Source organism: Homo sapiens, chromosome 16 (genome assembly GCF_000001405.40).
Source record: "Homo sapiens chromosome 16, GRCh38.p14 Primary Assembly".
Taxonomy (NCBI): domain Eukaryota; kingdom Metazoa; phylum Chordata; class Mammalia; order Primates; family Hominidae; genus Homo; species Homo sapiens.
This window is the reverse complement of record NC_000016.10, coordinates 36,012,904-36,084,992: the sequence shown is the minus strand read 5'-3', so window position 1 is coordinate 36,084,992 and position 72,089 is coordinate 36,012,904. Positions and strand designations below refer to the sequence as shown.

The 72,089-nt window shown below is 36.9% G+C and overlaps 3 annotated features.

The window, feature by feature from the left end:
* Positions 39,442 to 39,989: an enhancer, noted in NCBI's record as "OCT4-NANOG hESC enhancer chr16:35279375-35279922 (GRCh37/hg19 assembly coordinates)". NCBI's record gives its function as "activates a minimal SCP1, AML or CMV promoter by ChIP-STARR-seq in naive H9 embryonic stem cells {active_cell/tissue: H9 hESC(naive)}" and the evidence as "EXISTENCE:reporter gene assay evidence [ECO:0000049][PMID:30033119]".
* Positions 39,990 to 40,537: an enhancer, noted in NCBI's record as "OCT4-NANOG hESC enhancer chr16:35278827-35279374 (GRCh37/hg19 assembly coordinates)". NCBI's record gives its function as "activates a minimal SCP1, AML or CMV promoter by ChIP-STARR-seq in naive H9 embryonic stem cells {active_cell/tissue: H9 hESC(naive)}" and the evidence as "EXISTENCE:reporter gene assay evidence [ECO:0000049][PMID:30033119]".
* Positions 44,922 to 45,423: an enhancer, noted in NCBI's record as "NANOG hESC enhancer chr16:35273941-35274442 (GRCh37/hg19 assembly coordinates)". NCBI's record gives its function as "activates a minimal SCP1, AML or CMV promoter by ChIP-STARR-seq in primed H9 embryonic stem cells {active_cell/tissue: H9 hESC(primed)}" and the evidence as "EXISTENCE:reporter gene assay evidence [ECO:0000049][PMID:30033119]".

Here is a 72,089-nt window from a genome sequence, read left to right as displayed (position 1 = left end):
ATGTGAAGATATTTCCTTTTTCCACCATAGGCCTTTAAGCTTTCCATATATCCACTTGCAGATTCTACAAAAAGATTGTTTCAAAACTGCTCTATCAAAAGAAAGGTTCTACTCTGTGAGTTGAATGCACACATCACAAAGTAGTTTATGAGAATGCTTCTGTCTAGTTTTTATGTGAAGATATTTAATTTTCCACCATAGGCCTCTAAGCACTCTAAATATCCACTTGCATATTCTATAGAAAGAGTGATTCAAATGGCTCTATCAAAAGAAAGGTTCAACTCTGTGAGTTGAATGCACGCATCTCAAAGAAGTATCTGATAATATTTTAGTTTACTTTTCATGGGAAGATATTTCCTTTTCCACCATAGGCCTCAAAGTGCTCAAATATGCACTTGCAGATACTACAAAAAGAGTGTTTCAAAACTGCTATAACAAAGGAAAGGTTCAACTGTGTGAGCTTAATTCACACATCACAAAGAAGTTTCGGAGGATACTTTTGTCTAGTTTTCATATGAAGATTATGTCTTTTCCACCTTAGGCCTCAGAGCGCTCCAAGTATCCATTTGCAGATTCTACAAAAAGAGTGTTTCAAAACTGCTCTATGAAAAGAAAGGTCCAACACTGTGGGTTGAATGCACACATCACAAAGAAGTTTCGAAGAATGCTTCTGTCTAGTTTTCAAGTGAAGATATTTCCTTTTACATCATAGTCCTTAAAGCACAACAAATATCCTTTTGAAGACACTACAAAAAGAGTGTTTCAAAACTGCTGTTTCAAAAGAAAAATTCAACTCTATGAGTTGAATGCACACGTCACAAAGTAGTATCGGAGAATGCTTATGTCTAGTTTTAATGTGAAGATATTTCCTTTTCTTCCGTAGGCCTCAAAGGGCTCCAAATATCCACATGCAGATACTACAAAAAGAGTGTTTCAAACCTGCTCTATCAAAAGAAAGCTTCAACCCTGTGGGTTGAATGCACCCAACACGAAGTAGTTTCTCAGAATGCTTCTGTCTAGATTTTATGTTAAGGTATTTCGTTTTCCAACACAGCCTTCAAAAGGTACCAAATATGAACTTGCAGATTATACAAGAAGAGTGTTTCAAAACTGCTCTATCAACAGAAACTTTCAACTCTGTGAGTTGAATGCACAGATCACAAAAATGTTTCCGAGAATGTTTCTGTCTAGTTTTTATGTGAGGATATTTCCTTTTCCACCATAGGCCTCAAGGCGTTCCAAATATCCACTTGCAGATTCTACAAAAAGAGTGTTTCAAAACTGCTCTATCAAAAGAAGGTTCAACTCTGTGAGTTGAATGCACACATCACAAAGGAGTTTCTGAGAATGCTTCTGTCTGTTTATTATGTAAAGATATTTCGTTTTCCAACATATGCCTCAAAGGGAACCGCATATGCAACTACAGATCCTTCAGAAAGAGTATTTCAAATCTGCTCTATCAAAAAAAGTGTACATCTCTCTGAGTTGAATGCACACATCTCGAAGAAGTTTCTGAGACTGCTCCTGTTTAGTTTTTACGTGAAGATATTTCCTTTTCCACCACAGTCCTCAAAGCGGTCCACATATTCACTTGCAGATATTACCAAAATAGTGTTTGAAAACTGTTCTGTCAAAAGAAAGTTTCAACACTGTGAGTAGAATGCACAGGTCACTATGTAGTTTCAGAGAATGCTTCTTTCTAATTTTTACCTGAAGATATTTCTTTCTCCACCATAGGCCTCAAAGTGCTCCATATGTCCACTTGCAGATTTTAAAAAAAGGGAGTTTTCAAACTGCTCTATCAAAAGAAATGTTCAACACCGTGAGTTGATTTCACACATCACAAAGAAGTTTTGGGGAACGCTTCTGTCTACTTTTTATGTGAAGATATTTCCTTTTCACCATAGGCCTCAAAGCGCTCCAAATATCCAATTGCAGATTCTACAAAAAGAGTCCATCAGAACTGCTCTATCAATAGAAAGGTTCAGCTCAGTGAGTTAAATCCACGCATCACAAAGAAGTTTCAGAGAATGCTTCTGTCTACTTTTTATGTGAAGATATTTCCTTTTCCGCTATAGGCCTCCAAGCGCTCCATATATCCAATTGCAAATTCTACAAAAAATGTGTTTCAAAACTGCTCTACCAAAAGAATGCTTCAAATCTGTGAGTTGAATGCACACATCACAAAGAAGTTTCTGAGAATGCTTCTTTCTACTTTTTTTGCAAAGATATTTTGTTTTCCATCATTGGTCTCAAAGAGCTCTAATTATTCACTTGCAGATTCTGCAAAAAGAGTGTTTCAAAACTACTCTATCAAAAGAAAGCTTCAACTTTCTGAGTTGAAACCCCTCACCACAAAGAAGTTTCTGAGAATGTTTCTGTCTAGTTTTTATGTGAAGATATTTCGTTTTCCAACATAGACCTCAAAGGGAACAACATATCCACTGGCAGATTCTACAAAAAGAGTGTTTCAATACTGCTCTATCAAAAGAAGGGTACAACTGTGTGAGTTGAATGCACACTTCACAAAGAAGTTTCTGAGAATGCTCCTGTCCAGTTTTTACCTGAAGATACTTCCTTTTCCACCATAGGCCACAAATGGCCCCATATATCCACTTGCAGATATTATAATAGAGGGTGTCAAAACTGCTCTATCAAAAGAAAGTTTCAACCCTGTGAGTGGAAAGCACACATCACAAAGAAGTTTATGAGAATGCTTCTATCTAGTATTTATGTGAAGATATTTTGTTTTCCAACAGAGGCCTCAATGGGAACGAAATATCCACTTGCAGATTCTACAAAAAGAGTGTTTCAAAACTGCTCTATCAGAAGAAATGTTCAATTTTGTGAGCTGAATGCACAGATCACAAAGAAATTTCTGAGAATGCCTCTGTCTAGCTTTTATGTCAAGATATTTCCTTTTCCACCACAGGGCTGAAAGGGCTCCAAATATCCACTTGCAGATTTTACAAAAAGTGTGTTTCAAAACTGCTCTATCAAAAGAAAAGTTCAACTCTGTGAGTTGAATGCACACATAATAAAGAAGTTTCTGAGAATGCTTCTGTCCAGTTTTTATGTGAACATATTTTGTTTTCCAACATAGGCTTCAAAGGGAAGAAAATATCCACTTGCAGATTCTACAAAAAGAGTATTTCAAAACTACTCTATCAAAAGAAAAGTTCAACTCTGTGAATTGAATGCACACATCACAAAGAAGTTTCAGAGAATGCTTCTGTCTATTTTTTTATGTCAAGATATTTCCTTTTCCACCATAGGCCTCACAGTGAACAAAATAACCACTTGTAGATTCTACAAAAAGAGTGTTTCAATACTGCTCTATCAAAAAAAAAAAAAATTCAACTCTGTGAGTTGAATGCACACACCACAAAGAAGTTTCTGAGAATGCTTCTGTCTAGTTTTATGTGAAGATATTTTGCTTTACAACAAGGCCTCCAAGGGAACCAAATATCAACTTACAGATCCAGAAAAAACAGTGTTTCAAAACTCCTCTATCAAAAGAAAGGTTCAATTCTGTGAGTTTCATGCACACATCAAAAAGAAGTTTCTGAGAATGCTTCTCCGTAATTTTTATGTTAAGTTATTTCCTTTCCCACCGTAGGCCTCAAAGCGCTCCAAAGATACACTTGCAGAGCTATAATACGAGTGTTTCAAAACAGGTCTATCAAAAGGAAGTTTCAAATCTGTGAGTTGAATGCACACATCACAAATAACTTTCTGAGAACGCTTCTGTCTAGTTTTATATGAAGATATTTTCTTTTCCACCATAGGCATCAAAGTCCACCATAGGCTCCAAATGTCCACATGCAGAATCTACAAGAGAGTTTTTGAAAACTGCTCTATCAAAGAAAGGTTCAACTCTGTGAGTTGAATGAAAACAGCACAACGAAGTTTCTGAGAAAGATTCTGTCTAGTTTTTATGTGAAAATATTTCATTTTCCAACATAGACCTCAAAGGGAACTAAATATCCACTTGCCGATTCTACAAAAATAGTGTTTCAAATCTGTTCTATCAAAAGAAAGGTTCAACTCTGGGAGTTGAATGCACACATCACAAGAAGTTTCTGAGAATGCTTCCGTCTAATTTTTATGTGAAGATATTTCCTTTTCCAACACAGGTCACAAAGGGAACCAAATATCCAATTGCAGGTCCTACAAAAAGAGTTTTTCAAAACTGCTCTATCAAAAGAATGCTCCAACTCTGTGAGTTGAATGCACACATCACAAAGTAGTTTCGGAGAATGCTTCTGTCTATTTTTTATGTGCAGATATTTCCTTTTCCAACAATCGCCTCAAAGCACTCCAAATATCCGTTTGCAGATTCTACAAAAAGAGTTTTTCAAAACTGCTCTGTCAAAAGAAAGGTTCAACTCTATGAGACGAATGCACACATCACAAAGGAGTTTCTGAGAATGCTTCTGTCTAGTTTTTATGTGAAGATATTTCATTTTCCACCATAGTCCTCAAAGGGATACAAATATCTACTTGCAGATTCTACAAAAAGAGTGTTTCAAAACTGCTCTTTCAAAAGAATGATCAACTCGGTAAGTTGAATGCAAACATCACAAAGAAGTTTGCGAGAGTGCTTCTGTGTAGTTTTAATGTTTAGTTATTTCCTTTTCCACCATAGGCCTCAAAGCACTGCAAATGTCCACTTGCAGATTCTACAAAAACAGTTTTTCAAAACTGCTCTACCAAAAGAGACGTTCAAGTCTGTGAGTTGAATGTACATATCACAAAGAATTTTCTGAGAATGCTTCCATCTAGTTTTAAAATGAATATATTTCCTTTTCCACCATAGGCCTCAAAGAGCTTCAAATATCCATTTGCAGATTGTACAAAAAACGTGTTTCATAATTGCTCTAACGAAGAAAATTTCAACTCTTTGAGTTGAATGCACACTTCACAAAGAAGTTTCTGAGAATGCTTCTGTCTAGTTTTTATGTGAAGATGTTTCCTTTTCCACCATATTCCTGAAAGGGTTCCAAATATCCACGTGCAGATTCTACAAAAAGAGTATTTCAAAACTGCTCTTTCAAAAAAATGTTTCAACTCTGTGAGTTGAATGCACACATCACAAAGAAGATTCTGAGAATCCTTCAGTCTAGATTTTATTTAAACATATTTCCTTATCCACCATAGGCCTCAAAATGCTCCAAATATCCACTTGCAGATTCTACAAAAAGAGTGTTTCAAGACTGCTCTATCAAAAGAAAGGTTCAACTCTCAGTTGAATGCACACATCACAAAGAAGTATCTGAGAATTCTTCTGTCTAGTTTTTATGTCAATATATTTCCTTTTCCACCATAGTTCTCAAAGCCCTCCCAATATCCACGTGCAGATTCTCCAAAAAGAATGTTTCAACACTGCTCCATCAAAAGAAAGTTTCAACTCTGTGAGTTCAATGCACACATTACGAAGCAGATTCTGAGAATGCTTCCATGTACTTTTTATTTGAAGATATTTCCTTTTTCACCGTAGAGTGCAAAGGGATCCAAATATCCACTTGCAGATTCTACAAAATCAGAGATTCTAAACTATTCAACCAAAAGATAGGTGCAACTCTGTGAGATGAATGCGCACATCACAAAGTAATTTCTCAGAATGCTTCTGAGTAGTTTTGATGTGAAGATATTTCCTTTTCCACAATAGGCCACAAAGGGCTACAATAATGCCTCTGCAGATTCTACAAAAATAGTGTCTCAAAACTACTCATTCAAAAGAAAATTTAAACTCTGTGTGACGAATGTACAAATGGCAAAGTAGTTTCTCAGAATGCTTCTGAGTAGTTTTTACGTGAAGATATCTCCTTTTCCACAATAGGCCTCACAGATCTTCAAACATCCACTTGTAGATTCTGCAAAAAGAGAGATTCAAAATTGCTCAATCAAAACACAGGTTCAACACTGTGAGGTGAATGCACACATCAATAAGAAGTTTCTGAGAATGCTTCTGTGTAGTTTTTATTTGAAGATATCTCCTTTTCCACCATAGGGTGCAAAATGCTCGAAATATCCAATTGCAGATTCTACAAAAAGAGTGTTTCAAAACTGCTCAATCATAAGATATGTTTAACCTTGTGAGAAGAATGCACACATCACAAAGGAGTTTCTCAGAATGTTTCTGTGTAGTTTATATTTGAAGACATTTCCTTTTCCACTATAGGCCGCAAAGGGCTCCAAATATCCACTTGCAGATTCTGCAGAAAGAGAGATTCCAAACTGCTCAATCAAAAGACATATTCAACTCTGTGAGTTGAAAGCACCCATTCCAACGAAATTTCTCAGAATGCTTCTGTGTAGTTTTTATGTGAAGATATTTGCTTTTCCACAGTAGGCCTCAAAGGGCTACAAATACACAAATGCAGATTCTGCAAAAGTGAGATTCAAAACTGCTCAATCAAAAGATAGGTTCAACTCTGTGAGTGGAACGCATACATCGCAAAGAAGTTTCTCTGAATGCATCTGTGTAGTTTTTATTTAAAGGTATTTCGCTTTTCTCATAGGGTGCAAAGCTCTCCAAATATCCACTTGCAGATACTACAAAAAGAGAGATTCAAAACTACTCAATGAGAAGATAAGTTCAAGCCGTTGAGTTGAATGCACACCTCAAAAAGAAGTTTCTCAGAATGATTCTGTGTAGTTTTTATGTGAAGATATTTCTTTTTCCACATAGGACTCAAAGCACTCCAAATATCGACTTGCAGATTCTACAAAAAGAATGATTCAGAACTGCTAAATAAAAGAAACATTCAACTCTGTGAGATTAATGCACACATCACAAAGCAGTTTCTCAGAATGCTTCTGTGTAGTTTTTATGTGAAGATATGGGCTTTTCCACAGTAGGCCTCAAGGGGCTCCAAATATCCAACTGCAGATTCACAAAAAGAGAGATTCAAAACTGCTCAATCAAAAGATAGGTTCAACTCTGTAAGTTGAATGCACACTTCACAGTTAAGTTTCTCATAATATTTATGTGCAGTGTCTTTTTTTCTTTTTTTTCTTTCTTTTCTTTTTTTTTCTATTTTTTTTTATTATACTTTAAGTTTTAGAGTACATGTGCACATTGTGCAGGTTAGTTACATATGTATACATGTGCCATGCTGGTGCGCTGCACCCACTAACTCGTCATCTAGCATTAGGTATATCTCCCAATGCTATCCCTCCCCCCTCCCCCCACCCCACAACAGTCCCCAGAGTGTGATATTCCCCTTCCTGTGACCATGTGATCTCATTGTTCAATTCCCACCTATGAGTGAGAATATGCGGTGTTTGGTTTTTCATTCTTGCGATAGTTTACTGAGAATGATGATTTCCAATTTCATCCATGTCCCTACAAGGGACATGAACTCATCATTTTTTATGGCTGCATAGTATTCCATGGTGTATATGTGCCACATTTTCTTAATCCACTCTATCATTGTTGGACATTTGGGTTGGTTCCAAGTCTTTGCTATTGTGAATAATGCTGCAATAAACATACATTTGCATGTGTCTTTATAGCAACATGATTTATAGTCCTTTGGGTATATACCCAGTAAGGGGATGGCTGGGTCAAATGGTATTTCTAGTTCTAAATCCCTGAGGAATCGCCACACTGACTTCCACAATGGTTGAACTAGTTTACAGTCCCACCAACAGTGTAAAAGTGTTCCTATTTCTCCACATCCTCTCCAGCACCTGTTGTTTCCTGACTTTTTAATGATTGCCATTCTAACTGGTGTGAGATGGTATCTCATTGTGGTTTTGATTTGCATTTCTCTGATGGCCAGTGATGATGAGCATTGTTTCATGTGTTTTTTGGCTGCATAAATGTCTTCTTTTGAGAAGTGTCTCTTCATGTCCTTCGCCCACTTTTTGATGGGGTTGTTTGTTTTTTTCTTGTAAATTTGTTTGAGTTCATTGTAGATTCTGGATATTAGCCCTTTGTCAGATGAGTAGGTTGCGAAAATTTTCTCCCATTTTGTAAGTTGCCTGTTCACTCTGATAGTAGTTTCTTTTGCTGTGCAGAAGCTCTTTAGTTTAATTAGATCCCATTTGTCAATTTTGGCTTTCATTGCCATTGCTTTTGGTGTTTTGGACATGAAGTCCTTGCCCATGCCTATGTCCTGAATGGTAATGCCTAGGTTTTCTTCTAGGGTTTTTATGGTTTTAGGTCTAACATTTAAATCTTTAATCCATCTTGAATTGATTTTTGTATAAGGTGTAAGGAAAGGATCCAGTTTCAGCTTCCTACATATGGCTAGCCAGTTTTCCCAGCACCATTTATTAAATACGGAATCCTTTCCCCATTGCTTGTTTTTCTCAGTTTTGTCAAAGATGAGATAGTTATAGATATGCGGCGTTATTTCTGAGGGCTCTGTTCTGTTCCATTGATCTATATCTCTGTTTTGGTACCAGTACCATGCTGTTTTGGTTACTGTAGCCTTGTAGTATAGTTTGAAGTCAGGTAGTGTGATGCCTCCAGCTTTGTTCTTTAGGCTTAGGATTGACTTGGTGATGCGGGCTCTTTTTTGGTTCCATATGAACTTTAAAGTAGTTTTTTCCAATTCTGTGAAGAAAGGCGTTGGTAGCTTTATGGGGATGGCATTGAATCTGTAAATTACCTTGGGCAGTATGGCCATTTTCACGATATTGATTCTTCCTACCCATGAGCATGGAATGTTCTTCCATTTGTTTGTATCCTCTTTTATTTCCTTGAGCAGTGGTTTGTAGTTCTCCTTGAAGAGGTCCTTCACATCCCTTGTAAGTTGGATTCCTAGGTATTTTATTCTCTTTGAAGCAATTGTGAATGGGAGTTCACTCATGATTTGGCTCTTTGTTTGTCTGTTGTTGGTGTATAAGAATGCTTGTGATTTTTGTACATTTATTTTGTATCCTGAGACTTTGCTGAAGTTGCTTATCAGCTTAAAGAGATTTTGGGCTGAGACAATGGGGTTTTCTAGATAAACAATCATGTCGTCTGCAAACAGGGACAATTTTGACTTCCTCTTTTCCTAATTGAATACCCTTTATTTTCTTCTCCTGCCTAATTGCCCTGGCCAGAATTTCCAACAGTATGTTGAATAGGATTGGTGAGAGAGGGCATCCCTGTCTTGTGCCAGTTTTCAAAGGGAATGCTTCCAGTTTTTGCCCATTCAGTATGATATTGGCTGTGGGTTTGTCATAGATAGCTCTTATTATTTTGAAATACGTCCCATCAATACCTAATTTATTGAGAGTTTTTAGCATGAAGCGTTGTTGAATTTTGTCAAAGGCTTTTTCTGCATCTATTGAGATAATCATGTGGTTTTTGTCTTTGGCTCTGTTTATATGCTGGATTACATTTATTGATTTGCGTATATTGAACCAGCCTTGCATCCCAGGGATGAAGCCCACTTGATCATGGTGGATAAGCTTTTCGATGTGCTGCTGGATTCGGTTTGCCAGTATTTTATTGAGGATTTTTGCATCAATGTTCATCAAGGATATTGGTCTAAAATTCTCTTTTTTGGTTGTGTCTCTGCCCGGCTTTGGTATCAGAATGATGCTGGCCTCATAAAATGAGTTAGGGAGGATTCCCTCTTTTTCTATTCATTGGAATAGTTTCAGAAGGAATGGTACCAGTTCCTCCTTGTACCTCTGGTAGAATTCAGCTGTGAATCCATCTGGTCCTGGACTCTTTTTGGTTGGTAAACTATTGATTATTGCCACAATTTCAGATCCTGTTATTGGTCTATTCAGAGATTCAACTTCTTCCTCGTTTAGTCTTGGGAGAGTGTATGTGTTGAGGAATTTATCCATTTCTTCTAGATTTTCTAGTTTATTTGCATAGAGGTGTTTGTAGTATTCTCTGATGGTAGTTTGTATTTCTGTAGGATCAGTGGTGATATCCCCTTTATCATTTTTTATTGTGTCTATTTGATTCTTCTCTCTTTTTTTTCTTTATTGGTCTTGATAGTGGTCTATCAATTTTGTTGATCATTTCAAAAAACGAGCTCCTGGATTCACTGGTTATTTGAAGGTTTTTTTGTGTCTCTATTTCCTTCAGTTCTGCTCTGATTTTAGTTATTTCTTGCCTTCTGCTAGCTTTTGAATGTGTTTGCTCTTGCTTTTCTAGTTCTTTTAATTGTGATGTTAGGGTGTCAATTTTGGATCTTTCCTGCTTTCCCTTGTGGGCATTTAGTGCTATAAATTTCCCTCTACACACTGCTTTGAATGCATCCCAGAGATTCTGGTATGTTGTGTCTTTGTTCTCATTGGTTTCAAAGAACATCTTTATTTCTGCCTTCATTTCGTTATGTACCCAGTAGTCATTCAGGAGCAGGTTGTTCAGTTTCCATGTAGTTGAGCGGCTTTGAGTGAGATTCTTAATCCTGAGTTCTAGTTTGATTGCACTGTGGTCTGAGAGATAGTTTGTTGTAATTTCTGTTGTTTTACATTTGCTGAGGAGAGCTTTACTTCCAAGTATGTGGTCAATTTTGGAATAGGTGTGGTGTGGTGCTGAAAAAAATGTATATTCTGTTGATTTGGGGTGGAGAGTTCTGTAGATGTCTATTAGGTCCACTTGGTGCAGAGCTGAGTTCAATTCCTGAGTATCCTTGTTGACTTTCTGTCTCGTTGATCTGTCTAATGTTTACAGTGAGGTGTTAAAGTCTCCCATTATTAATGTGTGGGAGTCTAAGTCTCTTTGTAGGTCACTCAGGACTTGCTTTATGAATCTGGGTGCTCCTGTATTGGGTGCATATATATTTAGGATAGTTAGCTCTTCTTGTTGAATTGATCCCTTTACCATTATGTAATGGCCTTCTTTGTCTCTTTTGATCTTTGTTGGTTTAAAGTCTGTTTTATCAGAGACTAGGATTGCAACACCTGCCTTTTTTTGTTTTCCATTTGCTTGGTAGATCTTCCTCCATCCTTTTATTTTGAGTCTATGTGTGTCTCTGCACGTGAGATGGGTTTCCTGAATACAGCACACTGATGGGTCTTGACTCTTTATCCAATTTGCCAATCTGTGTCTTTTAATTGGAGAATTTAGTCCATTTACATTTAAAGTTAATATTGTTATGTGTGAATTTGATCCTGTCATTATGATGTTAGCTGGTGATTTTGCTCATTAGTTGATGCAGTTTCTTCCTAGTCTCGATGGTCTTTACATTTTGGCATGATTTTGCAGCAGCGGGTACCGGTTGTTCCTTTCCATGTTTAGCACTTCCTTCAGGAGCTCTTTTAAGGCAGGCCTGGTGGTGACAAAATCTCTCAGCATTTGCTTGTCTGTGAAGTATTTTATTTCTCCTTCACTTATGAAGCTTAGTTTTGCTGGATATGAAATTCTGGGTTGAAAATTCTTTTCTTTAAGAATGTTGAATATTGGCCCCCACTCTCTTCTGGCTTGTAGGGTTTCTGCCGAGAGATCAGCTGTTAGTCTGATGGGCTTCCCTTTGAGGGTAACCCGACCTTTCTCTCTGGCTGCCCTTAACATTTTTTCCTTCATTTCAACTTTGGTGAATCTGACAATTATGTGTCTTGGAGTTGCTCTTCTCGAGGAGTATCTTTGTGGCGTTCTCTGTATTTCCTGAATCTGAACGTTGGCCTGCCTTGCTAGATTTGGGAAGTTCTCCTTGATAATATCCTGCAGAGTGTTTTCCAACTTGGTTCCATTCTCCCCATCACTTTCAGGTACACCAATCAGACGTAGATTTGGTCTTTTCACATAGTCCCACATTTCTTGGAGGCTTTGCTCATTTCTTTTTATTCTTTTTTCTCTAAACTTCCCTTCTCGCTTCATTTCATTCATTTCATCTTCCATTGCTGATACCCTTTCTTCCAGTTGATTGCATCGGCTCCTGAGGCTTCTGCATTCTTCACGTAGTTCTTGAGCCTTGGTTTTCAGCTCCATCAGCTCCTTTAAGCACTTCTCTGTATTGGTTATTCTAGTTATACATTCTTCTAAATTTTTTTCAAAGTTTTCAACTTCTTTGCCTTTGGTTTGAATGTCCTCCCGTAGCTCAGAGTAATTTGATCGTCTGAAGCCTTCTTCTCTCAGCTCGTCAAAGTCATTCTCCATCCAGCTTTGTTCCATTGCTGGTGAGGAACTGCTTTCCTTTGGAGGAGGAGAGGCGCTTTGCGTTTTAGAGTTTCCAGTTTTTCTGTTCTGTTTTCTCCCCATCTTTGTGGTTTTATCTATTTTTGGTCTTTGATGATGGTGATGTACAGATGGGTTTTCAGTGTGGATGTCCTTTCTGTTTGTTAGTATTCCTTCTAACAGACAGGACCCTCAGCTGCAGGTCTGTTGGAATACCCTGCCCTGTGAGGTGTCAGTGTGCCCCTGCTGGGGGGTGCCTCCCAGTTAGGCTGCTTGGGGATCAGGGGTCAGGGACCCACTTGAGGAGGCAGTCTGCCGGTTCTCAGATCTCCAGCTGTGTGCTGGGAGAACCACTGCTCTCTTCAAAGCTGTCAGACAGGGACACTTAAGTCTGCAGAGGTTACTGCTGTCTTTTTGTTTGTCTGTGCCCTGCCCCCAGAGGTGGAGCCTACAGAGGCAGGCAGGCCTCCTTGAGCTGTGGTGGGCTCCACCCAGTTCGAGTTCCTGGCTGCTTTGTTTACCTAAGCAAGCCTGGGCAATGGCGGGCGCCCCTCCCCCAGCCTCGCTGCCGCCTTGCAGTTTGATCTCAGACTGCTGTGCTAGCAATCAGTGAGATTCCGTGGGTGTAGGACCCTTCGAGCCAGGTGTGGGATATAATCTCGTGGTTCGCCGTTTTTAAGCCGGTCTGAAAAGCGCAATATTTGGGTGGGAGTGACCCGATTTTCCAGGTGCATCCGTCACCCCTTTCTTTGACTAGGAAAGGGAACTCCCTGACCCCTTGTGCTTCCCAAGTGAGTCAATGCCTCACCCTGCTTCAGCTTGTGCACGGTGCATGCACCCACTGGCCTGCACTCACTGTCTGGCACTCCCTAGTGAGATAAACCCGGTACCTCAGATGGAAATGCAGAAATCGCCCGTCTTCTGTGTTGCTCACGCTGGGAGCTGTACACCGGAGCTGTTCCTATTCGGCCATCTTGACTCCTCCCTCTCTGTGTAGTCTTTATGTGAAAATAATCCTTTTTCCACAATAGGCCTCAAAAGGCTCAAAATATCCACTTGCAGCTTCTTCAAAAAGAGTGTTTCAAAACTGCTAAATCATAAGAAAGGTTCAACACTGTGAGATGAATGCACACATCACAAAGAAATTTCTCAAAATGCTTCTGTGTAGTTTTCATCTTAAGCTATCTGCTTTTCCATAACAGGCCTCAAAGCGCTCCAAATCTCCAATTGCAGATTTTACAAAAAGAGTGTTTCAAAACTGCTCAATCATAAGATAGGTTCAAGCCTATGAGATGAATGCACATCTCACAAAGAAGATTCTCAGAATGTTTCTGTGTGGTTTTTATTTGAAGATATTTTCTTTTCCAGGATTGGCCACAAAGGGCTCCAAATATCCACGTGCAGATTATGCAAAAAGAGAGATTGAAAACTGCTCAATCAAAAGATAGGTACAACTCTGTAAGTTGAAAGCACACATCCCAAAGAAGTTTCTCAGAAAGCTTCTGTGTAGTTTTTATGTGAAGATAGTTGCTTTTCCACAGTAGCCCTCAAAGGGCTCCAATCATCCACATGCAGATTCTGCAAAAAGAGATATTCAAAACTGCTCACTCAAAAGATAGGTTCAACACTGTGAGTTGAATGCCCACATCACAAAGAAGTTTCTGATAATGCTTCTGAGTAGTTTTTATATGAAGATATTTCCATTTCTACAATAGGCGTCAAAGGGTTCTAATTATCCACTTCCCGAATCTACAAAAACGGGGTTTCAAAACTGCTCAATCAAAAGAAAGCTTCAAATCTGTGAGTTGAATGTGCAGTTTTGAAACAATCTTTTTCTAGAATCTGCAAGTGGATACTTAGAGCGCTTTGAGGCCTAAGAATACACACATCAGAAAGAAGTTTCTGAGAAGGTTTCTGTCTTGATTTTTTGTGAAGATATTTCGTTTTCCACCATAGGCCTCAAAGCGTTCCAAATATCCACATTCAGATTCTAAAAAAAGAGTGTTTCAAAACTGCTCTATCAAAAGAAAGGTTCAACTCTGTGAGTTGAATGCACACATCACAAAGAAGTTTCTGAGAATGCTTCTGTCTAGATTTTATGTGAAGATATTTCATTTTCCAACATAAGCCTCCAAAGAAACCAAATATGAACTTGCAGATTATAGAAAAAGAGAGATTCAAAACTGCTCAATCAAAAGATAGGTTCAACTCTGTGAGTTGAATACTCACATCACAAAGAAGTTTCGGAGAATGCTTCTGTCTAGTTTTTATGTGAAGATAGATCCTTTTCCATCATAGGCCTCAAAGGGAACAAAATATCCACTTGCAGATTCTACAGAAAGTGTGTTTCAAAACTGCTCTATCAAAAGATAAGTTCATTACTTTAGTTGAATGCACATATCACCAAAAAGTTTCTGAGAATGCTTCTGCCTAGTTTTTAAGTCAACATATTTCCTTTTCCACCATAGGCTTCAAAGCCCTCCATATATCCACTTGGAGATTCTACAAAAAGAGTGTACCAAAACTTTTATCAAAAGAAAGGTTCAACTCTGTGAGTTGAATGCACACATCATAAAGAAGTTTCTGAGAATGCTTTTGTCTAGTTTTTATGTGAAGATATTTCCTTTACCACCGCACGCTCCAAAGCGCTCCAAATATCCACTTGAAGATTCTACAGAAAGAGCTTTTTGAAACTGCTCTATCAAAAGAAAGTTTCAACTCTGTGAGTTGAATACACACATCAGAAAGAAGTTTCTGCGAATGTTTCTGTCTAGTTTTTATTTGAAAATATTTCGTTTTCCAACATAGACATCAACGGAAAGAAAATATCCACATGCAGATTCTATAAAAATAGTGTTTGAAAACTGCTCTATCAAAAGGAAGGTTCAACTCTGTCAGTTGAATGCACACATCACAAAGAAGTTTCTGAGAATGCTTCTGTCTAGTTTTTATGTGAAGATATTTCCTTTTCCAACCTAGGCCTAAAAGCGCTCCAAATATCCACTTGCAGATTTTACAAAAAGAGTTTTTCCAAACTACTCTATCAAAAGAAAGGTTCAACTCTGTGAGTTGAATGCACACATCACTAAGAAGTTTCAGAGAATGCTTATGTCTAGTTTTTATGTCCATATTTCCTTTTCCACCATAGGCATCAAAGCGCTTCTAATATCCACTTGCAGATTCTACAAATGATTGTTTCACAACTGCTCATCAGAGAAAGTTTCAACTCTGTGACTTGAATTCACACATCACAAAGAACTTTCTTAGAATGCTTCTGTCTACTTTTTATGTGAACATATTTCCTTTTAGACCATAGGCCTCCAAGCCCTCGAAATATCCACTCACAGATTCTACAAAAAAAGTGTTTCAAACTGTTGTATCAAAAGAAAGTTTCAAATCTGTTAGTAGAATGCACAAATCACAAAGAAGTTTCTGATAATGCTTCTGTCTAGTTTTTATGTGAAGATATTTCCTTTTCTACCTTAGGCCTCAAAGAGCTCCGAACATCCAATTGCAGATTCTACAATAAGAGTGTTTCAAAACGGCTTTATTAAAAAAAAGTTCAACTCTGGGCGTTGAATGCACACATCAAAAAGAAGTTTCTGAGAATGCTTCTGTCTAGTTTTTATGTGGAGATATTTCCTTTTCCACCAGAGGCCTCAAAGCACTTCAAATATCCACTTGCAGATTCTACAAATAGTGTTTCAAAACTACTGTATCAAAAGAAAGCTTCAACCCTGTGAGTTGAATGCACACATCACAAAGAAATTTCTGAGAATGCTTCTGTCTCTTGTTTATGAGAAGATGTTTCCTTTTCCACTATAGGCATCAAAGCACTTCAAATATACCCTAGCAGATTCTAAAAAAAGAGTGTTTCGATACTGATGTATCAAACAAAGTTTCAACTCTGAGAGTTGAATGCAAACATCACAAAGAAGATTCTGATAATGCTCCTGTCTAATTTCTATGTGAAGTTATTTGGTTTTCCAACACAGGCCTCAAATGGAAGCAAATATCCACATACAGATTCTACAAAACCAGTTTTTGAAAACTGCTCTATCAAAAGAAATGTTCAAATCTGTGAGTTGAATGCACACATCACAAAGATGTTTCTTATAATGTTTCTGTCTCGTTTTTATGTAAAGATATTTCCTTTTCCACAATAGGCCTCTAAGGGAACCAAATATTCACTTGCAGATTCTACAAAAAGAGTATTTCAAAACTGCTCCATCAAAAGAAAGTTTCAACTCTGTGTGTTCAATGTACACATCACAAAGAAGTTTCTGAGAATGCTTCTGTCTAGTTTTTTTTAAAGATATTTCCTTTTCCACCATAGTCCTCAACACCTCCAAATATCCACTTGCAGCTTCTATAAAAAGATAGTTTCAAAACTTCTCTATCAAAAGAAAGGTTTACTTCTGTGAGTTGAATGCACACATCACAAAGTAGTTTCTGAGAATGCTTCTGTCCAGTTTTTCTGTGAAGATATTTCCTTTCCCACCGTAGGCCTCAATGGGAACAAATATCCACTTGCAGATTCCAAAAAAAAAAAGTGTTTCAAAACTGCTCTATCAAAAGAAATGTTCAACTCTACGATTTGAATGCCCACATTAGAGAGAGATTTCTGAGAATGCTTCTGTCTAGTGATTGTGTGAAGATATTTTGATTTCCACCATAGTCCTCAAAGCACTACAAATGTCCACTTGCAGATTCTACAAGGAGAGTGTTTCAAAACTGCTCTATCAAAAGAAGGGTTCAACTCTGTGAGTTGAATGCACACATCACAAAGAAGTTTCTGAGAATGCTTCTGTCCAGATTTTATGTGAAGATATTTCCTTTTCCACCAGAGGCCACAAAGCGCCCCAAATATCCACTTGCAGATTCCACAAAAAGAGTGTTTCAAAACTGCTCTATCAAAAGATAGTTTCAACTCTCAGTTGAATGCACACATCACAAAGAAGTTTCTGAGAATGCTTCTGTCTAGATTTTATGTGAAGATATTTCCTTTTCCACCAGAGGCCCCAAAGCGCCCCAAATATCCACTTGCAGATTCCACAAAAAGAGTGTTTCAAAACTGCTCTATCAAAAGATAGTTTCAACTCTCAGTTGAATGCACACATCACAAAGAAGTTTATGAGAATTCTTCTGTCTAGTTTTTATGTGAATATATTCTCATTTCCACCGAAGGCCTGAAAGCAATGCATATATCCACTTGCAGATACTACAAAAAGAGTTTTTCAAAACTGCTGTATCCAAAGGAATGTTCAACTCTGTGAGTTGAATGCAGACATCACAAAGATGTTTTTGTGAATGCTTCTGTCTAGTTTTTATGTGAAGATATTCCCGTTTCCAACAAAAGCCTCAAAGTGCTCCATGTATCCACTTGCAGATTTTACAAAAAGAGTGTTTGAAAACTACTCTATCAAAAGGAATGTTCAACTCTGTGAGTTGAATGCACACATTACAAAGCAGTTTCTGAGAATGCTTCTGTCTCGTTTTTAATCTGAAGTTATTCCCGTTTCCAACGAAGTCCGCAAAATGGTCCGAATATCCACTTGCAGATTTTACAAAAAGACTGTTTCAAAACTACAGTATCAAAAGGCAGGTTCAACTCTGTGAGTTGAATGGACACATCACAATGAAGTTTCTGAGAATGCTTCTGTCTTCTTTTTATGTGAAGATATTCCCATTTGCAAAGAAAGTCTCAAAGCTGCCCAAATATACCCTTGCAGACACTACAAAAAGAGTGTTTCAAAACTGCTCTGTGAAAAGTTATGTTCAAATCTGTGAGTTGAATGCAAACATCACAAAGTAGTTTCTGCGAATGCTTCTGTCTACTTTTTATGTGAACATATTTCCTTTTCCACCATAGGCGTTTAAGCCCTACGTATATCCACTTGCAGACTCTACAAAAAGATTGTTTTAAAACTGCTGTATCAAAAGAAAGTTTCAACTCTCTGAGTTGAATGCACACATCACAAAGAAGTTTCTGAGAACGTTTCTGTCTAGTTTTTATGTGAATATATGTCCTTTACACCATAGGCCTCAAAGCGGTCTAAATATCCACTTGCAGATACTATAAAAACAGTGCTTCAAAACTGCTCTATAAAAGGAAAGGTTCAACTCTGTGAGTTGAATGCACGCATCAAAAAGAAGTTTCTGAGAATGTTTTAGTTAAGTTTTTATGGGAAGTAATTTCCGTTTCCACAGTAGGCCTCAAAGCACTCCAGATATCAACATGCAGATTCTACAAAAAGAATGTTTCCAAACAGCTCTATCAAAATAAAGGTTCAACTCTGTGTGTTGAATGCACACATCACAAGGAACTTTCTGATAATGCTTCTGTCTAGCTTTTATGTGAATATATTTCGTTTTCCAACATAGGCCTCAAGAGGTACCAAATATCAACTCACAGATTATAAGAAAAGAGTTCTTCAAAATTGCTCTATCAAAAGAAACTTTCAACTCTGTGTTTTGAATGCACATATTACAAAGAAGTTTTGGAGAAAGCTTCTCTCTAGTTTTTATGTGAAAATAGTTTATTTTACATTATAGGCCTCAAAGGGAACAAAATATCCACTTGCAGATTCTACAAAATGTGTGTTTCAAAACTGCTCTATCAAAAGATAGGTTCATCTCTGTGAGTTGAATGCACACATCCCAAAGAAGTTTCTCAGAATGCTTCTTTGTAGTTTTTATGTGAACATATTCGATTGCCCACAGTAGGACTAACTGCGCTCCAAATATCCACTTGCAAATTCTACAAAAAGAGTGTCTCAAAAGTGCTCAATCAAAAGAAAGTTTCAAATTTGTGAGATGAATGCACACATCACAAAGAAGTTTCTCAGAATGCTTCTGTGTAATTTTTGTCTGAAGATATTGCTTTTCCAACATATGCCTCAAAGGGCTCCAAATATCCAACCGCAGATTCTACAAAAAGAGAGATTCATAGCTGCTCAATCAAAAGATAGGTGCAACTGTGTGAGTTGAATGCCGATATCACAAAGATGTTTCTCAGAATGCTTCTGAGTAGTTTTTATGTGAATGTATTTCCTTTTCCATAATAGGCCTCAAAGTGTTCCAATTATCCAGTTGCAGATTCTACAAAAAGAGAGTTTCAAAACTGCTCAAACAAAAGAAATGTTCAACTCTGTGAGATGAATGTGTACATCAGAAAGAAGTTTCTCAGAATGCTTCTATGCAGTTTTTATGTGGAGATATTTCCTTTTCCACAACAGGCTTCAAACAGCTCCAAATATCCACTTACAGATGCTACAAACAGAGTGTTTCAAAACTACTATATCATAAGAAAGGTTCAACACTGTGAGATGAATGTACGCATCACAAAGAAGTTTCTGAGAATGCTTCTGTGTAGTTTTTATCTGAAGATATTTGCTTTTCCATGATAGGCCTCAAAGCACTCCATATATCCTATTGCAGATTCTACAAAAAGAATGTTTCAAAACTACTCAAGCATAAGATAGGTTCAAGCCAATGAGACGAATGTACACCTCATAAAGAAGCTTCTCAGAATCTCTCTGAGTAGTTTTCATTTGAAGATATTTCCTTTTCCAGCATTGGCCGCAAAGGGCTCCAAATATCCACTTGCAGATTCTGCAAAAAGAGTTTCAAAACTTCTCACTCAAAAGATAGGTACAACTCTGTGAGTTAAATGCACACATCCCAAAGAAGTTTCTTAGCATGATTCTGTGTCGTTTTTATGGGAAGATATTTGCTTTTCTGCAGTATAGGCCTCAAAGGGCTCCAAACATTCACCTGCAGATCCTGCAAAAAGAGAGTTTCAAACCTGCTCAATCAAAAGATAGTTTCAACTCTGTGAGTTGAATGCCCACATCAAAAAGAAGATTCTCAGAATGCGTCTGAGTAGTTTTTATGTGAAGATATTCCCATTTCAACAATAGGCATGAAAGGGTTCCAATTATCCAATTGCCGATTCTACCAAAAGTGTGTGTCAAAACTGCTCAATCAAAAGAAAGGTTCAACTCTGTGAGATGAATGTACACAACACAAAGAAGTTTATCAGAAAGGTTCTGTGTAGTTTTAATGTGAAGATATTTCCTTTTCCACAGTAGGACTCAAAGGGCTCCAAATATCCACTTACAGATTCTCCAAAAAGAGTGTTTCAAAACTGCTCTATCAAAAGAAAGGTTCAACTCTGTGAGTTGAATGCACACATCACAAAGTAGTTTCGGAGAATGCTTCCATCTAGTTTTTATGTGAAGATATTTCCTTTTGCACCGTAGGCCTCAAAGCGCTCCAAATATCCACTTGCGGATTCTACAAAAAGAGTGTTTCAAAACTACTCTTTCAAAAGAAAGTTTCAACTATTTGAGTTGAATGCACACATCACAAGGAAGTTTCTGAGAATGCTTCTGTCTAGTATTTATGTGAATATATTTCCTTTTACACCATACCTCCAAGCCCTCCATATAGCCACTTGGAGATTCTACAAAAAGTGTGTTTCAAAACTGCTCTATCAAAAGAAAGGTTCAACTATGTGAGTTGAGTGCACACATCACAAAGAGGTTTCTAAGAATGCATCTGTGTAGATTTTTTGTGAAGATATTTCCTTTTCCACCATAGGCCTCAAAGCACTCAAAACATCCACTTGCAAATTCCAGAAAAAAAGTGTTTCAAAACTGCTCTATCAAAAGAAAGATTAAACTCTGTGAGTTGAATGCGCACATCACAAAGAAGTTTCAGAGAATGCTTCTGTCCAGTTTTAATGTGAAGGTATTTCCTTTTCCACTGTAAGCCTCACAGCACTCCAAATATGCACTTCCAATTCTACAAACAGAGTGTTTCAAAAATGATCTATCAAAACAAATATTGAACTCTGTGAGTTGAACGCACACATCACAAAGAAGTTTCTGAGAATGCTTCTGTCTAGTTTATATGTGAACATATTTCCTTTTCCACCATAGGACTCTAAGCCCTCCATATATCCACTTTGAGATTCTACAAAAAGAGTGTTTCAAAACTTCTCTGTCAAAAGAAAGGTTCAACTCTGTGAGTTGAATGCACACATCACAAAGCAGTTTCTGAGAACGCTTCTGTCTACTTTTTCTGGGAAGATATTCCTTTTCCACCATAGGCCTCCAAGCGCTCGAAATATCCACTTGCAGACACTACAAAATGAGTGTTTCAAAACTGCTCTTTTGAAAGAAAGGTTAAACTCTGTGAGTTGAGTGCACACATCACAAAGAAGTTTCGGAGAATGCTTCTGTCTAGTTTTTATGGGAAGATAATTCCTTTTCCACCTTAGGCCTCAAAGTGCCCCAAGTATCCATTTGCAGATTCTACAAAAAGAGAGTTTCAAAACTGCTCTATGAAAGGAAAGGTTCTACTCTGTGTGTAGAATGCATACATCACAAAGAAGTTTCTGAGAATGCTTCTTTCTAGATTTTATGTGAAGATAGTAGGTTTTCCAACATAGGCCTCAGAGGGAACAAACTTTCCACTTGCAGATTCTACAAAAAGAGTGTTTCAAACATGCTCTAATAAAAGAAATTTTCAAATCACTGAGTTGAATGCTCACATCACAAAGAAGTTTCGAAGAATGCTACTGTCCACTTTTCATGTGAAGATATTTCCTTTTTAAATCATAGGCGTTAAAGCACTCCAAATATCCATTTGAAGATACTACAAAAAGAGTGTTTCAAAAGTGCTGTGTCAAAAGAAAGATTCAACTCTGTGAGTTGAATGCATACATCACAAGGAAGTTTTTGAAAATGCTTCTGTCTAGTTTTTATGTGAAGATATTTCCTTTTCCACCATAGGCCACAAAGGGCTCCAAATATCCACATGCACAAAGGTTCAACTCTGTGAGTTGAATTCACACATCACAAAGGAGTTTCTGAGAATGCTTCTGTCTAGCTTTTATGTGAAGATATTTTGTTTTCCAACATAGGCCTCAAAAGGTACAAAATATCAACTTGCAGATTATACAAAAAGGGTTTTTCAAAACTGCTCTATCAAAAGAAACTTTCAACTCTGTGTGTTGAATGCACACATAAAAAAGAAGTTTAGGAGAATACCTCTGTCTAGTTTTTATGTGAAGATCGTTCGTTTTCCATTATCGGTCACAAAGGGAACTAAATATCCACTTGCAGATTCTACAAAATGTGTGTTTCAAAACTGCTCTATCAAAAGATAGGTTCAACTCTGTGAGTTGATTGCACACATCACAAAGAAGTAACTGAGAATGCTTCTGTCTAGTTTTTATGTGAAGATATTTCCTTTTGCACCGTAGGCCTCAAAGCGCTCCAAATAACCACGTGTAGATTCTACAAAAAGCATGTTTCGAAACTGCTCTATCAAAAGAAAGGTTCAACTCTGTGAGTTGAATGCACACATCACAAAGAAGTTTCTGCGAATGCTTCTCTCTAGTTTTCATGTGAAGATATTTCCTTTTACATCATAGGCCTTAAAGCACTCCAAATATCCATTTGCAGATACTACAAAAATAGTGTTTCAAAACTGCTGTATCGAAAGAAAGATTCAACTCTGTGAGTTCAATGCACACATAAAAAGCAGTTTTGAGGAATGCTTCTGTGTAATTTTTTGTGAAGATATTTCCTTTTCCACCATAGGCCTCAAATCGCTCCAAATATCCACATGCAGATTCTTCAAAAACAGTGTTTCAAAACTGCTTTATCAAAAGAAAGGTTCAGCTTTGTGAGTTGAATGCACACATCACAAGGTAGTTTCTGAGAATGATTCTGTCTAGCTTTTATGTGATGATATTTCATTTTCCAACATAGGACTCAAAAGTTACCAAATATCAACTTGCAGATTACATAAAAAGAGTGTTTCAAAACTGCTGTATCAAAAGAAACTTTCAACTCTTTGAGTTGAATGCACACATCACAAAGAAGTTCGGAGAATGCTTCTCAATACTTTTTATGTGAAAATAGTTCATTTTCCATTATAGACCTCAAAGGGAACGAAATATCCACTTGCAGATTCTACAAAATGTGTTTCAAAACTGCTCTATCAAAAGATAGGTTAAATTCCGTGAGTTGAATCCGCAGATCACAAAGACGTTTCTGAGAATCCTTCTGTCTAGTTTTTATGTGAAGATATTTCCTTTTCCACCATAGGCCTCAACGTGCTCCAAATATCCATTTACAGATTCTACAAAAAGAGTATTTCAAAACTACTCTTTCAAAACAATGTTTCAACTATTTGAGTTGAATACACACATCACAAGGAAGTTTCTGATAATGCTTCTGTTTAGTTTTTATGTGAATACCTTTCCTTTTACACCATAGGCCTCTAAGACCTCCTTATATCCACTTGGAGATTCTACAAAAAGTGTGTTTCAAAACTGCTCTATCAAAAGAAAGGTTCAACTCTGTGAGCTGAATGCACACATCACAAAGAAGTTTTTGTGAATGCTTCTCTCTAGTTTTCATGTGAAGATATTTCCTTTTCTAACTTAGGCCTCAAAGCACTTCTTATATCCACTTGCAGCTTCTACAAAAGAGTGTTTCAAAACTGCTTTATCAAAAGAAAGGTTCACCTCTGTGTGTTGAATGCACACTTCACTAGGAAGTTTCTGAGAATGATTATTTCTAGCTTTTATGTGATGATATTTCGTTTTCCAACATAGGACTCAAAAGTTACCAAATATCAACTTGCAGATTATACAAAAAGAGTGTTTCATAACTGCTCTATCAAAAGAAACTTTCAACTCTGTGAGTTGAATGCACACATCACAAGGAAGTTTCTGAGAATGCTTCTGTCTAGTTTTTATATGAATATATTTCCTTTTACACCATAGGCCTCTAAGCCCTCCATATATCCACTTGGAGATGCTACAAAAAGTGTGTTTCAAAGCTGTTCTATCAAAAGAAAGGTTCAACTCTGTGAGTTGAGTGCACACATCACAAAGAAGTTGCTGAGAATGCTTCTTTGTATTTTTTTGTGAAGATATTACCTTTTTCACCATATGCCTCAAAGCGCTCAAAACATCCACTTGCAAATTCCAGAAAAAGAGTGTTTCAAAACTGCTCTATCAGAAGAAAGCTTCAACACTTTAAGTTGAAGGCACACATCAAAAAAAGTATCTGAGAGTGCTTCGGTCTAGTTTTTATGTGAAGATATTTTGTTTTCTAACATAGGACTGAAAGGGAACAGAATATATAATTGCAGATTCTACAAAAGCATTTTTTCAAAACTGCTCTGTAAAAAGAAATGTTCAACTCTGTGAGTTGAATGAACACATCACAGAGAAGTTTCTGACAATGCTTCTGACTAGCTTTTATGTGAAGATACTTCCTTTTCCACCTTAGGCCTCAAAGCGCTCCAAGTATCCACTTGCAGATTCTACAAAAGGAGTGTTTCAAAACTGCTCAATCAAAAGAAAGATTCTACTCCGTGAGATGAATGTACACATCACAAAGAAGTTTCTCAGAATCCTTCTGTGTAGTTTTTATCTGAAGATATTTGCTTTTCCACTGTAGATCTCAAATCTCTCCATGTATACACTTGCAGATTCTACAAAAAGAGATATTCAAATCTGCTCAATCAAAAGATAGATTTAACAATGTGAGATGAATGCACACATCATGAAGAAGTTTCTGAGAATGCTTCTGTGTAGTTTTTATTTGAAAATAATCCTTTTTCCACCATAGGGGGTAAAGGTATCCAAATATCCACTTGCAGATTCTACAAAAAGAGAGATTCTATACTTCTCAATCAAAAGATAGGTTCAAATCTGTGAGTTGAATGCACAGATCACAAATAAGTTTCGGAGAATGCTTCTATCTAGTTTTTATGTGAAGATAATTCCTCTTCCTCCTTAGTCCTCAAAGCACTCCAACTATCCACTTGCAGATTCTACAAAAAGAGTTTTTCAAATCTGATCTATCAAGAGAAAGTTTCAACTCTGTGATTTGTATGCATATATCACAAAGAATTTTCTGAGATTGCTTCTGTCTTGTATTTATGTGAAGATATTTCGTTTTCCAACATAGGCCTCAAAGGGAGCCAAATTTCCTCTTGCAGATTATACTAAAAGAGTGTTTTAAAGATGCTCTATTAAAAGAAATTTTCAACTCTGTGAGCAGAATTCACACATCACAAAGAATTTCAGGGAGTGCTGCTGTCTGTTTTTTACGTGAAGATATTTCCTTTTCCACCATACGCCTCAAGCGTTCCAAATATCCACATGCGGATTCTACAAAAAGAGTGTTTCAAAACTGCTCTATCAAAAGAAAGGTTCATCTCTGTGAGTTGAATGCACACATCAAAAAGAAGTTTATGAGAATGCTTCTGTGTAGTTTTTATGTGAAGATATTTCGTTTTCCAACTTTGGCCCCAAAGGAACCAAATATCAACTTGCAGATTATACAAAAAGAGTGTTTGAAAACTGCTCTAACAAAAGAAACTTTCAACTCTGTGAGTTGAATGCACACATGACAAAGAAGCCTCGGCAAACGCTTCTGTCTAGTTGTTATGTGAAGATAGTTTGTTTTCCATCATAAGCCTTAAAGGGAAACAAATATCCACTTGCAGATTCTACAAAATGTGTGTTTCAAAACTGCTCTATGAAAAGATGGGTTCAACTCTGTGAGTTGAATGCACACATCCCAAAGAAGTTTCTCAGAGTGCTTCTGCATAGTTTTTATGTGAACATATTTGATTTTCCACAGTAGACCTCACAGCGCTCCAAATTTCTACTTGCAGATTCTACAAAAAGAGGGATTCTGAACTGCTCCATAAAAAGATAGATTCAACTTTGTGAGCTGAATGCACACATCATGAATAAGTTTCTGAGAATTCTTCTGTGTTGTTTTTATTTGAAGATATTTCCTTTTCCACAATAGGCCTCAAAGTGTTCTAAATATCCACTTGCAGATTCTACAAAAAGAGAGATTCTAAACTGCTCAATCAAAAGATAGTTTCAACTCTGTGAGTTGAATGCACACATCACAAAGAAGAGTCTCAGAATGCTTCTGAGTAGTTTTTCTGTGAACATATATCCTTTTCCACAATGGGCCTCAAAGGGCTCCAATTATCTACTTGCAGATACTACAAAAAGATTGTTTCAAAACTGCTCAATATAAAGTAGTTTCAATCCTGTGATGTGAACGAACACATCACAAAGAAGTGTTTCTGAATGCTTCCGTATAGTTTTTATTTGAAGATATTTCCTTTTCCACCATAGGGAGCAAAGGCTCCAAATATCCACTTACAGATTCCACAAAAACAGAGATTCAAATCTGCTCAATGAGAAGATAAGTTCAACTTTGTGAGTTGAATGCACACCTCAAAAAGAAGTTTATCAGAATGCCTCTGTCTTGTTTTTATATGAAGATATTTCCTTTTCCGCCACCGGCCTCAAAGTGCTCCAAACGTCCACTTGCAGATACTGCAAAAAGAGAGATTCAAAACTGCTCAATCAAAACATAGATTCAACTCCGTGAGTTGAATGCACATATCACAAAGAAGTTTCTCAGAATGCTTCTCTGTAGTTTTTATGTGAACATATTTGATTTTCCACAGTAGACCTCACAGCACTCCAAAAATCCACTTGCAGATTATACAAAAAGAGAGATTCAAAACTGCTCAATCAAAAGATAGGTTCACCTCCGTGAGTTGAATGCACACATCCCAAAGAACTTTCTCAGAATGCTTCTGTGTAGTTTTTATGTGAATATATTTGCTTTTCCACAGTAGGCCTCAAAGGGCTCCAAATATCCACTTTCAGATTCTGCAAAAAGGAGCTTGAAAACTGTTCAATGAGAAAATAAATTCAACTCTGTGAGTTGAATGCACACCTCACAAAGAAGTTTCTCAGAATGCTTCTGTGTAGTTTTTATGTGAAGATATTTCCATTTCTACAATAGGCCTCAAAACTCTCCAAACATGCACCTGCAGATTCTGCAAAAAGTGAGATTTAAAGCTGCTCAATCAAAAAATAGTTTCAACTCTGTGAGTTGAATGTACACATCACAAAGTAGTTTCTGAGAATGATTCCGTGTACTTTTTATGGGAACATATTCGATTTTCCACAGTATGCCTCACAGAGCTTCAAATATCCACTTTCAGATTCGACAAAAAGAGATATTCAAAACTGCTCAATCAAAAGATAGGTTCAACTCTGTGGGATGAATGCAAACCTCAGAAAGAAGTTTCTCAAAATGCTTCTGTGTAGTTTTTATGTGAAGATATTTCCTTTTCCACCATAGGCCGCAAAGGGCTCCAAATATCCACTTGCAGATTCTGCAAAAAGAGAGATTCAAAACTGTTCAATCAAAAGACACGTTCAACACTGTGAGTTTAATGCACACATTCCAGAGAAGTTTCTCAGAATGCTTCTGTGCAGTTTTTATGTGAACTTATTTGCTCTTCCACAGTAGGCCTCAAAGAGCTCCAAATATCCAACTGCAGATCTAACAAAAAGAGAGATTCACAACTGCTCCATGAAAAGATAGCTTCAACACTGTGAGTTTAATGTACACATCCCAGAGATTTTTCTCAGAATGCTTCTGTGCAGTTTTTATGTGAACTTATTTACTTTTCCACAGTAGGCCTCAAGGAGCTCCAAATATCCATCTGCAGACCTAGCAAAAAGAGAGATTCAAAACTGCTCCATGAAAAGATAGGTTCAACTCTGTGAGTTGAATGCATACATCACAAAGAAATTTCTCTGAGTGCTCCTGTGCAGGTTTTATGTGAAGATATTTCCTTTTCCACCATAGGGCACAAAGGCCTGCAAATATCCACTTGCAGATTCTACAGAAAGGGAGATTCAAACTGCTCAATCGAAGGAAAGTTTGAACTCTGTGAGGCGAATGCAAATATCACTAAGAAGTTTCTCAGAATGCTTCTGAGTAGTTTTTATGTGAAGATATTTCCTTTTCCACAACAGGCCTCAAAGGGCTCTAATTATCCACTTGCAGATTCTACAAAAATAGTGTTTCAAAACTGCTCAATAAAAACAAACGTTCAAATCTGTGAGATGAATGCACACATCATGAAGAAGTTTCTCAGAATGCTTCTGTTTACTTTTTATGTAAAGATATTTCCTTTTCCCAATAAGTCTCAAAGGGCTCCAAATATCCACTTGCCGATTCTACAAAAAGACTGTTTCAAAACTGCTCAATCAAAAGAAAGGTTCAACTCTGTGAGATGAAGGCACACATCACAAAGAAGTTTCTCAGAATACTTCTGTGTGGTTTTTATCTGAAGACATTTGTTTTTCCACGGTAGGCCTCAAAGAGCTCCAAATATCCACTTGCAGATTCTACAAAAGAGTGTGTCAAAACTGCTCAATCGTAAGATAGGTTCAACTCTGAGAGGTGAATGCACACATCACAAAGAAGTTTCTCAGAATACTTCTGTGTGGTTTTTATCTGAAGACATTTGTTTTTCCACGGTAGGCCTCAAAGAGCTCCAAATATCCACTTGCAGACTCTACAAAAGAGTGTTTCAAAACTGCTCAATCATAAGATAGGCTCAACTCTGAGAGGTGAATGCAAACATCACAAAGAAGTTTCTCAGAATGCTTCTGTGTAGTTTTTATATGAACATATTCGATTTTCCACAGTAGGCGTTTCAGTGCTCGAAATACCCACTTGCAGATTCTACAAAAAGAGAGATAAAAACTCTTCAATCAAAAGATAGGTTCAACTCTGTGAGTTGAAAGCACACATAAGGAAGAAGTTTCTGAGAATGCTTCTGTGTAGTTTTTATTTGAAGATATTTCCTTTTCCATCATAGAGTGCAAAGGGCTTCAAATATCCACTTCCAAATTCTACAGAAAGAGCGATTCAAAACTGCTCAGTCAAAACATAGGGTCAACTCTGTGAGTTGAATGCACACATCACAAAGAATTTTCTCAGAATGCTTCTGAGTAGTTTTTATGTGAAAATATTTCCTTTTCCACAATAGGCCTCAAAGGGCTCCGATTATCCACTTGCAGACTCTACAAAAAGAGGTTTCAAAACTGCTCAATCAAAAGAAAGGTTCAACTCTGTGAGATGAATGCACACATCACAAAGAAGTTTCTCAGAATTCTTCTGTGTAGTTTTTATGTGAAGATATTTCCTTTTCCCAATAGACCTCAAAAGGCTACAAATATCCACTTGCAGATTCTACAGAAAGAGTGTTTTGAAACTGCTCAATCAAAAGAAAGGTTCAACTCATGAGATGAATGCACACGTCACAAAGAAGTTTCTCAGAATGCTTCTGTGTAGTATTTATGTAAAGATATTTGCTTTGCCACATTAGGCTTCAAACCGCTCCAAATATACACTTGCAGATTTAAAAAAAAGAGTGTTTCAAAACTGCTCATTCATAAGATAAGTTCAACTCTGTGAAGTGAATGCACACATCACAAAATAGTTTCTCAGAATGCTTCTGTGTATCTTTATTTGAAGATATCTCCTTTTCCACCATAAGTCGCAAAGGCTCCAAATATCCACTTGCAGATTCTACAAAAAGAGTCTTTTGAAACTGCTCAATCAAAAGAAAGTTTCAACCCTGTGTAATGAATGCACACATCACAAAGTAGTTTCTCAGAATGCTTCTGTGTAGTTTTTATGTGAAGATATTTCCTATTAAACAGTAGGCCTCAAAGCACTCCAAATATCCACTTGCAGATTCTAAAAAAAGAGTGTTTCAAAACGGCTCAATGATAAGTTAGGTTCAAACCTGTGAGATGAATGAACACATCACAAAGAAGTTTCTCAGAATGTTTCTGTGTAGTTTTATTTGAAGATATTTCCTTTTCCACCATAGACCACAATGGGCTCCAAATATCCACTTGCAGATTCTACAAAAGGAGAGATTCAAAACTGTTCAATGAGAAGATAATTTCAACTCTGTGAGTTGAATGCACACCTCAAAAAGAAGTTTCTCAGAATGCTTCTGTGTAGTTTTAATGTGAAGATATTTGCATTTCCATAGTAGGCCTCAAAAGGTTCACAATATCCACCTGTAGATTCTGAAAAAGAGAGATTCAGAACTGCTCAATCAAAAGATAGATTCAACTCTGTGAGTTGAATTCATACATCAAAAGAAGTTTCTCTGAATGTTTCTGGGTGGTTTTCATTTGAAGATATTTCCTTTTCCACCATAGGGCGCAATGGGCTCCAAATATCCACATGCAGATTCCACAAAAAGAGAGATTCAAAAATGCTCAATAAGAAGATAAGTTCAACTCTGTGAGGTGAATGCACACCGCACTAAGAAGTTTCTCAGAATGCTTCTGTGTAGTTTCTATGTGGAGATATTTCCTTTTCCACAATAGGCCACAAAAGTTTCCAAACATTCACTTTCAGATTCTGTAAAAAGAGAGATTCAAAACTGCACAATCAGAAGACAGGTTCAACTCCATGAGTTGAATGCACACATAACAAAGAAGTTTCTGAGAATTCTTCTGTCTAGTTTTTATGTGAAGATATTTCATTTTCCAACATATGCTTCAAAGAGAACCAAATATCCACTTACAGATTTTACAAAAAGAGAGTTTCCAAATGGCTCTATCAAAAGAAAAGTTCAACTCTGTGTGTTGAATGCACACATCACAAAGAAGTTTCTGAAATTGCTTCTGTACAGTTTTTATGTGAAGATATTTCTTTTTCCACTGTAGGCCTCAAAGCACTCCAAATATCCACTTGCAGATTCTAGAAAAAGTGTGTTTCAAAACTACTGTATCAAAAGAAAGTTTCAACTCTGTGAATTGAATGCACACTTCACAAAGGAGTATCTGAGAATGCTTCTGTCTAGTTTTTATGTGAAGATATTTCATTTTCCAACATATGCTTCAAAGGGAACCAAATATCCACTTGCAGATTCTACAAAAAGAGAGTTTCCAAACTGCTCTATCAAAAGAAAAGTTCAACTCTGTGAGTTGAATGCACACATCACAAATTAGTTTCTGAAATTGCGTCTGTACAGTTTTTATGTGAAGATATTTTCTTTTCCACTGTAGGCCTCAAGGTGCTCCAAATATCCACTTGCAGATTCCAGAAAAGGGTATTTCAAAACTACTGTATCAAAAGAAAGTTTCAACTCTGTGAATTGAGTGCACACTTCACAAAGGAGTTTCTGAGAATGCTTCTGTCTACTTTTTATGTGAAGATATTTCCTTTACCACTATAGGCCTCAAAGCACTCCAAATATCACTTTGCAGATTCCACAAAAAGAGCGTTTCAAAACTGCTCTAACAAAACAGAGCTTGAACTCTGTGAGAGGAAAGCCCACATCACAGAGAAGTATCTGAGAATGCTTCTATCTTGTTGTTATGTCAAGATATTTCCGTTTCCACAATAGGCCTAAAAGAGCTCCACATATCTACTTGCAGATTCCACAAAAAGAGTGTTTCAAAACTGCTCTATCAAAAGAAAGATTCAACTCTGTGAGTTGAATGCACTCACCAAAAAGAAGTTTTTGAGAATGCTTCTGTCTAGTTTTTATGTGAAGATATTTCCTTTGTCAACATAGCCCTCAAAGCTCTCTAAATATCCACTTGCAGATCCTACAAAAAGAGTGTTTGAAAACTGCTCTGTCAAAAGAAAGGTTCAACACTGTGAGCTGAATGCACACATCACAGAGAAGTTTCTGAGAATCCTTCTGTCTAGTTTTTTTGTGAAGATATTTCCTTTTCCACCATAGGCCTCAAAGCTCTCCAAATGTCCACTTGCAGATTCTACAAAAAGAGTGTTTGAAAACTGCTCTGCCAAAAGAAATGTTCAACTCTGTGAGTTGAATGCACACATCACAAAGTAGTTTTTGAGAAAGCTTCTGTCTAGTTTTTATATGAAGATATTTCCTTTTCCACCACAGGCCTCAGAGTGCTCCTAATGCCCACTTGCAGATTCAACAAAAAGAATGTTTCAAAACTACTCTATCAAAAGAAAGATTCAACTCTGTGAGTTGAATGCACTCATCACAAAGTCGTTTCAGAGAATGCTTCTGTGTAGTTTTTATACGAAGATATTTCCTTTTCTAACAGAGCCTCAAAGCACTCCTTATATCCACTTGAAGATTCTACAAAAGAGTGTTTCAAAACTGCTCTATCAAAAGGAAGGCTCAACTCTGTGACTTGAATGCACACATCACAAAGAAGTTTCTGAGAATGCTTCTGTCTAGTTTGTAGGTGAAGGTATTCCCCTTTCTGCCGTAGGCTTGAAAGCCCTCCAAATATCCACTTGCAGATACCAACAAAAATAGTTTTTCAAAACTGCTGTATAAAAAGAAAGGTTCCACTCTGTGAGTTGAATGCACACATAACAAAGAAGTTTCCGAGAATGCTTTTACCTAGTTTTTATGTGAAGATATTCCCATTTCCACTGAAGGCCTCAAAGCACTCCATATATCCACTTGCAGATACTACAAAAAAAGTGTTTCAAAACTACTCTATCAAAAGGAGGGAGGGTTCAACTCTGTGTGTTGAATGCACACATCACAAGGAAGTGTCTCAGAATGCTTCTGTCTAGTTTTTATGTGAAGATATTCCCGTTTCCAACGAAGGCCTCAAATCGGTCCAAATATCCACTTGCAGATTCTACAAAAAGAGTATTTCAAAACTACTCTATCAAAAGGAAGGTCCAACTTTGTGAGGTGAATGCACACATCACAATGGAGTTTCTGAGAATGCTTCCGTCTACTTTTTTTGTGAAGAGATTCCCGTTTCCAACGAAAGCCTCAAAGGGGCCAAAATATCCACTTGCAGATTCTCCAAAAAGAGTGTTTCAAAACTACTCTATGAAAAGGTATGTTCAAATCTGTGAGTTGAATAGAAACCTCACACAGAAGTTTCTGAGAAAGCTTCTGTCTAGTGTTTATGTGAAGATATTTCCTTTTCCACCACAGGCCTCAAAGCTCTGCAAATGTCCACTTGTAGATTCTGCAAAAATTGTTTCAAAACTTCCCTATCAAAAGTAAGTTTCAACTCTGTGAGATGAATGCACACATCACAAAGAAGTTTCTGAGAATGTTTCTGTCTAGTTTTTAGGTGAAGATATTCCCGTTTCCACCATAAGCCTCATAGTCCTCCAAATATCCACTTGCAGATTCTACAAAAAGAGTGTTTCAAAACTACCCTATCAAAACGAAGGTTCATCTCTGTGAGTTCAATACACACACCACAAAGAATTTTCTGAGAATGCTTCTGTCTACTTTTTATGTGAAGATATTCCCATTTCCATCGAAAGCCTCAAAGCGGTCAAAATATTCCCTCGCAGATACTACAAAAAGAGTGTTTCAAAACTGCTGTATGAAAATTTATGTTCAAAACTGAGTTGAATGCAAACATCCCAAAGAAGATTCTGAGAATTCTTCTGTCTAGTTTTTATGTGAAGATATTTCCATTTCCACCATAGGCCTCAAAGCTCTCCAAATGTCCACTTGCAGATTCTACAAAACGAGTGTTTCAAATCTGCTCTTTCAAAAGAGAGGTTCAAATCTGTTAGTTGAATGCACATATCTCAGAGGAGTTTCTGAGAATTCTTCTGTCTAGTTTTCATATGAAGATATTTCCTTCTCGACCACAGGCTTCAAAGTGCACCAAATGTCCACTTGCAGATTCTACAAAAACGTGGTTCAAAACTGCTCTATCAAAAAAAAATTCCAACTCTGTGAGTTGAAAGCACACATCACAAAAAGTTTCTGCGAATGCTTATGTCTACTTTTTATGTGAAGATATCTCGTTTCCAAGAAAGCGTCAAAGGGTCCCAAATATCAACTTGCAGATTCCACAAAAAGAGTGTTTCAAAACTGCTCTATAAAAAGGTATGTTCAAATCTGTGTGTTGAATGCAAACATCACAAAGAAGTTCCTGAGAATGCTTCTGTGTAGTTTTTATGTGAAGATATTTCCTTTTCCACCATAGGCCGGAAAGCTCTCCAAATGTCCACTTGCAGATTATACAAAAAGAGTGTTTCAAAACTGTTCTATCAAAAAAGAGTTCAAATCTGTGAGTTGAATGCACACATCAAAAAGTAGTTTCTGAGAATGCCTCTGTCTAGTTTTTATATGAAGATATTTCCTTTTCCACCACATGCTTCAGAGTGTTCAAAAAGTCTAGTTCCAGATTCTACAAAAACAGTGTTTCAAAACTGTTCTATCAAAAGAAAGTTTCAACTCTTAAAGCTGAATGCACACAACACAAATTAGTTTCTGATAACGTTTCTGTCTAGTTTTTATATGAAGATACTTTCTTCTCTACCACAGGCCTCAAAGCGCTGCATATATCCACTTGCAGATTCTCCAAAACGAGTGTTTCAGAACTGCACTATCAAAAGGAAGTTTAACCCCTTGGAGTTGAATGCACACATCACAAAGAAGATTCTGAGAATGCTTCTGTCTAGTTTTTAGGTGAAGATATTCCTGTTTCCACCGTAGGCCTAAAAGGCCTCCAAATATTCACTTGCGGATGCTACAAAAGAGTGTTTCAAAACTGCTCTATCAAAATAAAGGTTCCAACCTGTGAGTTGAACGCATTCATCACAAAGAAGTTTCTGAGAATGCTTCTGTCTAGTTTTTATGTGAAGATATTCCCGTTTCCAACGAAGGCCTCAAAGCGCTCTATATATCCACTTTCAGATTCTATAAAAAGAGTGTTTCAAAACTGCTCTATCAAAGGGAAGGTTCAACACTGTGTGTTGAATGCACACGTCACCAAGAAGTTTATGAGAATGTTTCTAGTTTTCATATGAAGATATTCCGGTTTCCAGCAAATGCCTCAAAGTGCTACAAATATCACCTTGCAGATTCTACAAAAAGAGTGTTTCAAAACTGCTCTATCAAAAGGAAGATTCAACTCTGTGAGTTGAATGCACACATCACAAAGAAGTTTCTGAGAATGCTTCTGTCTAATTTTTATGTGAGAATATTTCATTTTCCATCATAGGCCTCAAAGCGCTCCAAATATCCATTTGCAGTTTCCTCAAAAAGAGTGTTTCAAAACTCCTCTATCAAAAGAAAGTTCAACTCTGTGAGATGAATGCACACATCAGAGAGAAGTTTCTGACAAGGCTTCCATCTAGTTTTTATGTGAAGTTATTTCCTTTTCCACCATAGGCCTCAACGTGCTCCAAATATCCACTTGCAGTTTCCTCAAAAAGAGTGTTTCAAAACTGCTCTGTCAAAAGAAAAGTTCAACTCTGTGAGTTGAATGCACACATCACAAAGAAGTTTCTGAGAATACTTCTGTCTAGTTTTTATGTGAAGATATTTCCTTTTCCAACGTAGGCCTCAAAGGGAACAAAATATCCCCTTGCAGATTCTACCAAAAGGGTGTTTCACAACTGCTGTACCAAAAGAAATGTTTAACTCTGTGACTTGAATGCACCCATCACAAAGAAGTTTCTGAGAATGCTTTTGTCTTGTTTTTAATGAAGATATTTCCTTTTCCACTGTCGGCCTCAAAACGCTCCAAATATCCACTTCCAGATTCTACAAAAAGAGTGTTTCAAAACTGCTCTATCAAAAGAATGGTTCAACTCCGTGAGATGAATGCACACATCACAAAGAAGTTTCTGAGAATGCTTCGGTTTATTTTTGATGTGAAGATATTTTCTTTTCCAACATAGGCCTCAAAGGGAACCAAATATCCACTTGCAGATTCTACAAAAAAGTGTTTCAAAACTGCTCTATCCCACCCATGAGCATGGAATATTCTTCCATTTTTTGTATCCTCTTTTATTTCCTTTAGCATTGGTTTGTAGTTCTCCTTGAAGAGGTCCTTCCCGTTCCTTGTAAGTTGGATTCATAGGTATTTTATTCTCTTTGAAGCAGTTGTGAATGGGAGTTCACTCATGATTTGACTCTCTGTTTGTCTGTTGTTGGTGTATAAGAATGCTTGTGATTTTTGTACATTGATTTTGCATGCTGAGACTTTGCTGAAGTTGCTTATCTGCTTAAGAAGATTTTGGGCTGAGACAATAGGGTTTTCAAAATATATAATCATTTCATCTGCAAACAGGGACAATTTGACTTCCTCTTTTCATAATTGAATACCCTTTATTTCCTTCTCCTGCCTAATTGCCCTGGCCAGAATATCCAACACTATGTTGAATACGGATGGGTAGGAAGAATCAATATCGTGTAAATGGCCATACTGCCAAAGGTAATTTGCAAATTCAATGCCATCTCCTTCAAGCTACCAATGTCTTTCTTCACAGAATTGGAAAAAACTACTTTAAATTTCATATGGAACCAAAAAAGAGCCCGCATCACCAAGTCAATCCTAAGTCAAAAGAACAAAGCTGGAAGCATCACTCTACCTGACTTCAAACTATACTACAAGGCTACAGTAAACAAAACACCATGGTACTGGTATCAAAACAGAGATATTGATCAATGGAACAGAACAGAGCCCTCAGAAGTCACACCGCATATCTACAACTATCTGATCTTTGACAAACCTGAGAAAAACAAGCAATGGGGAAAGGATTCCCTATTTAATAAATGGTGCTGGGAAAACTGGCTAGTCACATGTAAAAAGCTGAAACTGGATCCCTTCCTTACACCTTATACAAAAATCAATTCAAGATGGATTAAAGACTTAAACCTTAGACCCGAAACCATAAAAACCCTAGGAGAAAACTTAGGCATTACCATTCAGGATATAGGCATGGGCAAGGACTTCATGTCTAAAACACAAAAAGCAATGGCAACCAAAGCCAAAATTGACAAATGGGATCTAATTAAACTAAAGAGCTTCTGCACAGCAAAAGGAACTACCATCAGAGTGAACAGGCAACCGACAAAATGGGAGAAAATTTTCCCAACCTACTCATCTGACAAAGGGCTAATATCCAGAATCTACAATGAACTCAAACAAATTTACAAGAAAAAAACAAACAACCCCATCAAAAAGTGGGCAAAGGACATGAACAGACACTTCTCAAAAGAAGACATTTATGCAGCCAAAAAACACATGAAAAAATGCTCACTATCACTGACCATCAGAAAAATGTAAATCAAAACCACAATGAAATACCATCGCACACCAGTTAGAATGTCAATCATTAAAAAGTCAGGAAACAACAGGTGCTGGAGAGGATGTGGAGAAATAGGAACACTTTTACACTGTTGGTGGGACTGTAAACTAGTTCAACCATTGTGGAAGTCAGTGTGGCTATTCCTCAGGGATTTAGAACTAGAAATACCATTTGACCCAGCCATCCCATTACTGGGTATATACCCAAAGGACTATAAATCATGCTGCTATAAAGGCACATACACACGTATGTTCATTGCGGCATTATTCACAATAGCAAAGATTTGGAACCCACCCAAATGTCCAACAATGATAGACTGGATTAAGAAAATGTGGCACATACACACCATGGAATACTACGCAGCCATAAAAAAAGATGAGTTCATGTCCTTTGTAGGGACATGGATGAAATTGGAAAACATCATTCTCAGTAAACTATGGCAAGAACAAAAAGCTAAACTCCGCATATTCTCACTCATAGGTGGGAATTGAACAATGAGAACACATGGAGACAAGAAAGGGAGCATCACATTCTGGGGACTGCTGTGGGGTGCAGGGAGGGGGTGGGGATAGCATTGGGAGATATACCTAATGTTAGATGACGAGTTAGTGGGTGCAGCGCACTAGCATGGCACTTGTATACATATGTAACTAACCAGCACAATGAGCACATGTACCCTAAAACTTAAAGTATAATAATAACTAAAAAAAAAAAAAAGAAAAAAAGCTCTATCAAAAGAAATGTTCAACTCTCTCAGTTGAATACAAAAATCACAAAGAAGTTTTGGAGAATGGCTCTGTCTTTCTTTTATGTGAAGATATGTCTATTTCTACCATAGGCCTCAAAGCGCTACATATATCCACTTGCAGATTTTACAAAAAGAGTGTTTCAAAACTGCTCTATGAAAAGAAAGGTTCAACACTGTGAGTTGAATGCAGACATCACAAAGAAGTTTCTGAGAATGCTTCTGTCTAGTTTTTATGTGAAGATATTTCCTTTCCCAGCACAGGCCTCAATGCGCTCCAAATAACAACTTGCAGATTCTACAAAAAGAGTGTTTCAAAACTGCTCTATCAAAAGAAAAGAACACACTGAGAGTTGAATACACACATCATGAATAAGTTTCTGAGAATAATTCTGTCTAGTTTTTATGTGAATATATTTCGTTTTCCAACATAGGCCTCAAAGGGAAAAAAAATCCACTTGCAGATCCTTCGGAAAGACTGTTTCAAAACTGCTGTATCAAAATAAAGGTTCAAATGTGTTCGTTGAATGCACACATCACAAAGAAGTTTCGGGGAATTCTTCTGTCTAGTTTTTATGTAAAGATATTTCCTTTTCCAACATAGGCCTCAAAGCGCTCCAAATATCAACTTGCAGAATCTACAAAAAGAGTGTTTCAAAACTGCTCTATCAAAAGAAAGGTTCAAAACTGTGAGTTGAATGTGCACATCACAAAGAAGCTTATGAAAATCATTCTATCTAGTTTTTATGTGAAGATATTTCCTTTTCCAACATAGGCCTCAAAGGGAACAAAATATACACTTGCAGATTCTACAAAAAGAGAGTTTCAAAACTGCTCAATCAAAAGAATGGTTCAACTCTGTGAGTTGAACGCACACATCACCAAAAAGTTTCTGAGAATGCTTCTGTCTAGTTTTTATGTGAAGGTATTTCCTTTTCCACCATAGGCCTCAAAGCACTCCAAACATCCACTTGCATATACTACAGTAAGAGTGTTTCAAAAGTGCTCTATCAAAAAAAAGGTTCAACTGTGTGAGTTGAATGCGCACATCACAAAGAAGTTTATGAGAATGCTTCTGTCTAGGTTTTATGTGAAGATATTTCCTTTTCCAACATATGCCTCATAGCGCTCTAAATATCCACTTGCAGATTCTACAAAAAGAGTGTTTCAAAACTTCTCTATAAAAAGAAAGGTTCAACTCTGTGAGTTCAATGCCCACATAAGAAAAAGTTTCTGAGAATGCTTTTGTCTAGTTTTTATGTGAAGATATTTCCTTTCCCACCATAGGCCTCAAAAGTCTCCAAATATCCACTTGCAGATTCTACAAAATAGTGTTTCTAAATTGCTGAATCAAAAGATTGGTTCAACTCTGTGAGTTGAATGCACACATCACAAAGAAGTTTCGGAGAATGCTTCTGTCTAGTTTCTATGTGAAGATATTTCGTTTTTCACCATGGGCCTCAAAGCTCTCCAAATATCGAATCACAGATTCTACAAAAAGAGTGTTTCAAAACTGCTCTATCAAAAGAAAGGCCCAACTCTGTGAGTTGAATGTACACATCACAAAGAAGTTTCTTAGAATGCTTCTCTCTAGTTTTTATATGAAGATATTCCTTTTATACCATAGGCCTCCAAATGCTCCAAATATCCACTTGCAGAATCTACAAAAGGAGTGTTTCAAAACTGCTCTATCAAAAGGAAGGTTCAACTCTGTGAGTTGAGTGCACAAATCACAGAGAAATATTTGAGAATGTTTCTGTCTAGTTTTAATGTCAAGATATTTCCTTTTCCACCATAGGCATCAAAGCGCTCCAAATATCCACTTCCAGATCCTACAAAAAGAGTGTTTCAAAACTGCTCTGTCAAAAGAAAGGTTCAACTCTGTGAGTTGAATGCACACAACACAAAGAAGTTTCTGAGAATGCTTCTGTCTAGTTTTTATGTGAAGGTATTTCCTTTTCCAACATTGGCCTCAAAGGGAACAAAATATCCACTTGCAGATTCTAGAAAAAGAGTGTTTCAAAACAACTGTATCAAAAGAAAGGTTCAACTCTGTGAGTTGAATGTACACATCACAAAGAAGTTTCTGAGAATTTTTTTTTTTTTTGTGAAGATATTACCTTTTCCTCCACAGGCCCCAAAGCACTCCAAATATCCACATGCAGTTTCTACAAAAAGAGTATTTCAAAACTGCTGTATCAAAAGAAAGGTTCAACCCTATGAATTCAATATATAAATCACAAAGATATTTCTGGGAATGCTTCTGTCTAGTTTTTATGTGAAGATATTTCCTTTTCCAGCATAGGCCTTAAAGTGCTCCAAATATCTACTTGCAGATACTACAAAAAGAGTGTTTCAAAGCTGCTCTATCAAAAGAAAGGTTCAACTCTGTGAGTTGAATGCACACATCACAAAGAAGTTTCTGAGAAAGCTTCTGTCAAGTTTTTATGTGAAGATATTTCCTTTTCCAACATAGGCCACCAAGGGAACGAAATATCCTCTTGCAGATTCTACAAAAAGAGTGATTCAAATCTGCTCCATCAAAAGAAATGTTCAACTCTGTGAGTTGAATGCACACATCACAAAGAAGTTTCTGAGAATGCTTCTTTCTAGTTTTTATGTGAAGATATTTCCTTTTCCACCATAGGCCTCAAAACACTCCAAATATTCACTTGTAGATTCTACATAAAGAGTGTATCAAAACTCTTCTATCAAAAAAAAGGCTCAACTCTGTGACGTGAATGCACACATCACATAGAAGTATCTCAGAATGCTTACGTCTAGTTTTTATGTGAAGATATTTCCATTTCTATCATAGACCTCAAAGTGCTCCAATTATCCATTTGCAGATTCTACAAAAAGAGTGTTTCAAAACTGCTCTATCAAAAGAAAGGTTCAGCACAATAAGTTGAATGTCCACATCACAAAAATTTTCAGAAAATGCTTCCGTCTGGTTTTTATATTAAGGTATTTACTTTTCCATCATAGGCTTCAACGCACTCCAATTATCCACTTGCAGATTCTACAAAAGGAGCGTTTCAAAGCTGGTCTGTCAAAAGACAGGTTCAACTCTGTGAGTTGAACGCACACATCACAAAGAAGTTTTGGAGAACCCTCTGTCTAGTTTCTATGTGAAGGCATTGCCTTTTCCACCATAGGCCTCACAGCGCACCAAATATCCACCTGCAGATTCTACAAAGTGTTTCAAAACTGCTCTATCAAAAGATAGGTTCAACACAGTGAGTTGAATGCACCCATCACAAAGAAGTTTATCAGAATGCTTCTGTGTGGTTTTTAGGGGAACATATTCGATTTTACACAGTAGGCCAAACAGCGCTCCAAATATCCATTTGCACATTCTTCAAAAAGAGAGATTCCAAACTGCTCCATCAAAACATAGGTTCAATTTTGTGAGTTGAATGCACACATCAAGAGGAAGTTTCTGAGAATGCTTCTATGTAGTTTTTAATTGAACATATTTCCTTTTCCACCATAGGACACGTAGGACTCCAAATATCCACTTGCAGATCCTACAAAAAGAGAGATTCTAAACTGCTCAATCAATGGATAGGTTCAACTCTGTGATTTGAATGCACACATCGTGAAGAAGTTTCTGAAAATGATTCTGTGTAGTTTTTATTTGAAGATATTTCCTTTTCCACCATAAGGCACAAAGGGGTCCAAATATAAACTTCCAGATTGTACAAAAAGAGAGATTGTAAACCGCTCGACCAAAAGATGAGTTCAACCCTGTGAGATGAATTCCATAAATCACAAAGAAGTTTCTCAGAATATTTCTGTCTAGTTTTTTTATGAACATATTCCTTTTCTACCAAAGGCCTCAAAGCGCTCAAAGTATCCACTTGCAGATTTTACAAAAACAGTTTTTCAAAACTGCTTTATCAAAGGAAAGGTTCAGCTCTGTGAGTTGAATGCATACATCACAAATAAGTTGCCGTGAATGCTTCTGTGTAGTTTTTATTTGAAGATATTTCCTTTTCACGTTAGGGTGCATAAGGCTCCAAATATCCACTTGCAGATTATACAAAAAGAGAGATTTAAATCTACTCAAGGAGAAGATAAGTTCAACTCTGTGAGTTGAATGCACACCTCACAAAGAAGTTTCTCTGAATACTTCTGTGTACTTTTTATATGAACATATTTCATTTCCACAATAGGCCTCAAAGATTCTGTGTAGGTTTTATGTGAACATATTTGATTTTCCACAGTAGGTCTCACAGCACTCCAAATATGCAGATGCAGATTCTACAAAAAGAGAGATTCAAAACTGCTCAATCAAAAGATAGGTTCAACTCTGTGAGTTGATGGCACACATCAGGAAGACGTTTCTGATAATGCTTCTCTGTAATTTTTATTTGAAGATATAGCCTTTTCCAGCATAGGGCACAAATGGTTCCAAATATCCACTTGCAGATTCTACAAAAAGAGAGATTCCAAATGGCTCAATCAAAGATAGATTCATCTCTGTGAGTTAAATGCACACAACACAGAGAAATTTCTCGGAATGCTTCTGAGTAGTTTTCATGTGAAGATATTTCCTTTTCCACAATAGGCCTCAAATGGCTCCAATTATGCACTTGCAGATTCTACAAAAAAGAGTGTTTGAAAACTGCTGAATCAAAAGAAGTATTCAACCCTGTGAGATGAATGTACACCTCACAAAGAAGTTTCTCAGAATGCTCTGTGTAGTTTTTATGTGAAGTTATTTCCTGTTCCACTAGAAGCCACAAACGGCTCCAAATATCCACTTGCAGATTCTACAAAAAGAGTGTTTCAAAACTGCTCAATCAAAAGAAAGATTCAACTCTGTGAGATGGATGCACGCATCACAAAGAAGTTTCTCAGAATGCGTCTGTGTTGTTTTTATGTGAAGATATTTCCTTTTCTACTGTAGGCCTCAAAGCCCTCCAAATATCCACTTGCAGATTCCGCAAAAAGAGATTCAAAACTGCTCAATCAAAGATACTTTCAACTCTGTGAGTTGAAAGCACACATAACATTTCTTACAATGCTTCTATGTAGTTTTTATGTGAAGATATTTCCTTTTCCAAAATAGGCCCGAAGCTCTTCAAATATTCGCTTCCAGATTCTACAAAAAGAGTGTTTCAAAAAAGCTCAATCAAAGGAAGTGTTCAACTGTGTGTGATGAATGCACTCATCACAAAGTAGTTTCTCTGAATGCTTCTGGGAAGTTTTTATGTGAAGATATTTGATTTTCACAGTAGGTCTCAAAGCTCTCCAAAAAAACTTTTGCAGATTCTGCAAAAAGAGAGATCCAAAACAACTCAATTAGAAGATAAGTTCAAATCTGTGAGTTGAATGCACACATAAAGGAGTTTCTCACAATGCTTCTGTGTAGTTTTTATGTGAAGATATTTCCTTTTCCAATAGCCTCAAAGCCCTCCAAAAATCCAATTCCAGATTCTACAGAAAGAGTGTTTCAAAAGTGCTCAATCAAAAGAAATGTTCAACTCTGTGAGTTGAACACACACATCATGAAGAAGTTTCTCTGAATGCTTCTGCGTAGTTTTTATTTGAAAATATTTACTTTTCCACCATAGGGCAGAAAGGGCTTCAAATATTCACTTGCAGATTCTACAAAAAGAGAGATATAAAACTGCTCAATGAGAAGATAACTTCAACTCTGCAAGTCGAATGCACTCCTCACAAAGAATTTTCTCAGAATGCCTCTGAGTAGTTTTTATGTGAAGATATTTCCTTTTCCACAATAGGCTTCAAAGGGCTCCAATTATCCACTTGTAGATTCTACAAAAAGAGTGTTTCAAAACTGCTCAATCAAAAGAAAGGTTCAACTCTGTGAGATGAATGCACACATCACAAAGAAGTTTCTCAGAATGCTTCTGTGTATTTTTTATCTGAAGATATTTGCTTTCCCACGGTAGGCCTCAAAGCGCTCCAAATATCCACTTGCAGGTTCTACAAAAAAAGTGTTTCAAAACTGTTCAATCATAATATAGGTTCAACCTTGTGAGATGAATACACACTTCACAAAGAAGTTTCTCAGAATGTTTCAGTGTAGTTTTTATTTGAAGATATTTCCTTATCCACCATAGGCCCAAAAGGGCTCTAAATATCCCCTTGCACATTCTGCAAAAAGAGAGATTCAAAAATGATCAATCAAAAGAAAGGTTCAACTCTGTGAGATGAATGCACACATCAAAAAGAAGTTTCTCAAATTGCTTCTGTGTAGTTTTTATTTGAAGATATTTCCTTTTCCACCATAGGGCACAAAGGGCTCCAAATATCAACTTGCAGATTCTACAAAAAGAGAGATTCAAAACTTCTCATTCGGAAGATAAGTTCAACTCTACAAGTTGAATGCACGCCTCACAAAGAAGTTTCTCACAATGCTTCGGTGTAGGTTTTATGTGAACATGTTCGATTTTCCACAGTAGGCCTCACAGTGCTCCAAATATCCACTAGCAGATACTACAAAAAGAGAGATTCAAAACTGCTCAATCATAAGATAGGTTCAACTCCGTGGGTTGAATGCGTACATCACAAAGAAGTTTCTCTGAATGCTTCTGTGTAGTTTTTATTTGAAGATATTTCCTTTTCCACCATAGGGCGCAAAGGGCTCCAAATATCCACTTGCAGATTCTACAAAAAGAGATATTCTAAACTGCTCAAAGAAAACATAGGCTCAACTCTGTGAGTTGAATGCACACATCACAAGGATGTTTCTAAGAATGCTTCTGAGTAGTTTTTATGTGAAGGTATTTCCTTTTCCACAATAGGCCTCAAAGGGCTCCAATTATCCACTTGCAGATTCTACAAAAAGGATATTTCGAAACTGCTCAATCTAAAGAAAAGTTCAACTCTGTGAGATGAAGGCACACATCACAAAGGAGTTTCTCAGAATGCTTCTGTGTAGTTTTTATGTGAAGATATTTCCTTTTACACAATAGGTCTCGATGGGCTCAAGATATCCACTTGCAGATCTACAAAGAGAGTGTTTCAAAACTGCTCAATGAAAAGAGAAGTTCAACTCTGTGAGATGAATGCACACATCCCAAAAAGTTTCTCAGAATGCTTCTGTGTAGTTTTTATGTGAAGGTATTTTCTTTCCACAGTAGTCCTCAAAGTGCTCCAAATATCCACCCTCAGATTCTGCAAAAAGAGAGATTCAAAACTGCTCAACTGAATGATAGGTTCAACTCTGTGAGTTGAATGCATACATCACAAAGAAGTTTATCTGAATGCTTCTGTGTAGTTTTTATTTGAAGATAGTTCCCTTTCCACCATAGGTTGCAAATGGCTCCAAATATCCACTTGCAGATTCTACAAAAAGAGAAATTCAAAGCTGTTCAGTGAGAAGATAAGTTCAACACTGTGAGTTCAATGCACACCTCACAAAGTAGTTTCTCTGAATGATTCGGTGTAGTTTTTATGTGAAGATATTTCCTTTTCCACAATAGGCCTCAAAGCTCTCCAAGCATCCACTTGCAGATTCTGCAAAAAGAGGGATTCAAAAATGCTCAATCCAAAGACAGGTTCAACTCGGTGAGTTGAATGCACACATCACAAAAAGTTTCTCAGAATGCTTCTGTGTAGCTTTTATGTGAACATATTTGATTTTCCACTGTAGGCCTCACAGTGCTCCAAATATCCACTGGCAGATTCTACAAAAAGAGAGATTCAAATCTGCACAATCAAAAGATAGCTTAAACTCTGTGAGTTGAATGCACACATCACGAAGAAGATTCTGAGAATGCTTCTGTGTAGATTTTATTTAAAGATATTTTCTTTTCCACAATAGGCCTCACAGGGCTCCAAATATCCTCTTGCAGATTCTACTAAGAGAGAGATTCTAAACTGCTCAAACAAAAGATAGGTTCAACTCTGTGAGTTGAATGGACACATCAGAAAGAAGTTTCTCCGAATGCTTCCGAGTAGTTTTTAAGTGAAGATATGTCCTTTTCCACAACAGGCCTCAAAGGGCTCCAATTACCAATTGCGGATTCTACAAAAAGAGTGTTTCAAAACTACTCAATCTAAAGAAAGTTTCAACTCTGCTAGATGAATGCACACATCAAAAAGAAGTTTCTCACAATGCTTCTGTGTAGTTTTTATGTGAAGATATTTCCTTTTCCATAATAGGCTGCAAAGTGCTCCAAATATCCATTTCAGATTCTACAAAAAGAGTGTTACAATATTGCTCAATCAATAGAAAGGTTCACCTCTGTGTGATGAATGTACACATCACAAAGAAGTTTCTCAGAATGCTTCTGGGTAGTTTTCGTATGAAGATATTTGCTTTTAAACAATAGGCCTCAAAGGGCTCCAAATATCCACTTGCAGCTACTACAAAAAGAGTGTTTCAAAACTGCTCAAACAAAAGAAATGTTCAACTCTGTGAGATGAATGCGCACATCACAAAGAAGTTTCTCAGAATGCTTCTGAGTAGTTTTAATCTGAAGATATTTGCTTTTCCACTGCAGGCCTCAAAGCGCTCCAAATATCAACTTGCAGATTCTACAAAAAGAGAGTTTCAAAACTGCTCAATCACAAGATATGTTCAACCACGTAAGATGAATGCAAACATCACAAAAAATTTTCCCAGAATGTTTCTGTTTAGTTTTTATTTGAAGATATTTCCTTTTCCACCATAGACAACAAAGGGCTCCAAATATCCACTTGCAGATACTTCAAAAAGAGAGATTCAAAACTGCTTAATCAAAAGATAGGTTCAACTCTGTGAGGTGAACACACACATCCCAAAGAAGTTTCTCATAATGATTCAGTGTACTTTTTATGTGAAGATATTTGCTTTTACTCAGTAGACCTCAAAGGGCTCCAAATATCCACCTGCATATTCTGCAAAAGGAGAGACTCTAAACTGCTCAATCAAAAGATAGGTTCAATTGTGTGATCTGAATGCACACATCCCAAAGAAGTTTCTCTGAATGCTACTGTGTCGTTTTTATTTGAAGATATATCCTTTTCCACCACAGGGCGCAAAGGGCTCCAAATATCCACTTGCAGATTCTTCAAAAAGAGAGACTCAAAACTGCTCAATGAGAAGATAAGTTCAACTATGGGTGTTAAATGCACACTTCACAAAGGAGTTTCTCAGAATGTTTCTATGCAGTCTTTATGTGAAGATATTTGCTTTTCCACAATAGGCCTGAAAGTTCTCCAAACATCCACTTGCAGATTCTGCAAAAAGAGGATTCCAAACTGCTCAATAAAAAGAAAGGTTCAACTCTGTGAGTTGAATGCACACATCAGAAAGAAGTTTCTCAGAATGCTTCTGTGTAGTTTTTATGTGAACATATTTGATTTTCCAAAGTAAGCTTTACAGCGCCACAATATCCACTTGCAGAATTTACAAAAAGAGAAATTCAAAACTGCTCAATCAAAAGATAGGTTGAACTCTGTGAGTTGAATGCACACATCACAATGAAGTTTCTGAGAATGCTTCTGTGTAGTTTTTATTTGAAGATATTTTCCTTTCAACTATAGGGCAAAAAGGGCTCCAAATATCCCCTTGCAGATTATGTAAAAACAGTGTTTCAAAACTGCTAAATCAAAAGAAAGGTCCAACTCTGTGAGATGAATGCACGCATCAAAAATAAGTTTCTCAGAATGCTTCTGTGTAGTTTTTATCTGAAGATATTTGCTTTTCTACGGTAGGCCTCAAAGCGCTCCAAATATCCACTTGCAGATTCTACAAAAAGTGTATTTCAAAACCGATCAATCATAAGATAAGTTCAACCCTGTGAGATTAATGCACACATCACAAAGAAGTTTCTCAAAATGCTTCTGTGTGGTTTTTAGGTAAAGTTATTTGCTTTTCCACAGTAGGCCTCACAGGGCTCCAAATATCCACCTGCAGATTCTGCAAAAAGAGAGACTCAAACTTGCTCAATCAAAAGATAGGTTCAACTCTGTGAGTTGAATGCATACATCAGAAAGAAGTTTCTCTGAATGCTTCTGTGTAGTATTTATTTAAAGATATTTCCTTTTCCACCATTGGGTGAAAAGGGCTGCAAATATCCACTTGCAGATTCTACAAAGAGAGAGATTCAAAACTGTTCAATGAGAAGATAAATTCAAATCTGTGTGTTGGATGCACACCTCACAAAGGAGTTTCTCAGAATGCTTCTGTGTAGTTTTTACTTGAAGATATTTCCTTTTCCACAATAGGGCACAAAGGGCTCCAAATATCCACTTGCAGAGTCTACAAAAACAGATATTCTAAACTGCTCAATCAAAAGAAGCTTCAACTTTGGGAGTTGAATGCACACATCACAAAGAAGTTTCTCAGAATCTTTCTGAATAGTTTTTATGTGAAGATATTTCCTTTTCTGCAATAGGCCTCAAAGGGCTCCAATTATCCAATTGCAGATTTTACAAAAAAAGGGTTACAAAACTGCTCAATCATAAGATATGTTCAACCCTGTGAGATGAGTGTACAAATCTAAATAAGGTTCTCAGAATATTTCAGTGTAGTTTTTATTTGAAGATATTTCCTCTTCCACCTTAGGCCACAAAGGGCTACAAATATCCACTTACAGATTCTGCAAAAAGAGAGATTCAAACTGTTCAATCAAAAGACAGGTTCAACTCTGTGAGTTGAATGCACACATCAGAAAGTAGTTTCTCAGAATGCTTCTGTATAGTTTTTATGTGAAAATATTTGCTTTTCCACAGTAGGCCTCAAAGGGTTCCAAATATCCACCTGCAGATTCTGCAAAAGGAGAGATTCCAAACTGCTCAATCAAAAGATAGCTTCAACTCTGTGAGTTGAATGCATACATCACAGAGAAGTTTCTCTGAATGTCTCTGTGTAGTTTTTATTTGAAGATACTTCCCTTTCCATTAAAATGTGCAAAGGGTTCTAAATATCCACTTGCAGATTCTACAAAAAGAGAGTATCAAAACTGCTCAATCAAAAGAAAGGTTCAACTCTGTGAGATGAATGCACACATCCCAAAGAAGTTTCTGAGAATGCTTCTGCATAGTTTTTATAAGAAGGTATTTGCTATTCCACATTAGTCCTCCAAGGACTCCAAATATCCACCTGCAGACTCTGCAAATAGAGAGATTCAAAACTGCTCAATGAAAATATAAGTTCAACTCTGAGACTTAAATGCACACATCACAAAGAAGTTTCTCAGAATGCGTCTGTGTAGCTTTTATGTGAACATATTCGATTTTCAACAGTAGGCCTCACAGCGCTCCAAATATCCACTTGCAGATTTTACAAAAAGAGAGATTTGAAACTCTTCAACCAAAAGATAAGTTCAACTCTGTGAATTGAATGCACACATTATGAAGAAGTTTCTGAGAATGCTTCTGTGTTGTTTTTATTTGAAGATATTTCCTTTTCCATCATAGAACCCAAAGGGCTCCAAATATCCACTTGCAGATTCTACAAAAAGAGAGATTCAAAACTGCTCAATCAAAAGATAGGTTCAACTCTGTGTATTGAATGCACACATCCCAAAGAAGTTTCTCACAATGCTTCTGAGTAGTTTTTATGTGAAGATATTTCCTTTTCCACAATATGCCTCAAAGGGATCCAAATATCCACTTGCAATTTTTCCAAAAAGAGTGTTTCAAAACTGCTCAAAGAAAAGAAAGGTTCAACACTGTGAGACGAATGCACACATGACAAAGAAGTTTCTCAGAATGCTTCTGTGTAGTTTTTATGTGAAGATATTTCCTTTTCCCAATAGGCCTCAAAGGGATCCAAATATCCACTTGCAGATTCTACAAAAAGAGAGATTCAAAACTGCCCAATCAAAAGATAGGTTCAACTCTGTGATTTCAATGCACACATCACAAAGAAGTTTCTCAGAATTGCTTCTTTATAGTTTTTATGTGAAGATATTTGCTTTTCCACGGTAGGCCTCAAAGAGCTCCAAATATCCACTTGCAGATTCTACAAAAGAGTGTTTCAAAACTGCTCAATCATAAGGTAGGTTCAACCCTGTGAGATGAATGCACACATCCCTAAGAAGTTTCTCAGAATGTTTCTGTGTAGTTTTTATCTGAAGATATTTCATTTTTCACAATAGGCCACAAAGGGCTCCAAATATCCCCTTGCAGATTCTGTAAAAACAGTGTTTCAAAACTGCTAAATCAAAAGAAAGGTCCAACTCTGTGAGATGAATGCACGCATCAAAAATAAGTTTCTCAGAATGCTTCTGTGTAGCTTCTATTTTAATATATTTGCTTTTCCATGGTAGGCCCCAAGGTGCTCCAAACATCCACCTGCAGATCCTGCAAAAAGAGAGATTAAAAATTGCTCAATCAAAATATAGGTTCAACTCTGTTAGATGAATGCCGACATCACAAAGAAGTTTCTGAGAATGCTTCTGTGTATTATTTATCTGAAGATATTTGCCTTTCCACATTGGGACTCAAGGTGCTCCAAATATCCACCTGCAGATTCTGCAAAAAGAGTTTTTCCAAATTTCTCAATGATAAGATACCTTCAAAACTGTGAAATGAATGCAGTCATCACAAAGTAGTTTCTCAGAATCTTCCTGTGTAGTTTTTATGTGAAGATATTTCCTTTTCCACCATTGGGTGAAAAGGGCTCCAAATATCCACTTGCAGATTCTGCAAAAGAGAGATTGAAAACTGCTCAATCAAAAGATAGGTTCATCTCTGAGAGTTGAAGGCACACAACCCAAAGAAGTTTCTCAGAATGCTTCTGTGCAGTTTTTATGTGAAGATATTTGGTTTTCCACAGTAGGTCTCTAAGGGCTCCAAATATCCAACTGCAGATTCTGCAAAAAGAGAAATTCGAAACTTATCAATCAAAAGATATGTTCAACTCTGAGAGCTGAAGGCACACAACCCAAAGAAGTTTCTCAGAATGCTTCTGTGCAGTTTTTATGTGAAGATATTTGCTTTTCCACAGTAGATCTCTAAGGGCTCAAAATATCCAACTGCAGATTCTGCAAAAAGAGAGATTCGAAACTTATCAATCAAAATATATGTTCAACTCTGTGAGGTGAATGCATACATCACAAAGAAGATTCTCTCAATGCTTCTGTCTAGTTTATCCTTGAAGACATTCCCTTTTCCACCATAGGTCACAAAGGGCTACAAATATGCACTTGCAGATTCTGCAAAAAGAGAGATTCAAAACTGCTCAATGAGAAGATAAGTTCAACACTGTGAGTGGAATGCACACATCCCAAAGAAGTTTCTCAGAATGCTTCTGTGTAGTTTTTATATGAACATATTTGATTTTCCACAGTAGGCCTCACAGCACTCCAAGTATCCAAGTGCAGAGTCTACAAAAAGAGAGATTCATAACTGCTCAATCTAAAGATAGTTTCAAGTCTGTGAGTTGAATGCACACATTATGAAGAAGTTTCTGAGAATGGTTCAGTGTAGTTGGTGTATAAGAATGCTTGTGATTTTTGTACATTGATTTTGTATCCTGAGACTTTGCTGAAGTTGCTTATCAGCTTAAGGAGAGTTTTTATGTGAAGATATTTGTCTTTCCATGGTAGGCCACAAAGCTCTCCACATATCCTCTTACAGATTCTACAAAAAGAGTATTTCAAAACTGCTCAATCATAAGATAGGTTCAAGCCTATCAGATGATTGCACACATCACAAAGAACTTTCTCAGAATATTTCTGTGTAGTTTTTATGTGAAGATATTTCCTTTTCCCATTAGGTCTCAAAGAGCTCCAAATATCCACTTGTAGATTCTACAGAAAGACTGTTTCAAAACTGCTCAAACAAAAGAAAGGTTCAAATCTGTGAGATGAATGCACACATCACAAATAAGTGTCTCAGAATGCTTCTGTGTAGTTTTAATCTGAAGATATTTGCTTTTCCACGGTAGGCTTCAAAGTGCTCCAAATATTTACTTGCAGATTCTACAAATGAGAGATTATAACCTGTTCAATCAAAAGATATGTTCAACTCTGTGTGTTTAATGCACACATCACAACGAAGTTTTTCACAATGCTTCTGTGTAGTTTTTATGTGAAGATATTTCCTTTTCCACATTAGGCCTCAAAGGTCTCCAACTATCCACTTGCAGATTCTACAAAAAGAGTGCGTCAAAACTGCTAAATCAAAAGAAAGGTTCAACTCTGTGAGGTGAATGAACACATCAAAAAGAAGTTTCTCCGAATGCTTCTGTGTAGTTTTTCTCTGAAGATATTTCCTTTTCCACAATAGGCCTTAATAGACTCCAAATATCCACTTGCAGATTCTCCAAAAAGAGTATTTCAAATCTGCTCTATCAAAAGAAAGGTTAAACTCTGTGAGTTGAATGCACTCATCACAAAGAAGTTTCTGAGAATGCTTTTGTCTAGTTTTTACGTGTAGATATTTCCTTTTCTAACATAGGCCTTAAAGGGAACCAATTACCCACTTGCAGAGTCTACAAAAAGAGTGTTCCAAATTGCTCTATGAAAAGAAAGGTTCAACTCTGTGAGTTGAATGCACACATCATGAAGAAGTTTCGGAGAATGCTTGTGTCTACTATTTATGTGTAGAAATTCCCTTTTCCACCATAGACCTCTAAAGGCTCCAATTACCCCCTTGCAGATTCTACAAAATGTTTGTTTCAAAACTACAGTATCAAAAGATGGGTTCAACTCTGTGAGTTGAATGCACACATCACAAAGAAATTTCTGAGAATGCTTCTGTCTAGTTTTTATGTGAAGATATTTCCTTTTTCACCATAGGCTTCAAATCTGTCCAAATATCCAATTGCAGATTCTACAGAAAGAGTGTTTCAAAGCTGCTCTATCAAAAGAAAGGCCCGACACTGTGAGTTGAATGCACACATCGCAAAGAAGTTTCTTAGAATGCTTCTGTATCGTGTTTATATGAAGACATTCCTTTTCCACCATAGGCCTCAAAACGCTCCAAATATCTATTTGCAGATTCTACAAAAAGAGTGTTTCAAAACTGGTCTATCAAAAGAAAGGTTCAACTCTGTGAGCTAAATGCACACATTACAAAGAAGTATCTGAGAATGCTTCTGTCTAGTTTTTATGTCAAGATATTTCCTTTTCCACCATAGGCCTCAAAGCACTCCAAATATCCAATTACAGATACTACAAAAACAGTGTTTCAAATCTGCTGTATCAAAAGAAAGGTTAAACTCTGTGAGTTGAATGCACACATCACAAAGAAGTTTCTGAGAATGCTTCTGTCTAGTTTTTATATCAAGATATTTCCTTTTCCACCATAGGCCTCAAAGGGCTCCAAATATCCACTTGCAGATTCTGCAAAAACAGTGTTTCAAAACTGCTCTATCAAAAGAAAGGTTCAACTCTGTGAGTTGAATGCACGCATTACAAAGAAGTATGTGAGAATGCTTCTGTCTATATTTTATGTCAAGATATTTTCTTTTCCACCATAGGCCTCAAAGCGCTCCAAATATCCACTTGCAGATTCTACAAAAGAGTGTTTCAAAACTGGTCTATCAAAAGAAAGGTTAAACTCTATGAGTTGAATGCACACAACACGAAGAAGTTTCTGAGAAATCTTTCTAGTTTTTATGTGAAGGTATTTCCTTTTCCAACATAGTCCTCAATGGGAACCAAATATCCACTTGCAGATTCTACAAAAAGAGTGTTTGAAAACAGCTGTATCAAAAGAAACGTTCAACTCTGTGAGTTGAATGCACACATCACAAAGACGTTTCTGAGATTGCTTCTGTCTAGTTTTTAAGTGAAGATATTTCATTTTCCAACATAGACTTCACAGGGAACCAAGTATCCACCTGCAGATTCTACAAAAAGAGTGTTTCAAACTGCTCTATCAAAAGAAAGGTTCAACTCTGTGAGTTGAATGCACACATCACAAAGAAGTTTCTGAGAATGATTCTGTCTAGTGATTATGTGAAGATAATTTATTTTCCACCATAGGCCTCAAAGCGCTCAAAATATCCATTTGCAGACTCTACAAAAAGAGTGTTTCAAAACAGCTCTATGAAAAGAAAGTTTCAACTCTGAAAGTTGAATGCGCACATCACAAAGGAGTTTCTGAGAATGCTTCTGTCTAGTTTTTATGTGAAGATATTTGCTTTTCCACAGTAGGCCACTAAGCACTCCAAATATCCACTTACAGATTCTCCAAAAAGAGTGTTTCTAAACTGCTCAATCATAAGATAGGTTCAGCACTTTGAGAAGAATGCACACATCACGTAGATGTTTCTCAGAATGTTTCTGTGTAGTATTTATTTGAAGATAATTCCTTTTCCACCATAGGCCCCAAAGGGCTCCAAATATCCACTTGCAGATTCTGCAGAAAGGGAGATTCAAACCTGCTCAATCAAAAGATAGGATCAACTCTGTGAGTTGAATGCACACATACTAAAGAAGTTTCTCAGAATTCTTCTGTGTAGTTTTTATGTGAAGATATTTGCTTTTCCACATTAGGTTTCAAAGAGCTCCAAATATCCACCTGCAGATTCTGCAAAAAGAGACATTCAAAACTGCTCAATCAAAAGATAAGTTCAACTCTGTGAGTTGAATGCATTCATCACGAGGAAGTTTCTGCGAATGCTTCTGTGTAGTTTTTATTTGGAGATATTTCGTTTTCCACGATAGGCCACAAAGGGCTCCAATTATGCACTTGCAGATTCTACAAAAAGAGACATTAAAAACTGCTCAGTGCGAAGATAAGTTCAACTCTGTGAGCTGAATGCACACCTCACAAAGAGGTTTCTCAGAATGCTTCTGTGTAGTTCTCTTGTGAAGATATTTCCTTTTCAACAATAGCCCTCAAAGCTCTCCCAGCATACACTTCCAGATTCTGCAAAAAGAGAGATTCAAAACTGCTCAATCAAAAGTAAGTTTCAACTCTGTGAGTTGAATGCAGACATCATGAAGAAGTTTCTGAGAATGCTTCTGTGTAGTTTTTATTTGAAGATATTTCTTTTTCCACCATAGGACACCAAGGGTTCCTAATATCCACTTGCAGATTTTCCAAAAGAGAGATTCAAAATTGCTCAAGCAAAAGTTAGGTTCAACTCTGTGAGATGAATGCACACATTTTAAAGAAGTTTCTCAGAATGCTTCTGTGTAGTTTTTATGTGAAGATATTTCCTTTTCCACAACAGGCCTCAAAGGGCTCCAAATATCCACTCGCAGATTCTACACAAAGAGTGGTTCAAAGCTGCTTAATCAATAGAAAGGTTCAACTCTGTGAGAGGAATGAGCACATCACAAAGATGTTTCTCAGAATGCTTCCGTGTAGTTTTTATTTTTTTATTTTTTATATTATTTGTTTATTTATTTATTTATTTACATATTTGATTTTTGTTATACTTTAAGTTTTAGGGTACATGTGTACAATGTGCAGGTTAGTTACATATGTATACATGTGCCATTCTGGTTCGCTGCACCCAATAACTCGTCATCTAGCATTAGTTATATCTCACAATGCTATCCCACACCCTCCCCCCATTCCACAACCATCCCCAGAGTGTGATGTTCCCCTTCCTGTGTCCATATGTTCTCATTGTTCAATTCTCACCTATAAGTGAGAATATGCGGTCTTTGGTTTTTTGTTCTTGTGATAGTTTACTGAGAATGATGATTTCCAATTTCACGCATGTTCCTACAAAGGACATGAACTCATCATTTTTTATGGCTGCGTAGTATTCCATGGTGTATAGGTGCCACATATTCTTAATCGTCTATCATTATTGGACATTTGGGTTGGTCCAAATCTTTGCTATTGTGAATAGTGCCACAATAAACATATGTGTGCATGTGTCCTTATAGCAGCATGATTTATAGTCCTTTGGGTATATACCCAGTAATGGGATGGCTGGGTCAAATGGTATTTCTAGTTCTAGATCCCTAAGGAATCGCCACACGGACTTCCACAATGGTTGAACTAGTTTACAGTCTTACAAACAGTGTAAAATTGTTTCTTTTTCTCCACATCCTCTCCAGGACCTATTGTTTCCTGACTTTTTAATAATTGCCATTCTAACAGTGTGAGATGATATCTCATTGTGGTTTTGATTTGCATTTCTCTGATGGCCAGTGATGGTGAGCATCTTTTCACGTGTTTTTTGGCTGCATAAATGTCTTCTTTTGAGAAGTGTCTGTTCATGTCCTTTGCCCACTTTTTGATGGGGTTGTTTGTTTTTTTCTTGTAAATTTGTTTGAGTTCATTGTAGATTCTGGATATTAGCCCTTTGTCAGATGAGTAGGTTGGGAAAATTTTCTCCCATTTTATGGGTTGTCTCTTCACTCTGATGATAGTTTCTTTTGCTGTGCAGAAGCTCTTTAGTTTAATTACATCCCATTTGTCAATTTTGGTTTTTGTTGTCATTGCTTTTGGTGTTTTAGACATGAAGTCCTTGCCCATGCCTATGTCCTGAATGGTAATGCCTAGGTTTTCTTCTAGGGTTTTTATGGCTTTAGGTCTAACGTTTAAGTCTTTAATCCATCTTGAATTGATGAACATTGATGCAAAAATCCTCAATAACATACTGGCAAACCGAATCCAGCAGTACATCAAAAAGCTTATCCAACATGATCAAGTGGGCTTCATCCCTGGGATGCAAGGCTGGTTCAATATATGCAAATCAATAAATGTAATCCAGCATATAAACAGAACCAAAGACAAGAACCACATGATTATCTCAATAGATGCAGAAAAGGCCTTTGACAAAATTCAACAACGCTTCATGCTAAAAACTCTCAATAAATTAGGTATTGATGGGATGTATCTCAAAATAATAAGAGCTCTCTATGACAAACCCACAGCCAATATCATACTGAATGGGCAAAAACTGGAGGCATTCCCTTTGAAAACTGGCACAAGACAGGGTTGCCCTCTCTCACCAGTCCTACTCAACATAGTGTTGGAAGTTCTGGCCAGGGCAATTAGGCAGGAGAAGGAAATAAGGGGTATTCAATTAGGAAAAGAGGAAGTCGAATTGTCCCTGTTTGCAGACGACATGGTTGCATATCTAGAAAACCCCATTGTCTCAGCCCAAAATCTCCTTAAGCTGATAAGCAACTTCAGCAAAGTCTCAGGATACAAAATCAAAGTACAAAAATCACAAGCATTCCTATACAACAATAACAGAAAAAGAGCCAAATCACGAGTGAAATCCCTTTCACAATTGCTTCAAAGAGAATAAAATACCTAGGAATCCAACTTGCAAGGGACGTGAAGGACCTCTTCAAGGAGAACTACAAACCACTGCTCAATGAAATAAAAGAGGATACAAACAAATGGAAGAACATTGCACGATCGTGGGTAGGAAGAATCAATATCATGAAAATGGCCATACTGCCCAAGGTAATTTATAGATTCAATGCCATCCCCATCAAGCTGCCAATGACTTTCTTCACAGAATTGGAAAAAACTAATTTAATGTTCATAAGGAACCAAAAAAGAGCCCCCATCACCAAGTCAATACTAAGCCAAAAGGACAAAGCTGGAGGCATCACACTACCTGACTTCAAACTGTACTACAAGACAACAGTAACCAAAACAGCATGGTACTGGTACCAAAACAGAGATATAGATCAATGGAACAGAACAGAGCCCTCAGAAATAATGCCGCAGAACTACAACTATCTGATCTTTCACAAACCCGAGAAAAACAAGCAATGGGGAAAGGATTCCCTATTTAATAAATGTTGCTGGGAAAACTGGCTAGCCATATGTAAAAAGCTGAAACTGGATCCCTTCCTTACACCTTATACGAAAATCAATTCTGTGTAGTTTTTATCTGAAGATATTTGCTTTTCCACGTTACGCCTCAAAACGCTCCAAATATCCACTTGCAGATTCTAAAAAAAGAGTGTTTCAAAACTGCTCAATCAAAAGATAGGTTCAAACCTGTGAGATGAATGCACACATCAAAAGAAGTTTCTCAGAATGTTTCTCTGTAGTTTTTAATTGAAGATATTTCCTTTTCAACCATAGGCAACAAAGGGCTCCAAATATCCACTTGCAGATTCTGCAAAAAGAGAGATTCAAAACTGCCTCAATCAAAAGACAGGTTCAAACCTGTGAGTTGAATGCACACATCCCAAAGAAGTTTCTCAGAATGTTTCTGTGTAGTTTTTATGTGAAGTTATTTGCTTTCCACAGTGGGCCACAAAGAGCTCCAAATGTCCACCTGCAGATTCTGCAAAAAGAGAGATTCAAAACTGCTCAATGAAAAGATAGGTTGAACTCTGTGAGTTGAATGCACACATCACAAAGAAATTTCTCTGAATGCTACTGTGTAGTTTTTATTTGAAGACATTTCCTTTTCCACCATAGGGTGCAAAGGGCTCCAAATATCCACTTGCAGATTCTACAAAAAGAGAGATTCAAACTGCTCAATCGAAAGAAAGGTTCAACTCTGGTAGGTGAATGCACACATCACAAAGAAGTTGCCCAGAATGCTTCTGAGTAGCTTTTATGAGAAGATATTCCCTTTTCCACAATAGGCCTCAAAGGGATCCAATTATCCTCTTGCAGATTTTACAAAAATAGTGTTTCAAAACTGCTCCATCAAAAGAAAGGTTCCACTCTGTGATATGAATGCACACATCACACAGAAGTTTCTCAGAATGATTCTGTGTAGTTTTTATGTGAAGATATTTCCTTTTCCACAATAGGCTTCAAAGGGCTCCAATTATCCACTTGCAGATTGTCCAAAAAGAGTGTTTCAAAACTGCTCAATCAAAAGAAAGTTTCAACTCTGTGAGATGAACACACACAACAAAAAGAAGTTTCTTAGAATGCTTCAGTGTAGTTTTAATCTGAAGATATTTGTTTTACCACGGTAGGCCTCGAAGCGCTCCAAATATCCACTTGCAGATTCTACAAAAAGAGAGATTCTAAACTGGTCAATCAAAAGATAGGATCAACTCTGTGTGTTGAATGCACACATAACAAAGAAGTTGCTCAGAATGCTTCTGAGTAGCTTTTATGAGAAGTTATTCCCTTTTCCACAATAGGCCTCAAAGGGATCCAATTATCCCCTTGCAGATTTTACAAAAACAGTGTTTCAGAACTGCTCAATCAAAAGAAAGGTTCCACTCTGTGAGATGAATGTACACATCACACAGAAGTTTCTCAGAATGATTCGGTGTAGTTTTTATGTGAAGATATTTCCTTTCCCACAATAGGCTTCAAAGGGCTCCAATTATCCACTTGCAGATTCTACAAAAAGAGAGATTCTAAACTGCTCAATCAAAAGATAGGATCAACTCTGTGTGTTGAATGCACACATCACAAAGAAGTAGCTAAGAATGCTTCTGAGTAGCTTTTATGAGAAGATATTTCCTTTTCCACATTAGGCCTCAAAGGTCTCCAACTATCCTCTTGCAGATTCTACAAAAATATTGTTTCAAAACTGCTCAGTCAAAAGAAAGTTTCAAATCTGTGAGATGAATGCACACATCACAAAGAAGTTTCTGAGAATGCTTCTGTGTAGTTTTTATGTGAAGATATTTCCTTTTCCCAATAGGTCTCAAAGGGCTACTAATATCCACTTGCAAATTCTACAAAAAAACTGTTCAAAACTGCTCAATCAAAAGAAAGGTTCAACTCTGTGAGATGAATGCACACCTCACAAAGAAGTTTCTCAGAATGCTTCTGTGTAGTTTTTATCTGGAGATATTTGCTTTTCCAAGGTAGGCCTCAAAGCGCTCCAAATATCCACTTGCAGATTCTACAAAAAGAGAGATTCTAAGCTGCTCAATCAAAAGACAGGTTCAACTGTCTGTGTTGAATGCACACATCACAAAGAAGTTTCTCAGAATGCTTCTGTGTAGTTTTTATATGAAGATATTTCCTTTTCCACATTAGACCACAATGCTATCCAACTATCCACTTGCAGATTCCACAAAAATAGTGTTTCAAAACTGTTCAATCAAAAGAAATGTTCAACTCCGTGAGATGAATGCACACATCACATAGAAGTTTCTGAGAATGCTTCTGTCTAGTTTTTATGTGAATATATTTCCTTTTCCCAATAGGTCTCAAAGGGTTCCAAATATCCACTTGCAGATTTTACAAAAAGACTGTTTAAAAACTGCTCAATCAAAAGAAAGGTTCAACTCTGTGAGATGAATACACACACCACAAAGAAGTTTCTCAGAATGCTTCTGTGTATTTTTTATCTGAAGATATTCGCTTTTCCACGGTAGGCCTCAAAGTGCTAAAGTTATCCACTTGCAGATTCTACAAAAGAGTGTTTCAAAACTGCTCAATCATAAGATAGGTTCAACTCTGAGAGATGAATGCACACATCACAAAGAAGCTGCTGAGCATGCTTCTGTGTAGTTTTTATGTGAACATATTCGATTTTCTACAGTAGGCCTCACAGCACTCCAAATATCCACTTGCAGATTCTACAAAAAGAGAGATTCAAAACTCTTCAATCAAAAGATATGTTCAACTCTGTGAGTTGAATAAACACATCACAAAGAAGTTTCTGAGAATGCCTCTGTGTAGTTTTTATTTGAAGATATTTCCTTTCCCACCATAGAGCACAAAGGGTTCCAAATATCCATTTTCAGATTCCACAAAAAGTGAAATACAAATCTGCTCAATCAAAAGATAGGTTCAACTCTGTGTATTGAATGCACACATCACAAAGAAGTTTTTCAGTATGCTTCTGACTAGTTTTTATGTGAAGATATATCCTTTTCTACAACAAGACTCAAAGGGCTCCAATTATCCACTTGCAGATTCTACAAAAAGAGTGTTTCAAAACTGCTCAATCAAAAGAAATTTTCAACTCTCTGAGATGAATGGACACATCACAAAGCAGTTTTTTAGAAAGTTTCTGTTTAGTTTTTATGTGAAGATATTTCCTTTTCCACCATAGGCTGCAAAGGGCTCCAAATATCCACTTGTAGATTCTGCACAAAGAGAGATTCAAAACTGCTCAATCAAAAGACAGGTTCAACTCTGTCAGTTGAATGCACACATCCCAAAGAAGTTTCTCAGAAAGTTTCTGTGTACTTTTCCTATGAAGTTATTTGCTTTTCCACAGTAGGCCTCAAAGAGCTCCAAATATCCACCTGCAGATTCTGCAAAAAGAGAGATTCAAAGCTCCTCAATGTAAAGAGAAGTTCAACTCTGTCAGTTGAATGCAGACATCAGGAAGAAATTTCTCTGAATGCTTCTCTGTAGTTTTTATTTGAAGATACTTCCTTTTCCACCAAAATGTTCAAAGGGCTCCAAATATCCACTTGCAGATTCTACAAAAGGGAGATTCAAAACTGTTTAATGAGAAGATAAGTTCAACTCTGTGAGTTCAATGGACACCTCACAAAGAAGTTTTTCAGAATCATTCTGTGAATTTCTTATGTGAAGATATTTCCTTTCCACAATAGGACTCAAAGCTCTCGAAACATCTACTTGCAGATACTGCAAAAAGTGAGATTCAAAACTGCACAATCAAAAGATAGGTTGAACTCTGTGAGTTGAATGCACACATCATGAAGACGATTCTGAGAATGCTTCTGGGTAGTTTTTATTTGAAGATATTTCCTTTTCCACCACAGGTCGAAAAGGGCTCCACATATCCACGTGCAGATTCTACACAAAGGGAGATTCAGCAATGCTCAATGAGAAGATAAGGTCAACTCTGTGAGTTGAATGCACACCTCATAAATAACTTTCTCAGAATGCTTCCGTGTAGTTTTAATGTGAAGGTATTTCCTTTTTGCACAATAGGCCTCAAAGCTCTCCAAATATCCACTTTCACATCCTGCAAAAAGTTAGCTTAAAAACTCCTCAATCAAAAGATAGTTTCAACTCTGTGAATTGAATACACACATCAGAAAGAAGTTTCTCAATATGTTTCTGAGTAGTTTTTACGTGAACATATTCAATGTTCCACAGTAGGCCTCACAGCACTTCAAAAATCCAATTGCAGATACTACAAAAAGAGAGATTCAAAACTGTTCCATCAAAAGATAGGTTGAAACCTCTGAGTTGAATGCACACATCACGATGAAGTTTCTTGGAAAGCTTCTGTGTAGTTTTTATTTGAAGATATTGCGTTTTCTACAATAGGGTGCAACGGGCTCCAAATATCCACTTTCAGAATCTACAAAAACAGAGATTCTAAACTGCTTAATCAAAAGATAATTTCAACTCTGTGAATTGAATGCACACATCACAAAGAATTTTCTGAGAATACTTCTTTATAGTTTTTACGTGAAAATATTTCGTTTTCCAACATAGGTCACAAAGGGAACCAAATATCCACGTGCAGATTCTATACAAAAAGTGTTTCAAAACTGACCTATTGAAAGAATGGTTCAATTCTGAGAGTTGAAGTTACACACCAAAAGGAAGTTTCTGAAAATGCTTCTGTCTAGATTTAAAGTGAAGATAATTCCTTTTCCAACATAGGCCTCAAAGCGCTCCAAATATCCACTTGCAGATACTACAAAAATAATGTTTCAAAACTGCACTATCAAAAGAAAGGTTCAACTCTGTGACTTGAATACACACATCACAAAGAATTCTCTGAGAATGCTTCTGTCTAGTTTTTATGTGAAGATACTTCGCTTTCCAACATAGGCCTCAACGGGAACAAAATATCCTCTTGCAGTTTCTACAAAAAGAGTGTTTCAAAACCCCGCTGTATCAGAAGAAACGTTTAATTCTGTCAGTTGAATGCACGGGTCACAAAGAAATTTCTGAGAATGCTTCTGCCTAGCTTTTATGTCAAGATATTGCTTTTTCCACAATAGGCCTGAAAGCGCTCCAAATATCCACTTGCAGATTTTACAAAAAGAGTGTTTCAGAAATGCTCTATCAAAAGAAAGGTACACCTCTGTGAGTTGAATGCACACATCATAAAGAAATTTTTGAGAATGCTTCTGTCTAGTTTTTTTGTGAAGATATTTCATTTTCCAACATAGGCTTCAAAGGGAAGAAAATATGCACTTGTAGATTCTACAAAAAGAGTGTTTCAAAACTACTCTACCAAAAGAAAAGTTCACCTCTGTGAATTGAATGCACACATCACAAAGAAGTTTCTGAGAATTTTTCTGTCTAGTTTTAAAGTGAAGATATTTCGTTTCCTAATATAGGCCTCAAAGTGATCAAAATATCGACTTGCAGATTCTACAGAAAGAGTGTTTCAAAACTGCTCTATCAAAAGAAAGGTTCAACTCTGTGAGTTGAATGCACACATCACAAAGAAATTTCGGAGAATGCTTCTGTCTAGTTTTTGTGAAGATATCCCTTTATCCAAAATAGGCCACAAAGAGAACAAAATATCCACTTGTAGATTCTGCAAAAAGAGTGTTTCAAATCTCCTCCATCAAAAGAAAAGTTCAATCCTGTGAGATGAATGCACACGTCACAAAGAAGTTTCGGAGAATGCTTCTGTCTGGTTTTTATGTGAAGATATTTCCTTTTCCACCATAGACCTCAAAGCTTTCCAAATATCCACTTGCAGATTCTACAAAAAGAGAGTTTCAAACTTGCTCTATCAAAAGAAAAGTTCAACTTTGTGAGTTGAATGCACACATCACAAAGTAGTTTCTGAGAAAGCTCCTGTCTAGTATTTATGTGAAGATATTTCGTTTTCCAACACAGGCCTCAAAGCACTCCAAATATCCACTTGCAGACTCTACAAAAAGAGTGTTTCAAAACTGCTCTACAAAAGAAAGGTTCAACTCTGTGATTGGAATGCACACATCACAACGAAGTTTCTGAGAATGCTTCTGTCTAGTTTTTATATGAAGATATTTCGTTTTCCAACATAGACCTCAAGGGAATCACATATCCACTTGCAGATACTACCAAAAGAGCGTTTCAAAATTCCTCTATGAAAATAAAGTTCAACACTGTGAGTTGAATGCACACATCACAAAGAAGTCTCTGAGAATGCTTCTGTGTAGTTTTTGGAGAAGATATTTCGTTTTCCAACATAGGCCTCAAAGGGAACCACATATGCAATTACAGATTCTACAAAAAGAGTATTTCAAAACCTGCTCTATCAAAAGAAGTGTACAACTCTGTCAGTTGAATGCACACATCACAATGAAGTTTCTGAGAATGCTTCTATCTCGTTTTAATGTGAAGATTTTTCTTTTCCACCACAGGCCTCATAGACGTAAAAATATCCACTTGCAGATTCTACAAAAGGAGTGTTTCAAAACTGCTCTATCAAAAGAAGGTTCAACTCTGTGAGTTGAATGCACACATCACAACAAAGTTTCTGAGAATGCTTCTGTTTATTTCTTATGCAAAGATATTTCGTGTTCCAACATATGCCTCGAAGGGAACCGCATATCCACCAACAGATTCTTCAAAAAGAGTGTTTCAAATCTGCTCTATAAAAAGAAGAGTACATCTCTGTGAGTTGAACGCACATATCACAAAGAAGTTTCTGAGAATGCCCCTGTTAATTTTTTACATGAACTTATTTCCTTTTCCACCACAGACCTCAAAGCGGTCCATATATTCACTTGCAGATATTACAAAAATAGGGTTTGAAAACTGCTCTATCAAAAGAAAGGTTTAAATCTGCGAGCTGAATGCCCACATCAGAAAGATGTTTATGAGAATGCTTCTGTCTAGTTTTTATATGCATCGATTTCCTTTTCCAACATTCGCCTGAAAGTGCTCCAAATATCTGTTTGCAGATTCTACAAAAAGAGTGTTTCAAATTGCTCGGTCAAAAGAAAGGTTCAACTCTGTGAGTTGAATGCGCACATCACAAAGGAGTTTCTGAGAATGCTTCTGTCTAGTTTTCATGTGAAGATATTTAGTTTTCCACCATAGGCCTCAAAGGGATACAAATATCTACTTACAGATTCTACAAATAGAGTGTTTCAAAACTGCTCTATCGAAAGAAAGGATCAACTCGGTAAGATGAATGCAAACGTCACAAAGAAGTTTCCGAGAGTGCTTCTGGCTAGTTTTAATGTTTAGTTATTTCCCTTTCCACCATAAGCCTCAAAACGCTCCAAATGTCCACTTGCAGATTCTACAAAAAGAGTGTTTCAAACTGCTCTGTCAATAGAAAGGTTCAACTCTGTGAGTTGAATGCACACATCACAAAGATGTTTCTGAGAATTCTTCTGTCTATTTTCTATGTGAAGACATTCCGTTTTCCAACACAGGCCTCAAAGGGAACAAAGTATCCACTTGCAGATTCTACAAAACCAGTGTTTCACAACTGCTCTATCAAAAGAAAGGATCAATTCGGTAAGTTGAATGCAAACATCACAGAGAAGTTTCCGAGAGGGCTTCTGTCTAGTTTTAATGTTTAGTTATTTCCTTTTCCACCATAAGCCTCAAAACGCTCCAAATGTCCACTTGCAGATTCTACAAAAAGAGTGTTTCAAACTGTTCTATCAATAGAGAGTTTCAATTCCGTGAGTTGATTGCACACATCACAAAGATGTTTTTGAGAATTCTTCTGTCTAGTTTTTATGTGAAGACATTTCGTTTTCCAACACAGGCCTCAAAGGGAGCAAAATATCCACTTACATAGTCTACAAAACGAGTGTTTCACAGCTGCTCTATCAAAAGAAACGTTTTACACTGTGACTTGAGTGCACACATCACAAAGAAGTTTCTGAGAATGCTTCTGTCTAGTTTTTATGTGAAGATATTTCGTTTTCCACCATAAGCCTCAAAGCGCTCCAAATATCCACTTTCAGATTCTACAAAAAGAGTGTTTCCAAACTGTTCTACCTAAAGAAATGCTCAACTCTGTGAGTGTAATAGACACAACAAAAAACAGTTTCGGAGAATGCTTCTGTTTAGTTTTTATGTGAAGATATTTCCTCTCCCACCAGAGGTCTCAAAGCGCACGAAATATCCACTTGCAGATTCTACAAAAAGACTGTTTCAAAACTGCTCTACAAAAGAAAGGTTCAACTCTGTGAGTTGAAGGCACACATCACAAATAAGTTTTTGAGAATGCTTCTGTCTAGTTTTTCTGTGAAGATATTTCATTTTCCAACACTGACCTCAGAGGGAACAAAATATCCACTTGCGAATTATACAAAAAGAGTGTTTCACAACTGTTCTATCATAAGAAAAGTTCAACTCTGTGATTCGAATGCACATCACAAAGAAGTTTCTTAGAATGCTTCTGTCTATTTTTTATGTGAAGATATTTCCTTTCCCAACATAGACCTCAACGGGAACAAAATATCCATTGGTAGTTTCTAAAAAAAGAGTGTTTCAAAACTGCTCTATCAAAAGAAAGGTTTAAATCTGCGAGTTGAATGCCCACATCCGAAAGATGTTTCTGAGAATGCTTCTGTCTAGTTTTTGTGTGAAGATATTTCCTTTTCAAGCATAGGCCTCAAAGCACTGCCAATGTCCGCTTGCAGATTCTACAAAAACAGTGTTTCAAAACGGCTCTATCAAAAGAGAGCTTCAACTCTGTGAGTTGAATGCACGTATCACAAAGTATTTTCTGAGAGTGCTTCCATGCAGTTTTAAAATGAAGATATTTCCTCTTCCACCATAGGCCTCAAAGCGCTTCAAATATCCATTTGCAGATTGCACAAAAAGCGTGTTTCATAACTGCGCAAACAAGGAAAGTTTCAACTCTGTGAGTTGAATGCACACTTCACAAAGAAGTTTCTGAGAATGCTTCTATCGAGTTTTTATGTAAAGATATTTCGTTTTCCAACAGAGGCCTCAAAGGGAAACAAATATCCACTTGAAGATTCTTCAAAAGGAGTGTAACAAATCTGCTCTCTGAAATGAAAGGTTCAACTCTGTGAGTTGAATGCACACATCACAAAGAAGTTTCTGAGAATGATTCTGTCTAGTTTTTATGTGTAGATGTTTCCTTTTCCACCATAGGCTTCAAAGCGCTCAAAATGTCCACATGCAGATTCTGCAAAAGGAGTGTTTCAAAACTGCTCTATCAAAAGAAAGGTTCAACGCTGTGAGGTGAATGCACACATCAAAATGAAGTTTCTGAGAATGCTTCTGTCTATTTCTTATGTAAAGATATTTCATTTTTCAACATATGCCTCAAAGGGAACTGCATATCCACCTATAGATCCTTCAAAAAGAGTATTTCAAATCTGCTCTATCTAAAGAAGTGTACATCTCTGTGAGTTGAATGCACACATCTCAAAGAAGTTTCTGAGAATGCTTCATTCTACTTTTTACCTGAAGATATTTCTTTTTCCACCATAGGCCTCAAAGCGCTCCATATATCCACTTGCAGATTTTAAAAAACGAGAGTTTTCAAACTGCTCTATCAAAAAAAGCGTTCAACACTGTGAGTTGAATGCACATATCACAAAGAAGTCTCAGAAAAATGTTGTCTAGTTTTTATGTGAAGATATATCCTTTTCCACCGTAGGCCTCAAAGCCCTCAAATATCCCCTGCAAATTCTACAAAAAGACTGTTTCAAAACTGCGCTATCAAAAGAAAGGTTCAACCCTGTGAGTTCCATGCACAAATCACGAAGTAGTTTCTGAGAATGATTCTGTCTAATTTTTATTGAAACATATTTCCTTTTGCACCAAAGACCTCAAAGCACTCCAAATATCCACTTGCAGATACTACAGAAATAATGTTTCAAAACTGCACTATCAAAAGAAAGGTTCAACTCCGTGACTTGAATGCACACATCACAAAGAATTCTCTGAGAATGCTTCTGTCTAGTTTTGATGTGAAGATATTTCGCTTTCCAACATAGGCCTCAACGGGAACAAAATAGCCACTTGCAGTTTCTACAAAAAGAGGGTTTCAAAACCCCGCTCTCTCAGAAGAAATGTTTAATTCTGTGAGTTGAATGCACGGATCACAAAGAAATTTCTGAGAATGCTTCTGTCTAGCTTTTATGTCAAGATATTGCTTTTTCCACAATAGGCCTGAAAGCGCTCCAAATATCCACTTGCAGGTTTTACAAAAAGAGTGTTTCAGAAATGCTCTATCAAAAGAAAGGTTCCCCTCTGTGAGTTGAATGCACACATCATAAAGAAATTTCTGAGAATGCTTCTGTCTAGTTTTTATGTGAAGATATTTCATTTTCCAACATAGGCTTCAAAGGGAAGAAAATATGCACTTGTAGATTCTACAAAAAGAGTGTTTCAAAACTACTCTACCAAAAGAAAAGTTCACCTCTGTGAATTGAATGCACACATCACAAAGAAGTTTCTGAGAATGCGTCCGTCTAGTTTTTATGTGAAGATATTTCGTTTTCTAATATGGGCCTCAAAGCGATCAAAATATCGACTTGCAGATTCTACAGAAAGAGTGTTTCAAAACTGCTCTATCAAAAGAAAGGTTCAACTCTGTGAGTTGAATGCACACATCACAAAGAAATTTCGGAGAATGCTTCTGTCTAGTTTTTGTGAAGATATTCCTTTATCCAAAATAAGCCACAAAGGGAACAAAATATCCACTTGCAGATTCTGCCAAAAGAGTGTTTCAAATCTCCTCCATCAAAAGAAAAGTTCAATCCTGTGAGAATAATGCACACGTCACAAAGAAGTTTTGGAGAATGCTTCTGTCTGGTTTTTATGGGAAGATATTTCCTTTTCCACCATAGACCTCAAAGCTTTCCAAATATCCACTTGCAGATTCTACAAAAAGAGAGTTTCAAACTTGCTCTATCAAAAGAAAAGTTCAACTTTGTGAGTTGAATGCACACATCACAAAGTAGTTTCTGAGAAAGCTCCCGTCTAGTATTTATGTGAAGATAGTTCGATTTCCAACACAGGCCTCAAAGCACTCCAAATATCCACTTGCAGACTCTACAAAAAGAGTGTTTCAAAACTGCTCTATCAAAAGAAGGTTCAACTCTGTGATTGGAATGCACACATCACAACGAAGTTTCTGAGAATGCTTCTGTCTAGTTTTTATATGAAGATATTTCGTTTTCCAACATAGACCTCAAGGGAATCACATATCCACTTGCAGACACTACCAAAAGAGCGTTTCAAAATTCCTCTATGAAAAGAAAGTTCAACACTGTGCGTTGAAAGCACACATCACAAAGAAGTCTCTGAGAATGCTTCTGTCTAGTTTTTGGAGAAGATATTTCGTTTTCCAACATAGGCCTCAAAGGGAACCACATATGCACTTGCAGATTCTACAAAAAGAGTATTTCAAAACCTGCTCTATCAAAAGAAGTGTACAACTCTGTCAGTTGAATGCACACATCACAATGAAGTTTCTGAGAATGCTTCTATCTCGTTTTTATGTGAAGATTTTTCTTTTCCACCACAGGCCTCATAGCTGTAAAAGTATCCACTTGCAGATTCTACAAAAAGAGTGTTTCAAATCTGCTCTATCAAAAGAAGGTTCAACTCTGTGAGTTGAATGCACACATCACAACGAAGTTTCTGAGAATGCTTCTGTTTATTTCTTATGCAAAGATATTTCGTGTTCCAACATATGCCTCAAAGGGAACCGCATATCCCCCTACAGATTCTTCAAAAAGAGTGTTTCAAATCTGCTCTATAAAAAGAAGTGTACATCTCTGTGAGTTGAATGCACATATCACGAAGAAGTTTCTGAGAGTGCTTCCGTTTATTTCTTATGCAAAGATATTGCGTGTTCCAACATATGCCTCAAAGGGAACCGCATATCCACCTACAGATTCTTCAAAAAGAGTGTTTCAAATCTGCTCTATAAAAAGAAGTGTACATCTCTCTGAGTTGAATACACATATCACAAAGAAGTTTCTGAGAGTGCTCCTGTTAATTTGTTGCATGAACTTATTTCCTTCTCCACCACAGACCTCAAAGTGGTCCATATATTCACTGGCAGATATTACAAAATTAGGGTTTGAAATCTGCTCTATCAAAAGAAAGGTTCAACTCTGTGAGTAGAATGCACACATCACTAAGTAGTTTCAGAGAATGCTTCTGTCTAGTTTTTATATGCAGCTATTTCCTTTTGCAACATTCGCCTGAAAGTGCTCTAAATATCTGTTTGCAGATTCTACAAAAAGAGTGTTTCAAATTGCTCGGTCAAAAGAAAGGTTCAACTCTGTGAGTTGAATGCGCACATCACAAAGGAGTTTTTGAGAATGCTTCTGTCTAATTTTCATGTGAAGATACTTAGTTTTCCACCATAGGCCTCAAAGGGATACAAATATCTTCTTGCAGATTCAACAAATAGAGTGTTTAAAAACTGCTCTATCGAAAGAAAGGATCAACTCGGTAAGTTGAATGCAAACATCACAAAGAAGTTTCCGAGGGTGCTTCTGGCTAGTTTTAATGTTTAGTTATTTCCTTTTCCAGCATAAGTCTCAAAACGATCCAAATGTCCACTTGAAGAATCTACAAAAAGAGTGTTTCCAACTGCTCTGTCAATAGAAAGCTTCAACTCTCTGAGTTGAATGCACACATCACAAAGGTGTTTCTGAGAATTCTTCTGTCTAGTTTTTATGTGAAGACATTTCGTTTTCCAACACAGGCCTCAAAGGGAACAAAGCATTCACTTGCAGATTCTACAAAACCAGTGTTTCACAGCTGCTCTATCAAAAGAAACGTTTTATACTGTGACTTGAGTGCACACATCACAAAGAAGTTTCTGAGAATGCTTCTGTCTAGTTTTTATGTGAGGATATTTCGTTTTCCACCATAAGCCTCAAAGCGCTCCAAATATCCACTTTCAGATTCTACAAAAAGAGTGTTTCCAAACTGTTCTATCAAAAGAAATGCTCAACTCTGTGAGTGTAATAGACACAACAAAAAACAGTTTCGGAGAATGCTTCTGTTTAGTTTTTATGTGAAGATATTTCATTTTCCAACACTGACCTCAGAGGGAACAAAATATCCACTTGCGAATTATACAAAAACAGTGTTTCACAACTGTTCTACCATAAGAAAAGTTCAACTCTGTGATTCGAATGCACACATCACAAAGAAGTTTCTTAGAATGCTTCTGTCTATTTTTTATGTGAAGATATTTCCTTTCCCAACATAGACCTCAATGGGAACAAAATATCCATTGGTAGTTTCTAAAAAAAGAGTGTTTCAAAACTGCACTATCAAAAGAAAGGTTTAAATCTGCGAGTTGAATGCCCACATCAGAAAGATGTTTCTGAGAATGCTTCTGTCTAGTTTTTGTGTGAAGATATTTCCTTTTCAACCATAGGCCTCAAAGCACTGCCAATGTCCGCTTGCAGATTCTACCAAAACAGTGTTTCAAAACGGCTCTATCAAAAGAGAGCTTCAACTCTGTGAGTTGAATGCACGTATCACAAAGAATTTTCTGAGAGTGCTTCCATGCAGTTTTAAAATGAAGATATTTCCTCTTCCACCATAGGCCTCAAAGCGCTTCAAATATCCATTTGCAGATTGCACAAAAAGCGTGTTTCATAACTGCGCAAACAAGGAAAGTTTCAACTCTGTGAGTTGAATGCACACTTCACAAAGAAGTTTCTGAGAATGCTTCTATCGAGTTTTTATGTAAAGATATTTCGTTTTCCAACAGAGACCTCAAAGGGAAACAAATATCCACTTGAAGATTCTTCAAAAGGAGTGTAACAAATCTGCTCTCTGAAATGAAAGGTTCAACTCTGTGAGTTGAATGCACACATCACAAAGAAGTTTCTGAGAATGAATCTGTCTAGTTTTTATGTGTAGATATTTCCTTTTCCACGATAGGCTTCAAAGCGCTCAAAATGTCCACATGCAGATTCTGCAAAAGGAGTGTTTCAAAACTGCTCTATCAAAAGAAAGGTTCAACGCTGTGAGGTGAATGCACACATCAAAATGAAGTTTCTGAGAATACTTCTGTCTATTTCTTATGTAAAGATATTTCATTTTTCAACATATGCCTCAAAGGGAACTGCATATCCACCTATAGATCCTTCAAAAAGAGTATTTCAAATCTACTCTATCTAAAGAAGTGTACATCTCTGTGAGTTGAATGCACACATCTCAAAGAAGTTTCTGAGAATGCTTCATTCTACTTTTTACCTGAAAATATTTCTTTTTCCACCATAGGCCTCAAAGCGCTCCATATATCCACTTGCAGATTTTAAAAAACGAGAGTTTTCAAACTGCTCTATCAAAAAAAGCATTCAACACTGTGAGTTGAATGCACAGATCACAAAGAAGTCTCAGAAAAATGTTGTCTAGTTTTTATGTGAAGATATATCCTTTTCCACCGTAGGCCTCAAAGCCCTCAAATATCCCCTGCAAATTCTACAAAAAGACTGTTTCAAAACTGCGCTATCAAAAGAAAGGTTCAACCCTGTGAGTTCCATGCACAAATCACGAAGTAGTTTCTGAGAATGATTCTGTCTAATTTTTATTGGAACATATTTCCTTTTGCACCAAAGACCTCAAAGCA